This window comes from Paramisgurnus dabryanus, chromosome 10, assembly GCF_030506205.2.
Source record: "Paramisgurnus dabryanus chromosome 10, PD_genome_1.1, whole genome shotgun sequence".
Classification (NCBI taxonomy): domain Eukaryota; kingdom Metazoa; phylum Chordata; class Actinopteri; order Cypriniformes; family Cobitidae; genus Paramisgurnus; species Paramisgurnus dabryanus.
In genome coordinates this window covers 32,271,172-32,343,260 of record NC_133346.1, presented here as the reverse complement: position 1 = coordinate 32,343,260, position 72,089 = coordinate 32,271,172, and the positions used below count along the sequence as shown (strand labels likewise).

At 37.0% G+C, this 72,089-nt stretch overlaps 6 long non-coding RNA genes across 8 annotated transcripts in view; 3 read left to right on the top strand and 3 right to left on the bottom strand.

Annotated features, from left to right (window-relative positions):
- Positions 1–420, bottom strand: part of LOC135718202 (uncharacterized) — a 3,937-nt gene extending 3,517 nt beyond the window's left edge. Inside the window, exon 1 of the long non-coding RNA XR_012337717.1 lies at positions 358–420. This is a non-coding gene — a long non-coding RNA (uncharacterized lncRNA). The remainder of the gene's footprint in view (positions 1–357) is intronic.
- LOC135718201 (uncharacterized) overlaps positions 1–847 on the top strand; it is a 4,367-nt gene extending 3,520 nt beyond the window's left edge. For both annotated transcript variants that reach the window (XR_010520670.1, XR_010520669.1), the window contains exon 8: positions 629–847. This is a non-coding gene — a long non-coding RNA (uncharacterized lncRNA). The remainder of the gene's footprint in view (positions 1–628) is intronic.
- A 1,848-nt stretch (positions 848–2,695) lies between these two features.
- On the top strand, positions 2,696–3,848 carry LOC135718466 (uncharacterized). 2 transcript variants are annotated; one of them, XR_012337716.1, is made up of 3 exons: positions 2,696–2,862; positions 3,203–3,307; positions 3,444–3,848. It is a non-coding gene; the product is annotated as an uncharacterized lncRNA (long non-coding RNA). The 2 variants fall into 2 exon arrangements; XR_010520824.2 differs by having other exon boundaries at positions 2,696–3,307.
- A 41,302-nt stretch (positions 3,849–45,150) lies between these two features.
- On the bottom strand, positions 45,151–51,027 carry LOC135736271 (uncharacterized). Its single transcript, XR_012337806.1, has 5 exons — positions 50,718–51,027; positions 49,083–49,384; positions 48,770–48,940; positions 45,924–46,109; positions 45,151–45,484 (listed from the first exon to the last, which is right to left on the bottom strand). It is a non-coding gene; the product is annotated as an uncharacterized lncRNA (long non-coding RNA).
- LOC135718469 (uncharacterized) lies at positions 50,047–52,687 on the top strand. Its single transcript, XR_012337805.1, has 3 exons — positions 50,047–50,479; positions 51,361–51,751; positions 52,633–52,687. It is a non-coding gene; the product is annotated as an uncharacterized lncRNA (long non-coding RNA).
- On the bottom strand, positions 51,605–53,022 carry LOC135718468 (uncharacterized). The gene is made up of 4 exons (XR_010520826.2): positions 52,949–53,022; positions 52,597–52,696; positions 51,857–51,919; positions 51,605–51,738 (listed from the first exon to the last, which is right to left on the bottom strand). It is a non-coding gene; the product is annotated as an uncharacterized lncRNA (long non-coding RNA).
- Between the last annotated feature and the right edge of the window lie 19,067 nt (positions 53,023–72,089).

Sequence of the window (72,089 nt, the reverse complement as noted above, 5' to 3'; positions counted from 1 at the left end):
ATGTTCAAATGTTTTACAATATACTTAAACAGGTGGACCTGTCATTATTGCATTAGTCAAGTACAACTGAGTAGGTTAAGTTTACATATCAACGTCAATAAATATATATAAATAAATGTCAGTCTTGACAGCAAACATAATAATGTTAAATAAAATAATAATTACAGCTTTTTAAGAAATTTACACGGGCTCAAACTATCAGTGAAATTAACTATCAAAAACCTAAAATAACCACAGACACGTGAATAAAATATCTAACGTGAACTAGCTACTGTACATACATTGCTAATTATCAACGAAATTTCTAGTTAACTGATCCCACACCCAGCATTATTAAAATGTATTATTACTACATACCTTAAACAAATGTCCCCTTAAATCGCCAGACCAGGACAGGTTTCTTTCTTGCCCTTTTGCATTGCGACGTCGATATAAGTGCATGGTGTGGTGTAGCACGAATTTAACGCAAAGACGCTCATATTAATAATATACACGATATTGACGATTAATACGGATGATTTTATCTTTGTTTGACATTCTAATCAGAGTTATATTGACGAAACAAAGAAAACATATGACATAGTTTGTAAAATTCATTTTTCCTTATTTTTGTAATGGTTTCTTTTAGAATGCAGCTGCTGCAGATGAAGAATCCGTCCGTCTACCACTGAAGGAGACGCGGAAAATCGGGAAAAGATGTTCTTTGCCCGAGGAAGCATTTGATTAATTTAAAGATATTGTGTTTCTTTGTATGTTATAGAAAAACGTTGCTTTTTTTGCATACACTCGTGTAAATATGCATCTTATGAATGTTTTCCTTTGTCTAATTTTAATAAATTTTACGCAATCAACTGCCTGTTTTATTGAAAATACTGTTTTAATTGTTGTCAATGATATATTGTAATAATGTGTATAACTGTGTAGAAGATGTAGTTTAGAGCAATTTATTTTTAATGATCTTTTAATCGTCTTTTTAAAGCTCTCAGAAACATCTTAGAAAGAGCTTGATTAAAGCTCTTATAAAGATCTTTTAAAGATCTAAGAAACATCTTGGAAATATCTTAGAAACATCTGCTAACCATCATTCTAAATATCAAGTGTCTTGAAAAGATCTTAAAAGCGTCTTCAAAACGGCTGGGCTCGTATGTCTCAGATACGTAATTCATATGGGCAAACGACCTTTATAATACGTTTTCCAGACGGAATGGAAATCTGAGTGATTACCTCGCAGATACGTATCTGAGACGTACGTGTGCTATCTGGGTTGTCTTCTCAGCTCTCTTATAATAACCTTTTCCATTGATTTCATGACATTAGACGCCAAGGCCACTGGCCTATAGTCATTATTATCCTGAGGAGAAGAATTTTTAGGAATTGGAATTATAATCGATTTTTACCAGAGCACTGGTATTTTATGCAAATCAAGTGAGAGCTGGAAGAGACTATGCCAGACTGGTTTGAGCTCCTCAGCAAATGTCTTTAAAAGGAAACATGACATTCCATCTGGTCCCGTTGCTTTGTTAAAATGCAAAGATTTAAAGACCTTCATAACAGCGTTTGAGTCTATTAGTATTCTATCATTACAACTATTATAGTTTATTTTACTTAATATTTCACCGCATTCTTTAGAAGTATCAGTCTCAAGTATCATACTGTCTCGAGTATTGGACAGTAAGAAAACGGTAATTTAAAGATAAACTGAGCTTTAATATGTATACAAAATCTTAATCTTACAATTATCGCTGTCTCAACGTGATTTTCGGGAGTATGTTGAGTTTCGCGTTAAACACTCGATAGCTAATGTGCTAACATTCTCCCGTCCACCACAAGTGGTACGTAGTGTTTTTATTGTAGTTTTAATTTTTTGTATTTAAATATTTGTTTAACCTGCACAGATGCATCAGACAATACTTTTGCGAGGACAGAATCTTCTGCAGTATATGTCACTGTGCCTACTGTAAATAACCATTTACGCGAGCTCTGAAATCATGCAGTTCAACAAAAAGGAATGTGTGTGTGAATTAAATGTTTTAATTATACTGTGTGTGATAAACATCATGTTTGTTGAAGCTTTCTGTTTGTGCATGTCATAGTAATTTCTTTCTTGCATTTAAAACTAAAAACATATTGTTCATTTAATATTTTCTTGTTTTGTGAAACCTTTGGGATGTCTGAATTTAAACCACTTTTTTCAGTTGTTATAATAGTTTTTCTGCGTTACATTACTTATGACAAGTTAAAAACATGTATATAAATACTCTTTATGTTGTACTCTTGAGCAAGGTGATTCATCACAAAAGCTGTTTATATTCAATGCACTGTACAAAACATGTAAACAAGACAATGATGCTAATTTATTCTTTCTATGTTTTAGATTTTATCATCAAGCATGGTCTCAAGTGCAGACGATCCCACACTTTCAATGCTGTTACTGTACATCAACATTTTAAAATGTGTAAAAATCCAGCCTCTGGACAACCTTCCATTGGCTGCAACACCACCTTCATCCCCAGCATCAGCATCCCCACCTTTATTTCCCCTTGACATTGGAAGATGTCTGTCCTGATGTTGAGGTACAGCTTTTTAACTTCTTGCTTGTAAACTTGTTTAAATATCTTTAGTGGAGTATTAAGAAAGAACAAAGTACACAGTTGTCACAAATAACCCACTGAGGGTCAGTTAAGTAAACTAAGTGCACGTTTTTAACAAAACTACAAACAAACAGAAAGACTTAACTTCCACAATCACTAGATGTGACAGCTATATACTGTATTAATTGTATATCAAAATTTTATTGTCTATAATTAACAGGGTGGCCCTCTACAGCTAGGAGGAATTGATTGTGGGGTATTTATGTTGATGGTAAGTGGTCTTTTATTTGCTGTACACCTGTCTCTGTGTACTAAACACAGCATTTGCTAATATTGTTTTGTTTTTTCTATGCACTCTATGTTATGACTGTGAGAAAACATAAAAAATGAACGATTAAGATTTTCGATTGCTACCTTTTGCCAGTCTGACACACCAATAATCATGAAGTGGCGGTGCTCAGTTAATTTAGACATTTCCTCTGATAAAGTGTGATATTAATAACTATACTTATGATAAAACCTCCATTCTTTGCATTTCCAGTATGCAGACAATATATATAAATAAAGCAATGCATGCCTAAAAACATTCTAATGTTTGTCTCTTCTTACAGTCAAGTCCCACAACTACTCACCCAGAAAGTAACATATGCATATAACATGAATTCACTCCACCTGAGTCAGATGTCATGGAGATCATCCAGACACCAGAAGTAGATGTATGTAGAGGGAATGTTTATGTACTGATTGACTTGTTTAACTTGCTAATGTGTGTATTAACCTTTCCTGTTTCATGAATTTGTTTATGAGCAGCACATCATTATTAATTATATTATTATTGGAATTCTTATATAGGACACAGGACTCAGCGGTGATGAGAAACATTCAGCTGACCTGTGAGTGGGTAAAGGAGACCACTTGCTGTGAAGATGAGCTGGAAAAGATCTAAAGGATGATGCCCTGTTGTCTATAACAATGTGGGACTTGTTTATAAACACCATGTTTTATGAGGGTGAAAGGAATGAAGAAGAAATGTCGACTCCCTTCCCTTTTATATTTTAGAGAAGAGCAGGAGATATATGAGACAAGAGAGTTATTTGTGGGTTTTGTTTACACAAAAAAAACCCTGTCTTGTGAATCTACTAGTGGGGATAGACTAATGTAAATATTGATTTTTTTTTAATTGGTTTTGTAAAATACCATTAAACGTTTGTGTGAACTGTAAAGTGATGTGTTCTTGAAATAAATGTATAATATTTATTATTGTATCTTATTATACCATTAAAGTCTTGTGTTCTTGAAATATAAATGATATTATTTAATATCTTCTTATTATAACATTTTATATAGATTTCTTTCACGTACGATGCACATTTTGCTAAATTTGGGTTAATAGAAACCAATAAATCCACTTGTAGGACAGTGGAGTATGTGACTATTAAATTACATTCATCTTCTACAGTACAAAAATGTAGTTGAATCGAATGCTTCACTAATCTCAAAGCACATCGTATATCCTCTACTATGGGAAGTCACATGGTTGGTTTTAGACTACTTGTCTGCTTATTCATTAAAAATAACATATGCATAGCCTATCACATAAAGGTTGAATCTTTTTAAAGTTACAGTCAATATTCCATCTAAATTTGCAATATAATTTTTACACCATATGCTTTCACATTTACATACAATAATGGCAGATTATGTAACCTAGTCTTATTTATTATTATTATATGTATTTATTTATTGAATTAATCAGATGATTTGGTAATACAACAAGCTCGTATTAAACATTAGTAAATGCATTAATATGAAAAATAATTAACAATATAGCTTTGCAGCAAGTATTAATTCTTGTTAATGTTAGTTAATGTCAATACAGTTATTAAGTTCATGCAATAAATAGTGTTAACAGTTACAACGCTTGATTTTATAAATGTATTAGTAAATGCTGAAATTAACATGAACTAAGATTCATAAATGCTGTAGAAGTATTGTTATTTGATAGTTCATGTTAGCTAATGCATTAACTTTTCTAAACAAATACAACCTTATTGTAAAGTATTGTAAACCTTATTGTCACAGAACCGTGCTGGGCATGTGGAAAATAATCAGTCATAGTCATGACAGACAAAGATTACAGTAAAATAGTGCATTAACTATGTCAGCAACTTGCGCACTGTTAGGGAGAATTAAACATTCGTAAGACCATTGGTGACCTGTAACTTCAGAATAAGACAAGTGAACTAATTTTATATGTAGCTAAGGATAGCATGTAGCCTATTTATTAATACGTTTCTATTATTCAATTCACATTTTAGTTTTGTAACGTATAGCCCTTCTTGCTATGTGGAAGCTCAACCAGCAGAGGTCACTCTACCCTCTTCTGTGCACCGACTCTCTTTTCTGTGGCGAAAACAGGCAACAAGTCTTTGACCTTTTGACTTGTGTTTATATCAAAGACAAGGCAAGCACTGCTACTGTACCAACAGAAGCTAATCACTGAGTTTGAAGGGTGTGCAGAACTTCACCTGCCTTCCAGCTGCTCTTTCTATGGCACTATAGCTGCTAAAAACTCTCAGCATCCACCATCTACTGTTACCCCTTCGGTGCCAAAACAAAACTCTTCCAAAACAAATCTAAAAAGTGGTATACTTTTTATTTTTATTTGCATTTTTCTACAGTCCAATATACTTATTATGTTAGTAAAGTTCTAATTAGTTATGGAGACACACTTGTGTGTGTGAAACCTAGCCTTACTCAGTCAAAAATGATCTCTAGCTCTGGGACTTTCAGATCTTTTAGTGCTTTTTTTGGGGGGGGGGGTTAATTCTGTTTGAAAAACCACCCGGGAAGAGGCAATGCTCTGTACTCTTGGTACTTGTGTAAAGTAAAATAAAAGTGAAGTTAAATCATTTAGTTTTTCTCCCTGGTACTCGTGTCACAGCCTCCCGGAGTTCCCCCAATACCTGGAGGATGTGAGCTTGTGCACTGTGTGCAGGGTTTAAAGACTAAGACTGGCCCCAGTCACCTGCCATCACTCTCTCTTCAAATAAATGCTGGACTAGCAGGACAAAGCAGCACACCACTCCTTCATCCGGCACCATAAAAGGGCCTTGTTATTACTTTCAGATACTTACATCATGGTTTATGGTAAGTCACATCTTTAAATTGTGGCACTACTTTTGTGGAATTTGATGATGTCAACTTGATCTCTTTAAATACAATGTACAATACAATACAATCATAATGTACAACGGTACAGTGAAGCAGAGCTCTGCATTGCAACTCTTTCACTTGTATATATGCACTGAAATGATTTACAAGCATAGTGGGTGAGTGAAGACTAAAATCTACTGTAAATGTTTTAATGTTAAGGTTATATTATACTTTTATACATTTATACTTGTTCCTCCTCCAGGTTGTGGTTATAGCCTCTGCAGTGGACAGTTGTAGATTTAGCCAGAGCCAGGATGTCATTGTGCCAATACAGCCTCCTCCTGAGAGCAACACATTCCCCTTGTAGTGTTTTACATCTGCTTTACTACAGTTAAAGATAATAAAATGTTCACCAATCTTTTTTAAAATCAGTATGAGTGTCAGGGATCACTGGTGATCCCGGATTATTGTTGTTCAAAATGCACTGCTCATCAAAACATCACTCTTTACTTGATCTGGACAAAATGAGCATCACAAGAAAGGTTTAAGACTCCAATTTAGATATTTGACCACTGTTTATGATTAAACTGGTTTGCAGTGACATTAATTTCTAAATTTATGCTAGGAGTGCAAAATAATGAATCTGTAATGTTATTTAGCAGCTATATTATATACCAATGCAACATACAGAGAGGTATACCATTAAAAGCTTGCTGCCATCTATAATAAGCACAAAAAAAAATTCCACAAGGACCAATAATAGACACAAACACTTTTTGGGTTAAGTCACATTTTAACAATGAACACAAATACAACAAACAAAATAAACATGAACAAACTCAATCCAGTACTTTTCATTCCCATTTCCCACCCCACTCCCAAACTGGTAGAAATACATACAAATAGATGAACATTTAAACACGTAACACTTAAAACAGGTAATTAATTTCTAAACAAGCATGAACAAAACTGAAACCTAAAAAATATCATTTAAAAAAAACTTAATCCCGAACTGTGTCCCTTAAAATGTTAATAACATCTTCCATCCCCGTCAGCTCAAAATGAACCCATTCAAAACTGTCGTCCCTACATTTAGGGCAGCTGGATTCAGTCAGCAGCCATTGTTGAATGCAGAGTTTGCATCCAATCATGCTGCGGCAGCATGAGGTCGCAATGGGGTTTCTCATGGCATCTGCAAGATTCATAATAGAAGAAAAATGTGATCACTGTGCTGTCCTTATACAGAAAACACAAAATTAAAGTTTTATCAAACCTGGCTTTGAAACACAATTAACTTTGTTCTTATATTATTGTTTCGAAACAGACAGGAGACCGTGTGCGTTTAACGTAACTTTACTTAAAGGAACAGTATGTAGGATTGTGGCCAAAACTGGTATTGCAATCACAAAACTTGTGACTAAAACTGTTACTGCAATCACACAACTGGTGGCCAATACACAACATGACAACAAACATCAGTTGAGGGCTGCAACTCCACTTTTTAATTGACAATATCCTAGCCAGACCACTGTTGTCAGTGATATAAGTATTTAAAATGAAAATGATTTCTTAATGTCTAGTGATATATGAGGGCCATTTTATGATAAATTGATATACATTTCTTACATATTGTTCCTTTAAACACTCTCTTCCGGCACACACCAACATATGCACACATTACATATCCATAACATCCTATCAGTACAGTTATTGCGAGTAAGGTGTGGAAACTGATTTGGTATGAACAATGAGGTGTGAAAATCTTATTTAACATTAAATGCACAAAGCTAAGCTTAGGATGATGATTGAGTAATAATTTGCTTATGAGTAGCCTTAAATTGGCGTTCAATATCTTTTGCATATCAGCATTTTTATTATACAACACATACTTGCCTGTTGTGTTGAGTCATTGTATTCATCAAATTAAAATTAACTAACATTTAACTTAACGTACTGAAGACGTTGTCACGATGTCGGTCATAGCGACCTCTTTTGGTGTTTCACTTTGATGGTTGTGGTGATGTCATATGCTAACGTAAGCGTGACCTTGGACAACGTCATATTACATATGAGAGCAGCTGGGTTGGCTCCAGCTGAAGTAAACATCTCCACCTGAATGAGGGAGTTTGGGCTTTTAGGGAGGAGTGGGGAATGCCACTGTAAAGGATATGGTGCTGGATTTACAACACAATACAAAATGATTGACAAAATGTTACTGTGTTATCTCGGTTAACTTGTTTTTATAATTGTTGGAAGACAAAATAGAAATTGTCATTAAAATTGCACAGCTCCAGCTACACACTGTCAATTCCATGGCATAGATGTTGGAGAAGACAAACAGGATTATGTGAGAGGGTTAACATGTAGCTTACCTCTGCATATGACACACTTGAATGTATCTCTGACAGAGGTGATTTGTGCCTCTGTTAGAGCCACAGTTGACATCCTGTCCCTGACATATTGTCCCAGGTCCCGCAATGCTTTTGAAATTGCTGGCAGCTCATCTGCTGCCAGCACCAGCTCTTCAATTTTCTCTTTTGTTTCCTCTTCATGGAAACTTGGAAATAGGGAAAAGTAAAGTAAAAGTTCATTATAACAATTCACCCTTAAAATTTATTAGTGACAGGTAGATAAGGTACAAACTGAAAAAGCACTATGAGCAGAGGAAAGGAAACACAAGGAACAAGTAACTTGGACAAAGGAACAAGTAACTTGGACAAATGAACCAGCACAGGACTACAAACATAAGGAGGCTAAATAGAGGAACAAACTAATGAGGGTAACGAGAAGGACAGGTTGGAAAAATTATCATCAGATAAGATTGGAGGGGCTAGACAATAGACAGGAGAGCACATGGCACCAGGGAAACACATGACAAGCCATGTGCTCACAATAAAGGTGCGTTCGACATCGGCTGCATGTAACTGACCGGCGAGATTAGCCGCATGCAGGCGGGGAGGAGCTGAAAACGGAGACGTGAAGTCGGACATGCTGTGGTTCCCGTAGTTTGCTGCATTTACGTCAGGCATGGCTGATCACATTGCATTTGCTTGCTTTATCGCATTTAACATGATTTGTAAGATGTAAACAACATATAAAGTGAATTATACTGTTTTGAATGTCCGTGTATGAGCATGGGTGGAACTGAGGAGGCTTACGGCATATATTATTTAAAAACTAATGTAGTGGGGTCTACGGTTTTTATCCATTTAATTTTGATGAACATGACACAATATAACATTGCGACTACATGAAAAGAGCTTTAACTGTTATAAAAATACAGATTTGTGAGCATTCGTGGAACTGAGGGCGTGAAAATAAACACGAAACACACATGATTGTTGTCATGCGATGAATCATGCGATGAATTCACGTCACCTCAGGAGAAAAGGTTATAAAGGAATGAAGATTATGATTATAAGTTTATTATGATTTCTTTTTAAGTATTTACATTTGCTAGCAGCTTTCTATTTGAAACCTATGCGATTTCTCTCCTCAGCTCTTGTTTATGAGGCAACGATCATGATATGTTTTAAGAATGTGTTATGCAGGCAGTGTTTGAATGCATACTGTAGATGTGTGCACAGTCTAGCAACAACTCAAGTCTAACCCTCATGCAAGATTTATTTAAATTTTAAAACAGACACGGACATGCAGCAGCTTGCCATAGGGCAATACTTCCGGGTTTAAAAAGTCACCTAGTGGATAATAGCGGTATTGCGGAAAGACGGAAAAACTCGTCATTGGCGGGGAAGCGTTTTCTCTTAATTGACGAGATATCTCGTCAATGGCGGGGAAAGAGTTAAATTAAAAATTTGAGAGACAAGGTGTCACAGTGTCTGGGTTGTCATGTGCTTCATGCGGCGCTGCGCAGACAGATCGGTGGCTGACTTGAAGCAGTGCATGTTGGTTAGTAATTTTGTCCGAATTGAGCTGGCGATGAAGGCACGTGACTGTGTCATATGGTTTTAAAGAACCGTGAGAGTGATTCGAGATCAGCTGCCTGAGTCAGCCAGCGCAGTTCGCGATGAGGAGCTGCACGGGCTGTAATGACAACACAGCTGTTTCACGATTGGTCGGATTCATCGCATGACAACAATCATGTGTGTTTCGTGTTTATTTTCACACCCTCAGTTCCACAAATGCTCACAAATCTGTATTTTTATAACAGTTAAAGCTCTTTTCATGTAGTCGCAATGTTATATTGTGTCATGTTCATCAAAATTAAATGGATAAAAACCGTAGACCCCACTACATTAGTTTTTAAATAATATATGCCGTAAGCCTCCTCAGTTCCACCCATGCTCATACACGGACATTCAAAACAGTATAATTCACTTTATATGTTGTTTACATCTTACAAATCATGTTAAATGCGATAAAGCAAGCAAATGCAATGTGATCAGCCAAGCCTGACGTAAATGCAGCAAACTACGGGAACCACAGCATGTCCGACTTCACGTCTCCGTTTTCAGCTCCTCCCCGCCTGCATGCGGCTAATCTCGCCGGTCAGTTACATGCAGCCGATGTCGAACGCACCTTTATTGTGAGCACATGGCTTGTCATGTGTTTCCCTGGTGCCATGTGCTCTCCTGTCTATTGTCTAGCCCCTCCAATCTTATCTGATGATAATTTTTCCAACCTGTCCTTCTCGTTACCCTCATTAGTTTGTTCCTCTATTTAGCCTCCTTATGTTTGTAGTCCTGTGCTGGTTCATTTGTCCAAGTTACTTGTTCCTTGTGTTTCCTTTCCTCTGCTCATAGTGCTTTTTCAGTTTGTACCTTATCTACCTGTCACTAATAAATTTTAAGGGTGAATTGTTATAATGAACTTTTACTTTACTTTTCCCTATTTCCAAGTTTCCATGAAGAGGAAACAAAAGAGAAAATTGAAGAGCTGGTGCTGGCAGCAGATGAGCTGCCAGCAATTTCAAAAGCATTGCGGGACCTGGGACAATATGTCAGGGACAGGGTGTCAACTGTGGCTCTAACAGAGGCACAAATCACCTCTGTCAGAGATACATTCAAGTGTGTCATATGCAGAGGTAAGCTACATGTTAACCCTCTCACATAAATCCTGTTTGTCTTCTCCAACATCTATGCCATGGAATTGACAGTGTGTAGCTGGAGCTGTGCAATTTTAATGACAATTTCTATTTTGTCTTCCAACAATTATAAAAACAAGTTAACCGAGATAACACAGTAACATTTTGTCAATCATTTTGTATTGTGTTGTAAATCCAGCACCATATCCTTTACAGTGGCATTCCCCACTCCTCCCTAAAAGCCCAAACTCCCTCATTCAGGTGGAGATGTTTACTTCAGCTGGAGCCAACCCAGCTGCTCTCATATGTAATATGACGTTGTCCAAGGTCACGCTTACGTTAGCATATGACATCACCACAACCATCAAAGTGAAACACCAAAAGAGGTTGCTACGACCGACATCGTGACAACATCTTCAGTACGTTAAGTTAAACGTTAGTTAATTTTAATTTGATGAATACAATGACTCAACACAACAGGCAAGTATGTGTTGTATAATAAAAATGCTGATATGCAAAAGATATTGAACGCCAATTTAAGGCTACTCATAAGCAAATTATTACTCAATCATCATCCTAAGCTTAGCTTTGTGCATTTAATATGTTAAATAAGATTTTCACACCTCATTGTTCATACCAAATCAGTTTCCACACCTTACTCGCAATAACTGTACTGATAGGATGTTATGGATATGTAATGTGTGCATATGTTGGTGTGTGCCGGAAGAGAGTGTTTAAAGTAACAATATGTAAGAAATGTATATCAATTTATCTAAAATGGCCCTCATATATCACTAGACATTAAGAAATAATTTTCATTTCAAATACTTATATCACTGACAACAGTGGTCTGGCTAGGATATTGTCAATTAAAAAGTGGAGTTGCAGCCCTCAACTGATGTTTGTTGTCATGTTGTGTATTGGCCACCAGTTGTGTGATTGCAGTAACAGTTTTAGGCTCTGTTTACACTAGGGCTGTCACTTTTGAGAAAAATCAAATTCGAACGGATTTCGAATATCATGCAATGTATCCGAATATCTTCGAATATCTAGCCCCCCCCCCCCCCGCGCGCATCAAAAACCACCGTAATGGAGATTCAATCACAAAATTATTAACAGTGACAGTCATAAACAGGGTTGTCTGGATTACTTTTTTACTTAATGTTTGAAACAGCAGGTTATCAACTTATGAATAACAAATTTATATATATAAAAAAATGATTCAGAACAGTTACAAACAATAACGTGACAACTTAAATAGCAGCAGGAGTATATAGGCAGACGCAAACAGAATTCGCACCCGCAGATTTAAATACATTTAAAAACATTTTAAATATAATTGGCTAGCCTATACATCACAATTTTTTTGCACATTTAAGAGTTACTATTAAGTGATGTAGGCTATTTCTATTAATGCTCTGTTTTCCTGTTTCTTCCTAACAGGAATAATATTGTAGGTTTATAAGCATTGCTGCTAAATGACTGATGCTTGGTTAAACTTTATTTTGCACTGTTGTTTGCATTATTTAATTCCACTGTATATATACTACTCTGCAGTAATATTATTTTGTAGCTATATACTATGTGGATTCTATTTTTTTTGTTTATTTTTTTGAGGCTGCTTGTCTTTGAGAGCTTCTAAACAAATTTCATTATATTTTTATAATGACAGGAAAGTTTTTATTCTATTCTATTCTATTCTATTCTATCTTGCAGTGTAGTGTCTAGTGTTAAATTCAGTATGATTATTGTGAAAGTACTGATGTAATTATGCGGATTTAAAAATCCTAAATATCAAACATGTTTGATAAGATCGGGGCGGCCCCGATTTGCTTGAGAGCATATCGGAAGGTGTAAGTTTAGATTTTTAAACGTCTCACATTACAGGATAATCTGGGCCAAACTTTGGAGCCGATCAAGGTTCATTGCCTGTAGGGCTGGGCGGTATGACGGTATATTCCGTTACCGCGGAATAAAATGTCTGACGTAACAGATTTTTCGGTAACACTTTATTTTACGACCCGCAAAGTACCGCGTAATTAAACCGAATTTACAGCGTACCTATTTGTAACAACAGAGTACCTCTACAGTACGTACTTGTAGTTATAAGGGAATAATATTTTAAGTTTGGGGTAATAAGGGGGTAAGAATATATGGAAAATTATTCTCTAAGTATTTCATAACTACAGGGTACATATTGTAATCAGGGGTTAAATTGGGATTTGTTATGTGGGGGGGCTCTGCGGGGAGGGGTACTTCAAGGGGTAACATGTTTAATACTGATGATAGCAAAGCCACTGGTGTGTTTCAATGACATTCTGGACCTCTGATAGGATTTGATAAGTTTCAGCTTTGAAGCTGTGCCAGAGGTTGACCCAAAATATTTTAAAAAGAGCATCTGAATTTTAAATGATGCAAATCTATGAGTTTGACACCCTATATCCATTTGTTGCACATGTCATTATGCACAACTGATCAAACTTTAAAGGAAGTTAAAAGAATCAACCTCGAATAACTCTAGGCATAAGATGCCCCAAAAGACTCAATTAACAAGAAAAGGTACAACACACAGTACTGTATCATCAACATGTCTTATAAATTAGCCATAGAGATTCCCTATGCTGGTCAGCAGCAAAAACAATCATATAGTTAGGTTTGATTTGTGTAATCAAAATACATTATTTTATTAAACTATACAATAGTTATATCCAGTGTTATCCAGTTAACATAATGTAATTAGATGAGTGGCATACTTTAATCCTTTACACGTTTCTAGTCTTCTATGAAGTTTTCTCGACGTGGGCACCATTCTTACCTGTCTCTCTCTCTCTCTCTCTCTCTCTCTCTCGTCAAATGATCCTGCGTGAGAGCGCGTTGCGCGTTCTTGAAGTTCTGAGTTTATTCGCTGGAGTTGCATAACTTGCGCGAAGACGCATTTAAAGTGAAAAGCGCGTGTTTTCGCGGCAATAGCGGCGCCCAATTCGCGTCATTTTCATCGCCCGTGCGAGGACGCGTCTGATAGTTGCAACCTGATTGCGTCTTTGCATTGACTTTGTATCTAATCTGCTCGCGCAAATCGTTGAACTTGCGTTGGTGAATATGCCCCATAATGAATGAAAACGCATTATTCCCTTCGCGTCAGTGCACACACACCAGCGCAGCGAGTACACACACAAGCGCAGCGGATACACTGGCAAGAGCAGAGCGCGACCTTCAGCCTATGTGCCGGGGCTTAGCCCCGGACGGCCCCGGCCCAATTTAAACCCTGATTGTAATATTACGTGGTATGTATGACTTACGTCTATGGGTAATATGGTCTATGTGTAATATGTTTTTTTTTTTTCATATTTGCTACTTACCTGATGAAGTGTTTTGTATAGCCTACAGTTGATGTCTACAAGCCACGTGGGCAAATAAAATATAACACACAATAAAAATAATAGCAACTTGTACCTCTTTGATCTGTATATGTATACAGGAGTTACCAGGTAACTCTTATATTTGCGGGCTGTAAATTGAAGTGGGGCTTATTCCCCGATTGTTCGGTGTATGTACCAGGTAACTCACATATTTGCGGGCTGTAAACTAAAGTGGGGCTTATTCCCCGATTGTTCTGTGTATGTACCAGGTAACTCTCATATTTGCGGGCTGTAAACTAAAGTGGTGCTTTGTTCACCTCTTGTTATAGGGTAAATACCATAAACATACAGAATATTGTTATTTTTATTTTAAAACAACTTATTTCAAAACATCGTTAAAACACTATAATTAAGCCAACACTTAATGTTTATTATCACATAACTTTTATTTAAAATAAAAAGTCATGACAATTTTCATTGTTTTTGCGGCTTCGCCGGCTTGACTTCCTCTGTTGGTGTTCTTGTCCACTCGGATGATGAGTTGATGTCGTCTCACAAATGCTGTTCTGCATTACATATAAAAAACATAAATGAAAGCCTTCAGTAAATGTTTCTTCACTGTGCCTTGACAGAAACAGAGTTTTCTAAGCCAGTTACGTTAATAATTTTAGGCTTACTTATGTGCTAGCTAACCGGCTACCATTAGCTAGCAACTTTCTTGAAAAACATTGTTTGAAATGCGTGAGTCATGTATTAACAAAACCAGTCACCTTATCCAGCATGCGGATCCTGCTGACATCACTCGCAGCCGTACCCCACAGTGTAGAACGTTTTTAAAACCTCTTAAAGAAATTTCACCTCAGGATCGCGTTCCAGCAAACCTCCTGCAGACGGCCGCGCGCTCTACACCTGCGCACTAACCTACGCATGTAGTCGTCTTTTGCTTTAGCGGGAGCTGATATCTGCTGTTGTTTCATTCTGGTTTGCCATTTCATAAATTATATTTGGCTAAAATACTTGTGTTTACAGTAAATAAATTGCAAAGCACCACTTCAAATATGTCCGCAAATGTAGGAGTTTCCTGGTAAATAGGGAATAAGTTGCTATTTGTATTGTACTTACCTTAAAAAAAAGATAACCACATTAAATCAGCTGGACTTTTGTTATTAAAAGCAAGTAATATAGGCTACTAAAATAAAAGTGATATGCTGTTATATTTATTTGCCGATGTGGCTCGTAGACATTGACTGTATATACAACATTCAGTAGTCAATATGAAAAATTCACAATAAAAAATAAATAAAACATAATTTCCCCATAGACTTGACTAAGTCATACATACCGCGTAATATTACAATATGTACCCTGTTGTTATAAAATACTTAGAGTATAAATAATTTATAATTCTTCATATTCTTACCCCCTTATTACCCCAAACTTAAAATATTATTCCCTTATACCTACAGGTTACCTACCCTGTTGTTACAAATAGGTACGCTGTAAATTCGGTTTAATTACGCGGTACTTTGCGGGTCGTAAAATAAAGTGTTACCGATTTTTCTATTCTGTCTATTCCGTGGAATGCAAATAATTGGGCGTGGCTAACTCTGCCCTCCAGCATGTTAGACTGAGTGTGACGGAGAAACATGTAAAATAGTTTACTCATAAATGGACGAGTTATTTGTGTAATTTTTATAATAAGTGCCAGTGAATCCACCGCGGGTCACGCAGCGAGACTCTTGTCTTGCTCGCTCTCGCGCTCTCTCTCTCTCGCGCTCTCTCTCTCTCCTCATGCAGCAGCCGGCCGGTCTCTCGCGTGCAGAGGTCTCTAGGCAAGCGCAAGGAGCTGCGACGCCAAATAAAGAGTTCTTCTCGCACATAATGCTAATAGTTGTAAAGTTTTCTGAACTTTAAGCAAGCTAAGACAAAACTCGCGTTTATATCAGTGACACGTGCGCTGCTGGAGCGATGTATTTTGACCTGCCATTTGCTTATACAAACATATTTGATCGGAAAGACGAGAAAGAGATGCAAATGTTAAGGTCTAATAGAAAGTAAAGGGCGTCAAGACCTTAAAACAAACTTTATGATCATCACATCATAGCACATATATACATATATACTATGTGGATTCTATTTTTTTTGTTTATTTTTTTGAGGCTGCTTGTCTTTGAGAGCTTCTAAACAAATTTCATTATATTTTTATAATGACAGGAAAGTTTTTATTCTATTCTATTCTATTCTATTCTATTCTATTCTATTCTATTCTATCTTGCAGTGTAGTGTCTAGTGTTAAATTCAGTATGATTATTGTGAAAGTACTGATGTAATTATGCGGATTTAAAAATCCTAAATATCAAACATGTTTGATAAGATCGGGGCGGCCCCGATTTGCTTGAGAGCATATCGGAAGGTGTAAGTTTAGATTTTTAAACGTCTCACATTACAGGATAATCTGGGCCAAACTTTGGAGCCGATCAAGGTTCATTGCCTGTAGGGCTGGGCGGTATGACGGTATATTCCGTTACCGCGGAATAAAATGTCTGACGTAACAGATTTTTCTATCCTGTCTATTCCGTGGAATGCAAATAATTGGGCGTGGCTAACTCTGCCCTCCAGCATGTTAGACTGAGTGTGACGGAGAAACATGTAAAATAGTTTACTCATAAATGGACGAGTTATTTGTGTAATTTTTATAATAAGTGCCAGTGAATCCACCGCGGGTCACGCAGCGAGACTCTTGTCTTGCTCGCTCTCGCGCTCTCTCTCTCTCGCGCTCTCTCTCTCCTCATGCAGCAGCCGGCCGGTCTCTCGCGTGCAGAGGTCTCTAGGCAAGCGCAAGGAGCTGCGACGCCAAATAAAGAGTTCTTCTCGCACATAATGCTAATAGTTGTAAAGTTTTCTGAACTTTAAGCAAGCTAAGACAAAACTCGCGTTTATATCAGTGACACGTGCGCTGCTGGAGCGATGTATTTTGACCTGCCATTTGCTTATACAAACATATTTGATCGGAAAGACGAGAAAGAGATGCAAATGTTAAGGTCTAATAGAAAGTAAAGGGCGTCAAGACCTTAAAACAAACTTTATGATCATCACATCATAGCACATGTCACATTTATAATATCTAGAGCTTCTTCTCTCATATACAGGTATTTATCCTGTCTGTAGGTTTTTGCATATATTTATACCTGTTCAACTTCAATTTACATATTGCATATGCTTAATGTAATGTATGCATAAATACAAAATACAATGAAGCCATACTATACTGTAGCTTGAATAATCAAGACTTATCTGTTGTTATCTTCTGGGCATTTTCACTTTAACATTATTGACTTTAAATTGCTCATATATTAAAACTGTGGTGAGCATTTAGTTAAAAGCTATAGTGAGTGGTGTATTTCTGTAACTTTTTATCATTAAAAAAACAATAAACTGAAAAACATGCATACCATGAAATATTCCGTTCCGTGAAATAAAATGACTCATTCCGTGAAATAGATTTTTGGTCATTCCGCCCACCCCTAATTGCTTGGTTTTGCTCGGAAAATCGGGGTAAATTCGGCCCGATTATCCTGTAGTTTGAGGCAGCATTAGGCCTGTTGTTGACAGCAAACCCACAATATTCATATTTTTTATATTCTATGCAGTGGTCAGTTCACAGTATTGACCGAAATTAAAAACATTTTCACCTTAAATGAATTCCAGGGGTATTTACACCTATAAATGGACATTGTTTCTAAACGTATTTAGAGGTATGCATCACTTTTTATGTCAAATTCTAACATTCAAATTAAATTATATTAGAATAACACAGTATCAATGTCAAATTAAATCATTAAATTAAAATCCATCCTTGCAGTGCAGAGGTGACACGGAAGCGGCATTAAAACTGGCATTAGCCTACTATATTTACACTTAATTTACAATTGCATAAATAAAACTATTCAATATTTAAATATGAAATGAATTATAATTTAAACGTTTTATTGAAGGATACTTTAAATATGAAACTAAAACCCTCAGAAGGTGTGGCAAGAGTGAGTGAGATGTTGGAGTCATTTTGTAACTATAGCAACCACTTCTCCGCTGTCGTGTTTTGGCAGAGACTATGGTAAATAGTATTACGTAAGGGTGACAGTTAAGACCTTTGTTGCAACGCTCTTAAATAAATCCCTTACCTCAGGGATTTTTTCTACCTCAGGGAAACTCTCACTTAAGGAGTTTCATGCAACTGGGCGCTGTACCTAGGTTGTCAGTAAGTTAATTTATCAAAATTACATTATAATTTACCATTTAAATACCTGTAACACTACGAGTCAAATACAAAGATTTTCAACAAATCCAGAGTTGGACAAACTTTAAAAATACTCTAATGTACCAGTTGTCCCACTTGACTCTGCCAGACGATTGCCCTGTGCATCGCACAGGACAACATTTTCATCTGTTTGGAGTACTGCTTTGACCTTTAAGGTCATGGCTGGCACATTCGCATCTTGGCTGGTGAACTCCACGTACAAGGTGGTGCCATCCAAAATGAGATTTCCTCTCTCTGGTTTCATACCTTGTAAACATTCTGGATGGACGTGGGGGTGGAGGTCCAGTATGGCCAGTTGAAGCTGCCGGAAACCTAAAATTTGCTGCAGATTGTACTGCAGGCTGAGCTGCAAAATGAATTAACAGAATAGATGTCAACTATTAAATATATAATTAGTTAATAATTGAGTAATGTTTTGTAAAAAAACTTGATGTGACATTTTTCACTATTTTCGTACATTTTGTAGACCAAACAACTACTTGATTAATAAAGAAAATAATAGTTATTTGCAGCCCTACTTGGTTGCCTGGGTGGTCGAGAGGTAGGACCCTCCTCATCTCCCATGACCTCGCATCGGCTGCCAAATGAAACCTCATCCAGGTACCCACCAGGGCTGGGCAGCATCACCAGCTGTCCAATACTAAATAAATACTTGATGTAATCAGCTGAAAGTACAGTTACAAGATGTTTAGGTTGTTATCACCTACAACCCCAAAACAGAAAAAGTTGGGACACTGTTGGGAAATTGTGAGTAAAAAAGGAATGGAATAATTTACAAATCTCATAAGCTTATATTTTATTCACAGTAGAATATAGATAACATATCAAATGTTGAAAGTAAGATATTTTGAAATGTCATGCCAAATATTGGCACATTTTGGATCTCATGAGAGCTACACATTCCAAAAAAAGTTGGGACAGGTAGCAATAAGAGGCCAGAAAATTTTAATGTACATATAAGGAACAGTTGAAAGACCAATTTGCAACTTATTAGGTCAATTGGCAACATGATTGGGTATAAAAAGAGCCTCTCAGAATGGCAGTGTCTCTCAGAGGTCAAGATGGGCAGATAATCACCAATTCCCCCAATGCTGCAGCGAAAAATAGTTTTCTGAGCTTCTCGGAGAAAAAATGCAATGAGATTGAAGTTATCATCATCTACAGTGCATAATATCATTCAAAGATTCAGAGAATCTGGAAGAATCTCTGTGCGTAAGGGTCAAGACCGGAAAACCATACCGGATGCCTGTGATCTTCGGGCTCTTAGATGGCACTGCATCACATACAGGAATGCTACTGTAATGGAAATCACAACATGGGCTCTGGAATACTTCCAGAACACATTGTCAGTGAACACAATCCACCGTGTCATTCGCTGTTGCCAGCTAAAACTCTGTAGGTCAAAAAAGAAGCCATATCTAAACATGATCCAGAAGCACAGGCGTTTTCCCTGGGCAAGGCTCATTTAAAATGGACTTTGGCAAAGTGGAAAACTGTTCTGTGGTCCAACGAATCAAAATTTGAAGTTCTTTTTGAAAAACTGGGATGCCATTTCATCCGGACTAAAGAGGACAATGACAACCCAAGTTGTTATTAGCGCTCTTTTCAGCAGCCTGCATCTCTGATGGTTTGGGGTTGCATGAGTGCGTGTGGCATGGTCAGCTTACACATCTGGAAAGGCACCATCAATGCTGAAAGGTTTATCCAAGTTCTAGATACATATGATCCCATTCAGACGTCGTCTCTTTCAGGGAAGACCTTGCATTTTCCAACATGACAATGCCAGACCACATAGTGCATTAATTACAACATCAAGACTGCATAGAAGAAGGATCTGAGTACTGAAATGGCCAGCCTGCAGTCCAGATCTTTCACCCAAAGAAAATATTTGGTGCATCATAAAGCGAAAGATGCGACAAAGAAGACCTAAGACAGTTGAGCAACTAGAAGTCTGTATTAGACAAGAATAGGACAACATTCCCATTCCTAAACATTGGTCCTCCTCCAGCTGTTCCTTTATATGCACATTTAACTTTTCTGGCCTCTTATTGCTACCTGTCCCAACTTTTTTTGGAATGTGTAGCTCTCATGAAATCCAAAATGAGCCAATATTTGGCATGACATTTCAAAATATCTTACTTTCAACATTTGATATGTTATCTATATTCTACTGTGAATAAAATATAAGTTTATGAGATTTGTCAATTATTCCATTCCTTTTTTACTCACAATTTCTACAGTGTCTCAACTTTTTCTGTTTTGGGGTTGTATATAATTTTTTTTTTATGGCAGACACACACCTGTTCCTAGTCCTTAACTACCCTTTCTGTCCTTCACTTCTGTACACACAGGCACACAAATACACACAGTATGTTTAGCAGACAACTGCTAAGTCGTCACATAAGGATTTTGATTCAGCTCAGGTAAACTTTGGGGATATGATTTGAACTTTGGTACAAAATGTAGGCTTGTAAACATTTCCTGTGATTGGTCATGATATGTCGGGTGCAGTGTTAATGACTCATGACTAGATTAGGATTTAATAGTAATACAGTGAAGTAAATTTAGGTTGCCCGTATATGGGCAGGTGACCCTTGAGGAGTTTTAAGTAGGCATATGAATTAGGCAATAGGAAGAATAGAGCTTGTTAATGAATGTATGCTTAATACACACAAATGTTTGAGAAAGCACACCAAAAACTGCAGACCAAGTGCCCAGGATGCAGGGAGCAATAAAATCTAGTAGTTGTATTAGAAGTAGTAGTTATAGGACCCCATTTTAACAATCTAAGCGCATTGTCTAAAGCGCACAGCGCAATGTCTACATGGGCGTGTCCGAATCCACTTTTGCTAATTTAGGCCCAATCCCAATTCTACCCCTTACCCTTTGTTTTGCACGTTCACGTGAAGTGGTAGGAGTGTCTTAATTCTCTTTTGGCTGGAGGGGAAGGGGTAGGGGGAAGGGCCAGGTAGCCCTTCAAACGAAGATTTTTTGGGACCACACTTTATACGAAGGGGTATGGTAAATTTCCAATATGGCCCATAAATTTATTTATTTATTTATTTTATTTATTTTTTTTACATTAAAAAATATTTTAATAACAAATAATCACTTGTTTTATGTTGCCTTAAATCTTGTTTTCATGTATACGGTAGTGTTCTCTGAAAAACAGATTTTAAAATTGTAAATATGACGAGGGCCAGCCAAACTTTTACCCATATTTTTTTACTTTTACCATATATATATATATATAACAAAAACAACCATATATATGTGTGTGTGTGTGTGTGTGTGTGTGGTTGTTTTTGTAACTTTTTTTATAGTATAAAAAAACCCCATTAAAAAGCATGAATTTTCAAAACAAATGCACACTTCTTGTATCCAGTGTGTTGCCTTTTAATTACTGAAAACTCATATTTTCTTTTTTAATATTTAGAAACAATTGCAACATGTAAGAGTCAAATGTTAATAGTAAAAGATCAACACTCTTAAACATATTTTGTTTATAACTGTTCAACTTTCATTAAAGGAGCATTTCACCAGTAGAAACATTAATCTTTATTGAAAGTGTGTCCTATTTGTAGTCGAAATGTAACATACATTTAGAATTTGGTGCCTATTTGACCGAGAAAAGGGGGTGTTTGTAGTCTCACCCCCTCAACAAAGATATTGGACTTCCTTCTTTCAATGATGTGTTAGGGTTAGGGTTAGGTTAGGGTTAGACGTCATTTTAAAATACATTTTAATAAATTTTTCAACACTTAATTTGTAACGCTAGTAACGTAATTTTGTTGTCATTGGTAACTGTAATCAAATTACATACATTTAAAATGTAAAGCGTTACGTTACTGCGTTATCAGGAAAAGTAATTAGAGTACAGTAATGCGTTACATAGTAACGCGTTATACCCAACTCTGCAACACTGAAATCTGTATTTCTCCTGTCTCAGTGGCAACTGAGGAAATCATGCACGACCATTCAAAAACATGACTGGGGTTCTATATATACAAAGGTTAATGCAAATGGGTGACGTGTCCCTTTAATTGTTACATGTCAAGTATTCACAACATATAGCCAGTCTTCTCCTAATGACTAAAATTGCACCACATGTTTTCTTTTTTTATATTTTATAGATATATAGGCTAAACAGCCTTTCCGTTGTACATTACAGATATAACTGTCGGGAGTTCGCCCCCTAGTGGCAGTCGTAATGAAATTGTAGTTTTAATCATAAATCTGTCATGGGAGAGAACCTTTTACGAATATATTTATAGTTAATAATTTACTTATCAGTAATTAAAGTATTAAAATGTTACTGATAAAGTGAAACAAAAAATAATTAAAGAGTAACTAAACCCTAAACCAACTTTTTTTAGTTAATGATCTGCAAGAATGATGCTTTATTAGTGCTGTTCATTGATTTTGGTAAGTTTTTTGACATTTGGATATAAAGTGTTTCAATACTACAATATATGGTGTAAAAACGTCTGAGTGCTGCCCTCTTCAGGTTGAACGGTGGCTACTGCAGTTGAATTTTCCTATTGGATGGTGGGTCCAAAAAAGAACTCGTGACGTAAGCAGGTTCAAGCTCACCACGCCCTTGTTACGATATCACCACACACTTAGTTCGTCCCCTCAATCTCCGTTGGGATCTGCCCACTTTTCATGCATTTTTCAAATATTGCAGTGGGTGGAGTCAGGCTCTGACCAGGGGTTTAGTTACGCTTTCATTTTTACTTTGCACACAGTTTTGATTGGAACACACTGAAATACATTACGTCCGGTGGCCGCGTCACATGCGGTGAAGCCGCATAAGTTTATTTTCTTTAACGCATCCAAAGCTCGAATTGGATCAGATAATAAAGCACCCACAGATGGTTGGCAGCCCCTTTCTGACTCACTTTCCGTGTTTTCGGCTGTCATTTGTCATGTACAGTGGAAAGGTAAAAGTAACCACGGTGAATTTAAATCAGACTATAGTCATTTCTTAATCCGAAGGCTGCAGCCTCCGGAGGTCGCATTTCCAGGCTGCATACGTCATTAAGTCTTATTTCAGAATTTTAACAATTATAAAGTTGACTATTATTCTTAGTTAATCGTAATCGTTCAACGGCGCCTGCCATGAAGTGCCGTGTGCGGAGAAGGGACAAGATGCACACATCTGTTACCGCCCACGTTTTGCCGCTTTCCGCATGTCTTCTATTAAAAAATAACTAAACACTCGCGGTTGCCGGGTAAGTTACCGTATGAAACGGCCTAGGCGGGTGTTTATGTCGAGTCCTTTTTAAATACTGCCATAGAGTCAATCTTCAAAGTTACATTGTTAACGTTTTCAGATTTAATAACTGATTGGACCCTTTACATTTTATCCAGGCAAGCGAAAAACATGTTTCCAGCTGAACCTTAATACAGTAAAGTTTATAATAAAAAAGTTGTACACACCTTGAATATACGGGCAATATTGCTCACAGTGAGATCAACATTTGTAATGTTAACGGATTTGTCGCTGCGCCAAAGGGTCACTCTCTCATGATGAAACATTTTGAATTTCGGTGGAAAAGGCGTGCAATACAGCCTTTTTATAGCTTATTCTGACAACGATTCTGCCTCCGTTGATCGGGGTTGGTTAAAATTTTGGTTTTGGTTTAGATGAGCCAATCAGAGGCAGAGTAAGGCGCAGAACGACGCGCAATTGGTGTCTATCAAGTACATGACGTCACCGTCGGCGAGAGGGACTGCGGTTACGCCCACTGAGTGGCAAGACAGAACGGTAGTATTTGAGTAACGTTACAGCAGTAAAAAAAAAACGCGTCAAAATGGGAAAAAAAGCTGTTGTGCCATAGATTGTACTAACAGATTAACAAGAATTCTGAGCTATCGTTTTACAGACTGACAAAAAACACCGAAAGGAGAAGTAAATTGATCGTTCACGGCAACGTCCACAGACCACAGGTGGGTTGACAAGTTCCTAGGGTCACTATCAAGCAGAGGTTTTACTTTCTATTTAAACTTATTTTTTCAAGTATTTGTATTTTATCCGTGTTTTTCTTTGGAAAACATACATTCCAAACCATATTATAATAATTTTTATTCTATTACATTTCATAAATACACGTGTTTGTTTTACATTTAATATTGAAGTACATTATACTTTTACTCTGGTAAAAGTACACAATTAACAGTTTTTTACGATTGCTATGACACTTTTTTCAATACTTTTAACAAATTTTCTAAACTCTTAACGCACCAACACACCTAAAACACACAACTGGCAAAACAGTTAATTTTATCCTCAAAATCACACATTGTTAACTAAACTTTCACACTGTTTACAAAAACACTGTAAACATGTTTCAGAATCAACTAGTTATACCAGATCACCAACACATGTTCTCTTCCAACTAAAACTTTTAGTCAATCAAAACACAATGTCATGAAAAACACAAACATAAGGTGGAAAAACAAAAACTGCATAAGTTTATGTGTAAGTCTGCTCTTATAGACTGTAGTAGATTATAGACTATAGATTATAGATTATAGAGTTTTTTGAAAACTTTTTTATATTTTTGTTTAGTTGGGTTTAGTAAATGCATGTATTATGTTTGTTTTGCTGCAGCAATTCAAGACAAAAATGAATCATCCATCTTAGAGTACGTTTTATCAGTGTTGGGTAAGTTACTTAAAAAAAGTAATCCACTACAAATTACTAATTACTACTTTAAAATTGTAATTTGATTACATTACTGATTACTACATGCAAAAAGTAATCTAATTACTAATTACTTTACTTTAAGTTACTTTGACAACATCAAATGTAAAAAAGCTACAAAGTGAAACTGTCAGAAACAAGGACGGATTAACCCAAACGCAGGCGATGACGGGGGTGAACAGAAATCATTATAACACAGACAAAACAAGAGCCCATGTGGGGGCAGAACAAACACGGAATACTGACAGATGACTTAAACTAGACTTGACTATGATTCTAACACTAGACAGAATCACACAGTAACAGTACAAAATGAACGAGCACAGGACTAAGAACACAATAGCATTAAATATGAAAAACTAAACAGGATAAGAAAACGAGTGAGGGTAATGAACTAATTTATTAACAGGGAGAAGAAGGGGGCGGAAACAAGAGACGAGACACCGAAGGTCATATTTGAATGCTTAAAGCTATTTTGGTGTGATTTGCACTCTCCTAAAATTGCTGGCCATAATGATGCAGAAATATAATAAGTTACACATGTTTAACATTTCTCATTAAACATTCTACATTTATTACAGTTTTTTATGATTGCTATGACAGATTTTTCAATACTTTAACACATTTTTTTAACTCTTAACGCAGCAACACACCTAAAACACACAAATTGCAAAATCATTAATTTCATGCTCAAAATCACAAATTGTAAACAAAACTCTCACACTGTTTACCAAAATACTGTAAACATGTCCCAGAATCAACTTGTTATGCCAAATCACCAAGACATGTTCTCTTCCAACAGAAACATTTAGTCAATCATAACACAATGTCATAAAAAACACAAACATAAGATGGAAAAACAAAAACTGCATTATTTTATGTGTCAGTCTGTCCTGAGTTTTGCACTGCAGTTTCTTTTGAAAACTTGTTTATATTTTTGTTTAGTTGGGTTTAGTAAATGCATGCATTATGTTTGTTTTGCTGAAGAAATTCAAGACAAAAATAAATTATCCATCTTAGAGTACAGTTTATGAAAAAGTAGACAGACAGAATTGCTGCAGTAAAGACTTTACAGTATTTACAACATGACATTACTGCAAGATAACAAACATATTCAATATTATTGCCATTTACAGTATAAAGTAAAAATAAAAAATACAAACAGAAAAGCCACTGAAGAATAAAGCAAAAAAGAAAATCTCATCATCGAATCTATTGCGTTTCTATTTGGCCACATGTTCTCATTCACTTCACACCTGATATCTTCTCTGTCAAGGCATCTTGTAAGGAATCTTTTGCCATGCCTTCTCCACCTCTGACAGTGTTCAGGTGTGATGTCTGGGAATACAATCTATTGGAATACAATAGAATACAATTCTATACAATCTATTGCATCCAGGTGGGACTGGAGGAAAACCTCCCCCTTGTCCTGGTGGTCTTGTTACCCATTTGGTCTTCCGTTGACTTGTGCAGACATATATCTTACTGTATTTTTTGTGTTGCTCATATTGTTCCTTTTACACACAAGATCGACCTAAAGAGGTTCTCTTTTACTCTATTGTATACTATATAGTCATGCAATTGAAAGAACCTGAGTGTGTTTCTTAGATGAGAGTCAGCTGTGATTTATATATTTGGATTAGTACAATAAGTAGTTTTTCATTCCAAATGGAATAAAATACAGGGTATATATTTGTGTTTCAATTCATCACACAAACAGCTGTTTACTTTGACTAGTTAGGTTTAGCACATAATGTTATCTGTTTTGACATGCTGTGTGAAAGCATTTGTAAATTTGACATTCAAAATCTATTGTTTTGGTCTTGTTTGAGCTTGTGTGTAAGAGAAGTTCAAGCATTTTAAATTTGTGTTAATTATATGCATTTTGTGTTAAACCAACAAGAAATGTGTTAATAGTATAGCTTACACAGGTGGATGTAGTGCTAACTGTGTTAAGAGTTTTGAAAACTTGTTAAAAGTATTGAAAAATCTGTCATAGCAATCGTAAAAAACTGTAACATCTATCTATCTATCTATCTATCTATCTATCTATCTATCTATCTATCTATGTATGCACATTCATTCGCGGTCGCGGAGACAGAAACTAAAGTTTTAACACATATCGCATTCGCGAGGGCTTTTTGGTCAAGTTAAAGAATGTTAATATTCATGTTAGTTCGTTAAATATAACAATCAAAAGTTGTTTTGGTAATTGTTTAAATAAACATATGATTACAGTTTTTTACAATCACTTTGCTACTATTTTCAGAACCTTGATGTCATTTTTCACAACTCTAGACACAAAACTCACAACCAAAGATCAAAATGCACATTTTTCAAAACTCTTAACTCTTTTCTCAATTGCTTGGATACAATACACATAAAACTTTGATCATTTGTTCATTCAACCAAAATCACATGTACAATATGACACAACTTAACATCAAAGTACTACTGTTTCAAAAGGCTATTCACACATCACATTTCAAATAAGTGTCTATTCATTTTCTTACAATGATCTAACTATCAATCAATACAACTGCCCAAAATGATAAGTAACTGTTGCATTATTCGTAATAGTTGTATGGAAACAGACAAAGAATCTTCCATGTTTACTGAAAATCATGAAAGTTTCAAGATAATGAGGTTCATTGTAACCAATAAGCATGGAGCATGAACCAATTATCACTGTACTGTATAGATGCAGGCCCTTGTAATTGCTTGTCCAATTCTGCCAACTTGTTACTGATGATTGAGTGCAGATTGTGAAATGATGTGACCTTTGTTGTGATTGTACTGTAGTGTTTTCATCAATACATTACAAACTTTGTTCAATGATTCCAATGTGTCTGTCGTATTCTCTCTACTACTGCAGAACTTTTACAGATATGTATTTGCTCTACATGTACCATAATGAAATCTGTATCACCAATTTTGTTCTACAATACTTAATGATTGTACAAACAATGACTTAGTGAAACTATCAGTTGCTTGTGTGTGGGTGATCTATAGTTATGTTTCCATGGTATTTCACAGTAAATTTGTGTTTTGAAACAATGATTGTGCAAGTGCAAGATGTCTTTAAAGATGTGAATGCACAATGCAATGTTTTGAACACTAGACAGCCTGTGTTACAAGTGATTACCGTTTTGAGTTTTGTATCTAGAGTTGTGAAAAATGACATCAAGGTTCTGAAAATAGTAGCAAAGTGATTGTAAAAAACTGTAATTAATGCAAGTGCACACATTGAGCTCATGATTAAATAACATAGTTAAATAATGTTAACAAAGAAAACTTATTGTACATTAGTAATTTAAAAACACACCTGTACAATCGTTTCTGGCAGACCAGATGTCATCCCACAAAGCCCACTTTTTTGGACATATATTGTCTGTATTCCACTTGAATGATCAACCACCGCTCACACAGCATCCATTTGCTTGCGTCTCCGACGAGTGATTATGCACATGCTCGTTAACTGACGCTGCGCGCATGCTCGTTAACAGACTCTGCGAGCATGCTCGTTAACAGGCGTTGCTGAGCAATGGCAAAACGTCATTTTAAAATACATTTTAATTAATTTTTCAACACTTAATTTGTAACGCTAGTAACGTAATTTTGTTGTCATTGGTAACTGTAATCAAATTACATACATTTAAAATGTAAAGCGTTACGTTACTGCGTTATCAGGAAAAGTAATTAGAGTACAGTAATGCGTTACATAGTAACGCGTTATACCCAACTCTGCGTTTTGTAAAGAAAGTAGACATAATTGCTGCAGTAAAGAACTTACAGTATTTACAACAGGACATTACTGCAAGATAACAAACATAGTCAATATTACTTCCATTTACAGTAAAAAAGTAAAAATAAACAAATAAAAACAGAAAAAGCAACTGAAGAATAAAGCAAAAAAGAAAATCTCATCATCTAATCTATTGCGTTTCTATTTGGCCACATGTTCTCATTCACATTACACCTGATTTTTCTCTGGCAAGGCATCTTGTGAAGAACCTTTTGCCATGTCTTATCCACCCCTGACAGTGTTCTGGTGTAATGTCTGTGAATGCACCATCTATTGCATCCAGGTGGGACTGGAGGAAAACCTTCCCCTTGACCTGGTGGTCTTCAGTTGACTTGTGCAGCCATATATCTTATTTTTTGTGTTGCTCATATTGTTCCTTTTCCACACAAGATCGACCTAAAGAGGACCTCCTTTACACTATTGTATACCATATAGTCATGCAATTAAAGGAACCTGAGTGTGTTTCCTAGATGGGAATCAGCTGTGATTTATATATTTGCATTGGTACAATAAGTTGTTTTTCAATCCCAATGGAATAAAATACAGGGTGATATATTTATGTTTCAATTCATCATATAAACAGCTGTTTACTTTGACTAGGCAAGTTTAGGACATAATGTTATCTGTTTTGACATGCTGTGTGAAAGCATTTGTAAATGTGACAGTAAAGAACTATTGTTTTGGTCTTGTTTGAGCTTGTCTGTAAAAGAAATTAAATCATTTTAAATTTGTGTTAATTATATGCATTTTGTGTTAAAGCAACAAGAAATGTGTAAATAGTATAGCTTGTACAGGCGGATGTAGTGCTAACTGTGTTAAGAGTTTTGAAAACTTGTTAAAAGTATTGAAAAATCTGTCATAGCAATCGTAAAAAACTGTAAACGTAATTAGGTATTAAATGCAATATTAAAGAATACACAGTATGGTTCTATGCTTTAGAATATAGTGAATGTTTTTCCCAATACAAACAACCTAATAAAGCACAGATGCTTGGAGAATGTAAACTAATGTAACTAAGTATTGTCCACCTCTGCTAAATTAAATATAAGCTGATAATAGTCAGTTTTACTGGCATTTTCGCAGCACCCACTATGAAAACCAGAGATTTTGCTGAACTTTTGTAACTCAACAGGGCGAGTTTCGGCGTGGTCACGTGGAAAAGTGACGTCAATGCATACCCTTTTTTTTCAGCGCCACAAATATGTACCACTAGGTACATATTGCTACAGTTTTGAAACACAAACGTCCACTGCGGTCGTTAAAGATAAGAATTGCATCCCAGATAGCACTTGTACGTCGCGGAGATGTCTGCGCGATGTCTTCTTTTTCGTCTGGAAGACGTATTATATAGGGCGTTTGCTCATCTGGAAGGCGTCACCGAGACGTCCGACCCAGCTGTTTGCAAGACACCCAGCAGATCTTTACAAGATGTATGTAATTTAGAACGATGGCGAGCCGCCGTTTCCCAGATCTTTACAAGATGTTAGAACGGCAAGCCGCTCTTTCACAGATCTTTAGAAGAGCTTTAAAAGATGCCCAGCCGCTCTTTTCAAGATGTTTAGAAGAGCTTTAAAAGATGCCGAGCCGCTCTTTTCCAGATCTTTAGAAGAGCTTAGAAAGACGGTAAGCCGCTCTTTCCCAGATGTTTATAAGATAACAAGATCCCTCATTAACAAATTGAATTGCCAAATTGCCTAAACTACAGCAAATGATTTCTTCACACATCTACACATGCATGCTGTGTCATTGGTATTAAGTAATTAAAACACAATATTCAATTGATCTTAAAACAGGCAGTTGTTGATTTTATAAAACACATTTATTCAAATTAAACAATGAAAACTTTCATTCATTTATCTTTAAAGATGCATTTTACATGACAGTATGCGAAAACAACAACATATAAACATAACATATTTAAAATAATCAAAACCTTTCCGCGTCTGCTTTATTAATCTCCATTCTAAAATAAAACATTACAAAAAATTACCAGGAAATAATTGTGAAAGGCTGTTCTTTCTTCATAGCGTTAATTAGGATCTAGAAGATAAAATTACCCGAAAGTGTTGTCATTGTTAAATAAATTACGGATGTGCGTCTTTGCGTCAAGGTCATGATTCTACATAACAACATCCGCTTGACCTCGCAATGCCAAGAAGAAGAAAGGCGTGGAACATTTGCTTAAGGTATGTAGTAATAATGCATTTAAATAATAAACTGTTTGCTGTCGGATCATTTAAATAATACCTCGAAATTGTGTTGATAACAGTTAATCATGCTTTAATATTGATATTTCGCCCACCTGTCTGACGTTAATTTATTTTGATCGTTCATGTAACTGAGTCTTGTGTAAGATTCTAGAAAGATATAGTGGCTTACTTTTTTAAAACGATCAGTATTATGGTTGATATTTGTATTGCACTTGTTAATATTTGTTTTTGCCCCCATTTTCATTTCATGAGCTGAACTTAAATATTTTCTATGTCCCCAAAAGGCCTATTTCTCTCAAATATTATTCACAAATCTGTCTAAATCTGTGTTAGTGTTGTGTTTATAATTGTGGTTAGTGTGTGTGTGTAAGGCTCTGCCTTTGAAAACACAGCTAAAGTCTTTTTTGTGATGTACTGTTTTCTACATAAAATCATCCTAAACAATGAAAAGAACATTTTGTAAAAATATCTTATCTTTAATATTGGCTGAGTAAGATTCTTTGTATAAACCCTCAGTCTGTTAATTTTGTCTCCAGCCTGTCAAGATCTTCAGCAGATGTTTGAGAAAAAGTCATCATCCTCTTCGTCACTCTTCATCCGTATTTGGGGTAACAAACACCTGCTTCCCACAAGAGACTGGACCGCTAAAGTCATGTGGTTAGTCTTTATTTGCATTCATCCTAGTACCGTCAAGACTGCCTTTTTGCAGCTGCAATAGCAAAGATAAATGAATAAGAAGTGTAGCTTTTAAAAATGCTTTTACTATTAAATGCATTATTTTGATTTATTTAAACTTAAGAATCAAATAGGTGTGTAGTTTAGGTAAAATTCTTATAACTGCATTTGTCTGTTTTACAACTGATGTAACTAAGTATAAATTTACTGGGTTTTTTTTAATGTTGGATGGATCATCAGACCTGCACCTTCCATGAACATGTTGGTAAGGTAACACTTCATGCGAGTTAATGATGATGCTTTTTATAAGAACTTTTTATAAATAAATATTATTATTGTTTTTTTTTAGGTATCTTACTCTGTATTTGTTCACGGTGGTCACCCCAGGGTTTCAGGACTCAAATTGAGTGCTCTACGGATTAAACAGAAAATGCAGTATAAACAAGTTTTATGTTGTCTTGAACATGTTGGTAAGGTAACACTTCATGCGAGTTAATGATGATGCTTTTTCATAAGAACTTTTTATAAATAAATATTTTTATTGTTTTTTTTTAGGTAACTTACTCTGTATTTGTTAACGGTGATCACCCCAGGGTTTCAGGATTCAAATCGAGTGCTCTATGGATTGAACAGAAAATGTAGTATAAACAAGTGTTATGTCTTTAAATGCCACTAATAATGTGTTTCTGTTTTCTTTCTCATTATGCTAACAAACGCTCTTTTACCCCTCATGTTAGGTGGATCAACACTCCAACCATCTGCATTAGGGGCTGAATAAAGGATGCCCTCTGTAGCTGGGAATGTTAGATCAGGTAATTTGCATTTGATATATTTTTAAAGACACACACACTAATGCTGCTTGTACACTGCCAGCGAGTAGCAACACAATCGTTCATTCCAATGGAAGCTTTGCCCCATTCAGCAACATGAGCAACTGTGACCATCGACAACAGGAAGTGGGCATGTCCAACTATGCCACAACGTTGAGGAAAGTTTAACTTGATGAAGGACTTTTGGGAGCAACTACCAATGAGAGTTAAGCAGTGAAGTTCATGTGAAGCAAGCATAAGGCCTTAAACTGTCTGAGGCAAATATTTTTAGCACCCAAAATAAATAGGGGTGCTGCTTTTAAAGGAAAACACCACAGTTTTTCAATATTTTACTATGTTCTTACCTCAACTTAGATAAATTAATACATCCTTATCTTTCATCAATGCATGCACTTAATATTTGTACAGCGCGTCGTGAATGTGTTAGCATTTAGCCTAGCCCCATTCATTCCTCGGCGCGCAGTAACATCATCACTCCTGACTACTCCCCCTCTTTTGAGTTTGAGCGAGAGGTGGAGTAATCAGGAGTGATGATGTTACTGCGCGCCGAGGTCGAAGTGCTGCAAACTTAGTGCTCTTTTGCCATACAATATAGTTCTCATTTTTATCCGCTTAAAAAAAAAAGTTTCTCGTGTAACTACTCATGTAACAGTCTTTAAATAGGGAAAACATGAAAGGGTTGGGTGGCTTCTAAATTCATCCCTGTTTGGATCCTAAGGAATGAATGGGGCTAGGCTAAATGCTAACACATTCACAACGCGCTGTACAAAGATTAAGTGCACGCATTGAAAAAAGATAGGTCTGTATTAATTCGTCTAAGGTAAAAACATAGTAACATTTTGGAAAGCGGTGGTGTTTTCCATTTAAAGGGATAGTTCACCCAAAAATGAAAATAATGTCATTAATGACTCACCCTCATGTCCAAACTCGTAAGACCTCCGTTCATCTTCGGAACACAGTTTAAGATGTTTTAGATTTAGTCCGAGAGCTTTCTGACCCTCCAAAAAATGTATGTGCTGTATACTCTCTCATTTCCAGAAAGTTAATTAAAACATCATCAAAGTAGGACATGTGACATCAGTGGGTCAGTTAGAATTAGTTGAAGCATCATAAATACATTTTGGTCCAAAAATAACGATTTATTCAGCATTGTCTTCTCTTCTGGGCCTGTTGCGAATGCGCGTGCACAGTGGCGCTGCTGACTTACGACGCTGGTGACGTGTTATCTTCAGACATGTTTGCGAAGATTGTTTTGTTTACAGCGTCTCCCTCAGACTGTAAACGAAAAAAAGCTTGGGTGCACCAGATAACACGCCAGCAGTGTCATGCACACAGTTCACAACAGACCCGGAAGAGAAGACAATGCCGAATAAAGTCGTAATTTTTGGACCTAAATGTATTTTTGATGCTTCAACAGATTCTAACTGACCCACTGATGTCACATGAACTACTTTGATGATGTTTTTATTACCTTTCCGGACACGAACAGTATACCGTACATACATTTTTAATGAAGGGTCAGCAAGCTCTCGGACTACATCTAAAATATCTTAAACTGTGTTTCTGAAGATGAACAGAGGACTTTAGGGTATTATTTATATCAACTAAAAGAAAAACAAACCTTAAATGGTTTCTAAAATTGAGGTCAGATTTTTGAAAACGTACTGTCTTGATGGTCATCCAAAGTTCTCGGTTTTGTATGGATCAGAGTTAGATATTGTCATGTAATATATAACAATGTAATAGCAAGTGTTATGTTGTTTTTGAAAATGCTGTGAAAATGAAAAAAGCTATTTGTTTATCCACTATGCTATCAAATGCTCTTTTACCTTGCATGTTAGGCGGATCAACATTCCATCCATCTGCATTAGGATCTACCTTAGAGACACTCACTGGAGTTGTAAATGGGAAGCAGGTAAGTTGCACAACCCATCAAGCCTTTGTGGGGGCAAGGTTTCTTGTAGCATTCTAATACTAGCAATTTTTGTGTGAGAACTTTAACATGATAGATATTGTTAAACTACAAATATGATCTATATTGTCTGAGGGAAAAATTCTTACACAAGAATCTGCATATTGCTGTAGATATGCAGAGTATTTATCTCGAAACAGTTGTAAAATATTAATGTTTTTGTTTTGTAGGTCACTTACTTTGCATTCGTCCTTGGTGGTCACCCCAGGGTCTCTAGAGTGAAAATTACTCAATCTATGGATTAAACAGAAAATGTAGTTTTATAAAGTGGTATGTTGTCTTTAAATGCCATTAAAAATGTGTTTCTGTTTTCTGTCTCATATTAAGAAACACTCTTTAACCTGCCCACTGGAGCTGGGAAAGGTTAGCTGCATTTTTTACATTTACAAATAAACACACTAAATCCTAGGCTTGGACATTTTAGCATCCAAATTAACTAGGGGTGCTGATTTTTAAAGGAACACGCCCACATTTTGGGAATTTAGCTTATTGACCGTATCCCCCAGAGTTAAGGGGATCGCACACCGGCCGCGCCGCTCAGCACCGCGCCGTTCTAAATCAACTGAACACATTGTTTTCTATGAGTAGATGTCACAGGGTGACTTTTATAGAGCGGAACCGAAATTGGCGAAACTTGGTTCCGCTCGAAGATGGTTTCGGCCCAGGCCGCATTCGAGACACACTCCTTCACTTCCTGGTTTCCAGGGTAACGTAATCAGGACCTTACGAGCCACAGGTGAAACAAATTAAATAAGTAAATTATGATTGAAGGCGGTGTGAGGACGAGACGTTTAAAGGCTCTGCAGAAACACGAAAGGGAGGGGCGATTGACACGGAAGCGATTGACACTGGGAAAGCTCCTTTGCCAAAGGCAGAGTAAAGACACGCACCTTTTGAAGAGCCTGAAGGCTCTGTTGATCCGGGCTGCGCTGGGAAGCGCGCGGAAAGAGGACAGAGCCACAAGAGGCGAAAGAAAGGCAGGCTGTGGATCGATTGAAGGAGCACCCCGAAGTGTTGTTGTGTGCAGTGTTGAAGCGCTGCGTTGCATCCTCTGGTACGCTGGCTGTGGGCTGTTTATCTCTCTCTCGGGCTGAAGCTTATATGACTGTATGGACTTTGTAAACCTTAAGGGTTGAAGAAAGAACGGAAACCTTGGAAACTGAAACACCATAACGGAGAAGAAGCAGAGATAGCGTGAGTGTATATCCGCATGGAAAATATTGAGATGCATGAAATTGCTGTGTAACCCTGTTAGGGGAAGAGACGCCCTGTGTTGTGTGACCGAGGCGATCGCTGTGCGAAGTAGAACAGAGGACAGTTGGAAGCAAGGTTTACAGCATCTGTGAGTATAAAACACTGAGCTGAAGACGTACTGTGTAAATAACCTGTGTTATAGCGATTGTCTCCGAGGGAAGGAGGACGGCCCTACCCCTAAATTAGTGTGGTGTGTGAGCCTAAGGAATACTTGCTGGGGCTAGCCACGGCGACGCATCTACCGACTGGGCCGTATTAACCATCGTCGAACAGACCCCGGCGAAGTGGAGAAAGGCGGGCGTCCTAAGTGTGCACTGGATTGTGGTGGGTGAGTCTTTGTGCTGTGGAACTTTCACTTTGACGTGGTGCTGTGTATTGCTGTATATTGCTGTGTGTCTTGTCAGACAAAACCCCCGCCTTCATACGCCTCGTCGAAGGAGAACGAAGAGGCTGCCGGTCTCAGTGTGGTTACCCAATATATGTTGTGAGCACGCCCTAGGCGAGAGAGTAAACCAAGTCTAAGTAACTGTGCCTCTGTGTCCCAGCCGCTGTCTGTGGAGAAAGAGAGAGAGAGAGTGAGCGACACGGGAAGGAACTGTGTGAAACCTGTACTTACTGTACGCTGTGTCCAGCAGAGAGGTGAGAGTAAACCAAGTCCAAGTAACTGTGTCTCTGTGTCCCAGCCGCTGTCTGTGGAGAAAGAGAGAGAGAGAGAGTGAGTGACACGGGAAGGAACTGTGTGAAACCCGTACTTACTGTACGCTGTGTCCAGCAGAGAGGTGAGAGTAAACCAAGTCCAAGTAACTGTGTCTCTGTGTCCCAGCCGCTGTCTGTGGAGAAAGAGAGAGAGAGAGTGAGCGACACGAAAAGGAACTGCGTGAAACCTGTACTTACTGTACGCTGTGTCCAGCAGAGAGGTGAGAGTAAACCAAGTCCAAATGACTGTGTCTCTGTGTTCCAGCCGCCGCCTGTGGAGAAAGAGAGAGAGAGAGAGTGAGCGACACGAAAAGGAACTGTGTGAAACTCAGCCTGTGAAGAGAACGAGAGCCTGAAGAGGCCGTTATTTTAAGTCCCCCCCTATTTATCATTTTAAGTAAATTAAATAAAGTGTATTTTAATATTATTCTTACCTTGTGTGGCCGGTCATTGGGGTGGCTTTGGGAACCTCCTCGAGGTGGAAAAAGGGGCGTGACCTTATTAACATCTTGGTCCACCCCGACCTGTGACATATACGCACACCGGCGCCGCCCAGCTGTGACTCAGGAAGTTGCTCAAATCCCTGTCGCGCCACACAGCGCCACTCACATAGTTTAACATTAAATAACATCATATTTGTCCCAAATCATTAACGATTAACATTGGCTGCTAACGTATATTTTGCATTTTGAAGTAGACGCTATCTGACGTAGCTCGCGCTATTTAATGTGCAATTCCAGTTTACAATCCATCAGAGTTGTCCTAGACGCGACTCGACGTGGCACGGCGCGACGCTGAGCTGCGCGGCCGGTGTGCGATCCCCTTTAGATAAGTCCATACATAAAATTCTCATATCCGTGCGTGCTGTAACTCAAAAGACTGGTAGTGAATTTATACAAATCACAACACATAAATAGGAAAATGTTTGCGTTACTTTGTCACTTATTGTAAGCAGTATGCTAGCTGGAGCCATTCACTTCCAGTCTTTGTGCTAAGCTTGCGGGGGCTGCATCAGAAAGGTATGTATGGACTTATCTAACTCTGGGGGATACGGTGAATAAGCTAAATTCCCTAAATGTGGGCGTGTTCCTTTAAGGATTTAGGGGTATTTTTGAAGTTAAATGAAGCTGTTTTACTTTTTAAACTGTCTCTTTCATAAGGACTTACTGAATTTCTTTTTGCAACAATTTGGGACATTCTTCCAGTTGTCGGAAACTTTGTGAAAAAGGCTGGAAACTAAAATGCAGGTACTGTTTCATTTTTTGTTTTTTACAGCTATGAAAAATAATGTGTTATTAATTGTACTGTCAATTAATTATTTTATACAGTGTAACTGATTCTGCTTACCTGACTCATGCAGAATTCTGGCCTGGTGTTTGGTCTGTGCTGTCTAGGCTAACTTTAACGTAATCAAATGTCCTCTTTTGTTGGACAACACTTTTGCCAATAGGTACAGTGGGGGATGGGCGGCTTTGCCTGTTCGTGTACAATTTTTTTTTTCAGAAATTAATTACGAGAGATTTGTTACGGGCTGTATTTGTCAAAAAATCTCATTTTAATAATCTGAAAATGCAAGGAATGCGTTAACTTTAAAGCTCACGTAACACACGCTGTTTCTGCATTTCTGATATTAATCTGGAGTACCTATGGAGTAGTATGACATCCTTTATATCTCTGAAGAGTCTTTAGTTTAATCAGATTTATAAAAGAAAGATTAGCTTTACCGAATCTTTCCGATAACGTACGAAAAAATGAAGAAGGAGGAGTTATAACACGGGAGGAGCGAGTACGAGTCATGCAACACTATACAACACTGTTTTAACTTATGATTCACTACATGTTCGTGTCATTTATATAATATACACGCGCCTATTTCCAACATAAGACAGAAGTCTTACTTACCACGTGTAACTCGTCATGAAAATCCACCGCATCAAACACACACACAAAACTCCGCTGCTAATCCGGATAATAAACTATATCCATTGTTTCCATAAGGCTGGATGTCTTCTCCTTACATCCAAAAACACACTTCTTGTTGTGCCATTGTTGACTTTTGAAATTAAACAAAGCTGAGTGGCGTGATAAGCTGTTAGCAAGCTCTAGCGTCTCCCGCTGACTGACGGCTGGGCGGGGTTTTCCGGGGGAAGTTTTCCGGCGGAAGCCCATATAAAGAAGTGATACGTATCGAAAACCCCTGAAACGTCAGTTAGAACCGTAATCGAAAAAAATTAGCCGAAACTTGTACGAACCCTGGCGAAGTGCATTCGGCACAGAAATACTCTGAAACACGCCCAACTGCATTTTTGACACTTTGCCTACGTTTAGCATGAGGAAACAACTCTATAACTGTGTTAATACGTCAGAATGCTTGAAATACCATTAAACCCCCCTTTAAAGCAAAATTAAAAAGCTTGTGTAAATACTTTTTACCTGGTTTACTTTTTATATTGAAATTAGCATGTATTAAGATGTCTTAAGACCATTTTATTATGTTTACAACATAATGAAAAATAACTAAATAAAACTTACCCGGAGTGCTTGCTTTTCGGTTCTTGTGTCGAGCGGACTGGAGATGATCTAATGCTGTCTGTCACCTCAGGTAATCCACAGAGTGCTGACAGACTTTACAGAACATTACTCCGCCATCCTCATAAAAGTCATTCCCTAATTCTTTTGCTCTGTCCCGTGCTGTAATTTTTGCAGACAAAATAAGTTTCCTTAACTCCTCAGTGGTAAATTTTATTTTACTCATCATTTCATCAAGTTTGAGCTGACTGAAACCGTAACGACAACCACAACAGCCTACTCATCATAAACTCGCATGCAAGTACTTCAAAAGCTGCAGGTACTTTACTGTGCGCTTCCGCATCACTTTAACAATATTTTAATGTCATACGGCTATTGTCTGTGCAGTGACGCCTGAACTAGAAAGCAGCTAATGACGTGCACTAAAATCCACGGAATTCCGCTGAGTTTTCAGCGGAAATCTGCGGGCGCAGATTCCGTTTGGCCCTGGTAATAACATAGTTTAATATGGAAAAAGGATAGACTATTCCTTTAAGACGCATCTAAACACATCTAAAACCTTGTTTAATCACGTATATCTCTGCACAGTAAGTTTATTTAACGCAGGATCATGCATGGGAAGGCATTTCTTTTGTGTTGCTTTCACAAACAAACACGTAACAATAATGGCATCTTCTTACATTCCTGCTTAAAGGCTCATCATGAAAGTCTTTTGTTTACTAAGCTGTCAATCACAGATTATTCAAGAGCTTCCAGCCTCCTTGCATATTGCCGTCCTAACCAAAAAGTGACTTTGAAATTGTAAATCAATGTATTGTTTTATGTAAATGAATAGGCAGAATGATTTTCACATAATTAAAAAAAACCTCTAAACTACTAGATCCTGTTTTGAAAACCATGCATAAACATTTTTCTCTCAAAAATACAAACATGTACATACATTTTGATCATATAATATAGTAGCCCAGTTTGTGCTGAATGCAGTGTTATGAGACTTTTGCAAGTATTATGTTTTTAAGCAAATGTCAGTGCAGGTCAAAACTTCTCCAGATCCCTAAAAACCCCTTAGCGCCCAGAGGGTTAAGCAAATTTGTCAGACTGATATCATGAACATCTTGATATCCCTCAATAATAGTCTGGGCCGGGTATCCCTCGCTAATCATCCAACCTCCTTATCCCATTGTGCTACTTGTGCCGCGTCTTGACATGGGTTTAACAACTTTAAAAAATTATTTAATATAGGGCTGCAACTAACGATTATTTTAATAATCGATTAATCTGTCGATTATTTGTTCGATTAATCGATGAATCGGATAAAAAACAAGAAAAGCATTCATTTCCAACCCCTTATTCAAAACAGAACTAAAGAGAAGAAATTGCGCAAACATGTTGCTCCTTGAACACACCTGAGCTGTTACAATAATAATAAAATAAAATAAAAATGGCCTAACACAAAAAAATACACACGTATGCTTTACATCTGCCAAATATATAGACTTTTTATGATGCATTTCCCATCAAGAAGCCTCTCTTGATGGGATCACAAAGATAGTATACGAGTACACTCTCAGAAATAAAAGTACAAAAGTTGTCACTGGACAGTATCATTTCAAAAAGGAACACCTTTACCAAAAAGTGCATTATAGTACTTCAAAAGTACATATTGGCAGTTCAAAGATACATATTTGTACCTAAATAGTACATATTAGGACCTTTTATAAAGGGTACTGCCCCAGTGACAGCTTTGGACCTTTATATTTGACTTTGTGTTTTCTCTGATCGGATAGCTATCTCATTTGTTAAAACGGTTCCATTTACATTTGGCCACATAAATGCGTCTTGAGAAAACGGAAGATGCGTCTTCTACTCCCGCGCATAATGCAAATACACCATTCATTACTTCGCCTTAAAAAATGTAAGACTATGTTTATGCAACAACAGGCAGCACTTACTGTATGTACTGTATGTTGGGCCGGGCACGCGTGTCTCCTTGGTCGTCATGAGATGGAGCGCGCAGTACAGAACAGCAGGAGAATGACTGCGCGATGATTTAACATACAGGTCCATGATGGGGAAAAGCGTTCATACAACTCTCTCTCAACGTATTTCTTTGTTTAATATCATTGGAGTTTTTTATTCGTTCTAGAGACATTTTTTACTCGCTGTCGTCGCTCCATAAAGCATAAGCGTGTCATCTTTGTTTGTTTACCTCTTTGCCGGCTAACTTCCAGGTGACGCACTTACGTTTGGGAGGAGTAAAACACTGACATGTGGTTTTCCTCTACCTTTGCTGTTTTTTGTCTTTTCTCCGCCGCCCTGTTCTCCACCCTGTCTATGAAGCGCCGAACTCTGCAAGCAACAGTGCGCATACTTCCATACTATACAGTAGGCGAAAAGCACTATTTCTCGTACTCTTTGCCTACTATATAGTATGGAAATAGGCGGTTTGGGACGCAATGCGAGTGTGTTCACTCCGCTCCGCGCTTAACTGAAGTTTTTCCTTTATTTTATTAAACGTCTCTGCGTCACGCAACACAACGAATCGATTATGAAATTCGTTGCCAACACTTTTAGTAATCGATTTTTATCGATTTAATCGATTCGTTGTTGCAGCCCTAATTTAATACACCTTTATACTAATGGTTATGTACTTTACAATAAGAATTGCTTGGCAAGCAGCTGCAGTTACTTCTGTTTAATGCGGTATTGCTTGCCATTGGTTAATGTTTTCAATAAAAAGCAACCCATCTACAATGAACAATATGGTCTGAGAAGATCCAGAAGTGCCATAGTGAATTGTCTTGGGAGGCAAATTCTTTTTAATATAGCCACGTCAGGCAAAATGTCAAAAGGTTTAAGTGTTGACAAATAAAAAAATTGGCGCGGACTAAAACGGCTCCGCGGTCGGTGTTGTGTCGAAGTCTGTTTCCCCTATGTTTCCCTTTTATCACATTATACATTGAAAGTTTCAATGGCTACTGAGATGTATATGTGTGCATTTATTTCATGTATTTTTATTGTTCTTAATGGTAAGTCGATTATTTTTACAGTAATCATATTATATGTATAATATATATTTATTATGTATGCAAACATAAATTTTTTAAAACAAACAGTAGAGAAAATAAAAGAAAAAGTCGGCTATATGTTAAAAGACATACCCTAATATAAAACTGTAACATGTATGAAATAGGCTTGGGCGGTAATACGGTAATATGGTATAACGCGGGTTCTAAAAATAGCAAAGGTATCAGTTTCTATACCGCCATTTAAAAAAACCAATGAACTTGTATAGCAGACAAGGATTAAGTATTAAATTAGGGATGGCGAAAACTAAACATTTTCTTCACCGACCACCGAGCCATTAACTGATTAGTTTAAAACAAGTTACGCTGTTAGAAATAACAGCCATTTCGAGCCGCGCCTGCAATTTCGCAACACTGTCGCATCTCTGTCGAATCAAACATGATTCCCGCAAGCGCGTGGCCGAGGAGCTTGTATGCTGCTTGTATGTAATCGGAGGACAAATGACTCCTTAGTTTCAAAATGGTTTCGGTAAGGTGATCGCATGGACAAATAAAGGCGTTTGTCTTATTAGAAGCTCATTTGAAACATTGCCGCGGCTTATTTAAGAAAATGACTGACAGCTCTGAAGAGACGCCGCTTAAGTTTAAGGCAGTGCTTAAAATAATAAAGAAAGATGATGATCATCATCACCTTATCAGTTAGCACTGAAATGTAGATGTATTCAATTTTCAAATCTAAGCCCATCTTATGCAGAATGTTGCCTAATAGACAGTTTAGTTTTAATTAGTTTTTGAAGTGGGTTTGCTAGTTTAGTTTAGTTTTTAGTTTTTGAAAATGCTTAGTTTTATTTTAGTTTTTATTAGTTTTAGTGTTAGTTTTAGTCTTTTTCATAATTTGGGTTATTTGACAGGGGCAAGATTCAAAAAGTTCAGAAAAAGAATTGTGTAATAATAACTCAACAAAAACATCATACAATTTTAGAGAATAATTATTCATTCAAAAATAAAACCAGTACATAAAATGTACATATGGGCACAAATATGTAAACAGTCTCAACACTCCGCAGGGAGTGTAAAATGTGACGTGTCGTGTGCCAGTAAAAAAAACTTAAAGAGCCAACAGACTAAAGAAGACATAAATGAACCGCATGTATTCAATCCATTTTTGAGCCAAAACAAGACATTTCTGTCAGATTGTCAGAGAGCTCAGTGTGAGAAAAGACCATGACAAATAACCAGAGGTGAAAAGAAGTAACTAAAGAAATAAATACTCAAGTAGCGAGTTAGTAGTTACTCTTGAGAAAAAAACATACATGCACACACAGTATACAGTGCACACCATAAGTATCAGGACAGTCAAGACAAAAGTTTGCTGTGGAGACCTGAAATTGGTAAGATGAATATCAGTGTGTCAGAAGTACAGAAGTCACATTTGATCAACCTTTGATTATGTTTCAAAATACATGCTTTAACAACAAAGAAAAACAGCCTTTAATGCTGACTTCCCAGATAGCACACGTACGTCGCGGAGACGTCTGCTAAATATCGCTTCATCTTCTGTAGATCGGCTGCGAACATTGAAAAGTAAGACGTCTGCAATATCTCTGCAAGACGTCTTGGCGAAGTCTTGAAACATTCGAAATCTTTGCGAGCTGCATGCATCTTCTGGAGATCTTGAATCCGAGCAAACGCAGACGAATCAGCTGACCTCAATGCTCAACTCATTTCATTGTTTACACTTATTTCTTGTTTAATTGTATTGAACACAAACTAAAGATTAAAAACAAACAGCTGCATATAATTTGCCAGTTTTTTAAGAGTTTGGCGTTTAGTTTGCATTCATAAAATATTATTTTTATATACCCTACCTCGTATCACGTGTAATATAGAAACCTAATATATGAAATCATACCCGTATGTATACTGTATGCGTTAGTCCAGTTTCACTTACATATTTTGCAGTAAGGACGAGAGGACTCCTGCATTTAAATTGCGTTTATGCTTTAAGTGCAGAATAAAACACATAAAGGTTCTCAAAGAAAGTACCGTGTGCACGAAAATAATCTCACTGGCAACATTTTAACAAATATACTGTAACCAATAATAGATAAGCTGTCTCTGCACCGTTCTCTAACAGATGTCTGTATAGATGAAGAAACCATATACAATGTTGAAACACATTATACATGTATTAATTTGACCAGGTATTATCCAGCATCACAGCATGAATTGTTCTGACAAGTTTGTTTACCAAATTAAATTTATGAAACCTATGTGCTGAATGTTCTTTACATCCAGAGCCTCCTACCCAATATACTGCAAAGCTATGACATTTGCCACCTGTTCATTTAATCACTACACAAGACCCAGAGCTGGTCATGACACTTTAAATTTTAGACTTTGCATGTTCTACATAAAGAAGGAATTCTTTAAAAATGAATGAATTTATAATAAACCTAAAAATTAATGCATTAAAAAAACTGTGATGTAGTAAGTGCTGAAAGTACCATGTGACACTGTGCATATAATCACAAATATTGGAGACTGTTACACAAGACTTTGATGCGACTTTAATTACAATACAACATTCAGTACACCAGGGGATTTTAAACTGTGGGTCAGGAGGACCCACTTGTCGGTCACACAGTAGGTTAAGGTGTGTTGCACACCTTAATGATGCAACAACAGTTTGGCCAATTAATAATTAACAATGACAATGGTTTTGAAAGAATATACCATAAAATATTTGGTATTGCAAATAAACTTATATTTACTTTACATCAGTGGTTCTTAATGTTATTCCTGGAGGCCCACTGCCCTGCACATTTTGTATGTCTCCCTTATTTAACACACCTGATTCAAATCATCAGCTCATTAGAAGAGCTCTCAATGAACTGAACTGAGTCTGTCAGATAAAAGAGACATACAAAATGTGCAGAGCAGTGGGCCTCGAGGAATAACGTTAAGAACCACTTCTTCACATTATGAAATATTATGAAAATAAAATGACTCCACTGAAAGAGAACAAATGTGTTTTACCCCATTAAAAAAATGTATATTTAAAAATATTTTAGTGGGTCTAGAATAGATTATACTTGTCTAATAGGTTTTAAAATGAACAGTTTGGAAACCCCAGCTTTACACAATACTAGTCTCAATTAAAGTTAATATTAAGTTGTAATATAACTGAAATAGCATTTGCAATTGACAGACATTAAATTAAACTGATGGCAGATGAGGTGTGGGGATGATGCTGGGCCAGAGTTGAATCTGTGCATCTTAGTAGATCAGGGTGCTTCATCCTTAAGAGCTGCATAAAAAAAGAGAAAGAATCTAAAAAGAAAAAGAAAAAAAATATTTCTCTCAAATCAACATTGGACTATCAACCCCAAATTAATAATAATGCAATTACATGCAAACAAACCTGTCAACCGTCAATATATAACAGATACTACACACCTCTGTCCAATACATCAAGATTCTCACAACATTTTAGGGCTAGCTTAATACCACAGTTCTGGCTATTCTTCATATTCTGTGTGGTTGTTAATTTGCAACTGTGACAAAAATGAACTTTTCATTAACATTACCATTTGTTAACGCCAGGAGAAGTTTGTGCTCTTGTGCCAATTATGGCAGAAAACGGTTACTGGATAATTTAACATTCATGTTCATGAATATTATGTGCTGTAAAAATAGTTTAAAGTTTGTTTGCGGTTCATGTAAGGCTGTGAAGGGCTAGCCACCACCTTGTCTGCAATGTCAAATTACGCATCTCGTTGAGGTCGGTGTTGATGGATCTGTCCCAAGTTGAGAGGTCGGATACTCAACTTTGTTTACTGTTCCAGACTTCTTATGGGTTTGAGGTCAATAATATCAAACATCCAAGTTGTCTCGAACACAGCATTAGTTCACAGACTCCAGTTCAGTTCTATCTGTAACAAAAGAACGCAATGAGAACATTATCACATCAGACAAAGTATTTCATTTATATAAATTGCACCCAAAGAAAAACCAAAATATTAAAAACATGAAAGATCAAAATCTTCATTTAAACCCAAAGGACTAGCCTGGTAATACCATTCTCTGCTACTTTGCTTGAGCGGAAGTACGAAGTCTGACGTAGTCAGGCTTAACGGGGACATGGTCTTTAAATAAAACACCCATAATGACTCTTTGTAAGAGTTTTCACTATCTCCACCACAGTAAGAATTCATTTCTTTCTCAATACTTAAACATAAAAGGTCACGTTTTTCCTGATCCCATATTTCAAACTTTAGGTAGTGTGTAATGTTGCTGTAATAGCATAAATAATACCTGTAAATGATAAAGCTCAAAGTTCACTGCCAGCCAGGCGATGTATTATCTTTAAGAGAATTCCCCTTTCAATACAGCGAACGGCCGGTTTGGACTACAGCCCTTTACTTCCCGGTTGAATGACGTCAAAGCAAGTGTGTTTGACTAAACTCCGCTCTGGCTAAGCTAAGCTGCTGTCAAATCACAACACACTAAACCAGTGGTTTTCAATTTGTCCTAGGGGACCCACAGCTCTGCATATTTTGTTTGTCTCCCTTAACTGACACACCCAGTTTTGTTCATGGATCTGTCCCTTAATGCGCTGATCATCTGAATCAGGTGTGTTAGATAAGGGAGACATGCAAAATGTGCAGGGCAGTGGGTCCCCTAGGACAGTGGTTCTCAACTCCAGTCCTCGGGACCCGCTGCTCTGCATATTGTGCATGTCTCCCTTATTTAACACACCTGATTCAGATCATCAGCTCGTTAGGATAGATTCCATGAACTGAACTGAGTCTGTCAGATAAAAGAGACATACAAAATGTGTAGAGCAGTGGGTCCCGAGGACTGGAGTTGAGAACCACTGCCCTAGGACAAGATTGAAAACCACTGCACTAAACAAGCTACACAATCAGAACTCGTTACGTATTTCTGAAGGAGGGACTTCATAGGACAAAGAAGACACCAGCCTGTTTTTAGGACAGTGAAAGCACTATATAGATAAGTAGATTGTGTGAAAAATACCGCATGTGAAACATGAACACATGTTATATTGCGCACTGTAAACACAACCAAAGCCTCAAAAACACAGGAAAAACGGGACCTTTAAAGTTGTTCAGTATTATGGTTGTAATCAATTAAATGACAGGCAATTTTATTTAAAGATCATATCCCCTTTGGGTTTAAATGCAGATTTTAATCTTTCATGCCATGAAGGCAATAACGCCGGAACATCTGTCCTTGTATTGTTTGATTAGAAAAACAGGTCTAAGCACCTAAAGCTGGGAGAGCATGGTGAGGGTTCTGATTTTTGTGTATATCCAATTTGAATGACTGACTGTACACACTGTGTATAACAACTCTTTGTGTTTGATTTGTGTGACCTGAGGCGCATTATCTTGTATCCAAAATAGCTGCATTGGTTTATAGTTCATGCAGCAACAACCAGTTGTCATAAATGAAAAATAAAATAATGTATTTTTATCCAATTCATCCGAGAAATCATTTGGTAATTAAAATAATGTACCTTAAAAAAAACTTTCATTTGTAAGACTGCATTAATTACTTTACTACATGTGGGAAGAGACTCATAGGTGGAGGCAGAAGTTTGGTCTACACTTTACATAGCTGGTGCACAGGGATTGTGGTAGGCTAGTGACACAATTTAAGAAGACTGGTTCAAAATCTGCTTTACAACCAGAGGTTGAATTAAACTTTCTTATTGGCTGTCATTTTGACAGATAATGCTGTAACAAATCTGTCATAATCAATTAGGACTAAAATATCAACAAAAACCAACTATCTGAATCAGTTTGAACTCTAACCTTGAGGTCTGGATAGACAAAGTGAGTGTTTATCTGTGTAAAAGTTGAAGACTGATGCAGTTGTCATTAAGGCTGATTTAGTCAGACCTACCCCAATGCCTCTACACAGTAGGCTATGCGCCACTTTTCATTTACACGTTTGCGTCGTTGTTCGCATCGATGTGCATTTACACATGCAGAACGCTAGTAGCCAATGTCCATAGGCATTTACCAATGTAAAATACAATATCAAGGCAAAAGCTGAAAAAATAAAAAGCGGCAGAAAAAACCCTTGTTGGGGGCCAATCACACCAAATGCTTTTTAAAGATGTGGAAACGCAAGGTGCACCTTGATTTGGTCACTTTATAAAAAGCAGTGCAGCTTTTTATATTGCAGGGCAACCACCGAGGCTGCTGTCCTGTCTATCAAATGTTGAAGCGTGAGCGCTCTTTTGCTGTTAACTGTCATATAAGCAGAAACTTTAAAAAGAGGATGCTTGCACTGACTTTGAACGAAGGTGAGAGGTGCATAAACACACGAGACAGTAAGTGACTGAAGTATGGTTGTTTCAAATAATTGTAAACATCGGTCCCTACAACGAAAGGCCCGCCTCTCCCCATATTCAATTGGACAAAGGAAAGACACAAATGACGTCGGGTGCTTTTCCGCTCTTAGCGCTCCTTAAAAAAATGCATGTTGCAGGAGAGGGCAAAAGGCATTCAGTGCGCATAAACCGCGCACATAACGCTCAATGCTGCAGTTAAAAAAGATTTACCTCATAGTAAAGACCACTGGATCTGCAGCGTAATGATGGTCTTCAGAAGGCCTCTCATGGTGGTCTTGATTCAGAGGTTTGAGAAGACTACCAAGCACCAGAGCCAGCTAACAGGTGGACCAAACATCAAGCCAGAATTCTGCATGAGTCAGGTAAGCAGAATAAAAGACACTGTAAATAAACAATAATAAAAGATGGTCATTAATGACTTTCATATTCATGTTAATGCTTTGAAAATTATCTTATTACTTTCAGAATCTTTTGATAATATTGCCAAATGCAACAAATGGAAAAAAGCATGCTTTATGACAACCTCAGCAGCAGAACCCATGACTTTCTCCTGGGTAGACGAGAAAAAAAAGTTTGGTATCAACACCCATCTAACAATTAAGGTAAAAGATAAAGTTTTATGATCCCTGCATTCAGGTTAGAGTATGGGGTAAGTTGACCGTTCTAGGGGTGTTTCTCAAATGCAAGGTTGCATCCTATGGAGGCTGCGTCCATTAAACCTGTCCTTCTGAGATTTCGAGATTAGAAAAAAGCCAGAATGAGATGGTTTAGTTTGAAGTCCAAGGCAACGTCATGGTTTCCGCCCCAGTGGTCATGGCATGAAAACTTTAAAGAGAGAAGTTGAAAATTAGCAATGCATCACAAAAAAAATCCAATATTGTACAGTGAATAAAAGTCATGTATCAACTGTCTTTACAACATGGACAGTTGAACATTTTGTAATAAATAAAAAAAAGAGAGAAAACAAGCAGATTGAGATGTTCCTCGACGATGCTTGATGACGTGGCAGCCGAGACTTTTTTTTATTAAACAAATATTCATGTACAAACAATAAGGCAATAATAATAGTTGTTAACATTAAACAACAATACACATACACATATTAATTAATATTTAATTAAATGCAAAATAATAATAATAAAAAAAAATAATAATAATAATAAGGGGCTAGGGTTTTTCTTCTAAATCATATTCACATATGATGGACAAAAGACTAGTTGCATTTTACTTCTTAATCGCTTTAAGGGCTTTTATAAATAAAACAAATTCAGCAGGAAATGCATAAAACATGGCAGCCGAGACATGCAGCCTTCTAGGACGGAGCATTTTTCAAAAAAAAAAAAAAAAGGACGGAGCATTATTTATTTTTATTTTATATATGTATAATGTACCCCCTGACTGAACTTGTATTTCTTATTATTTAAAAAAAAACAAAATTAAAAATAATTTTAAAAGGACGCAGCTGTGCGGTTGAGAAACGACCGGAAACGACTTATATGTCGCAAGGCCATCACGTGACCACAATATTTACCAGAAGACCGTTATTTGCTCGATTACCCTAAACTTTTTTGTCGCAAATAACATCATTAATAACCTGTAAATAATCAAATTTGTACACATTACGTTCCTCTTCACTTTGTAATAGTATGTTTTTGGTTTAATAGTCGGCTTTTAGTTAGTTTTTCTGTCAGTTTGATCGTCAAAATCTTGGTAAGTATAGCTTGTCATTCCTGGGTTTTAATTGTTAGAAATACGAATTAAAGAACAGATATAACTAATATAACTGAGACAATTAATAAATACAATTATCGAACCACTCCAATAGAACAACGTTAACGGTTTTGAGTGGTTTAAGGTCTGACTGACAGTAACGTTATCCGTATAAGGGCCATTTTAACGTAACGTTACAGGGCGGGAAAGGTTTGAGACATTTAATAACTCTATTAAACTGGCTGGTTTATCCCCACCAATGCGTAACATATAAAGTTAACGTTACAACGTGGCTTCGGGACTTCGCAGCGGCCTGAATAGCATTGTATTGCTAAACGTTAATAAGCTTTTAATCGTGTATAGAACGCGATAATTAGGACGATAATTCTGTAGGTCGACTAACTTACATGCATGCATAACATATTTTCTGTTTAAATGGTTAACTTACCTTGACACTGAAACTCCGTCACTGAAGCACTGATGCTTCACCCGTTGGAACATCCTACTAGTTTAAGGAGTTAAAAATCGAGTTGGAAAAGAACAAAAAATCGTTCTGTGATCGTTCGACACGACACACAGAAGCTGCAAAAACCGATTGAGGTTACACTCTACTGAATGAACGCAACGTTGAGTGCAGGCAGCCCACACATCTTTCAGATGTGTTCGACTTCATGCTGATCTACGCGCAAACCGATCGTGACATCAAGTACCGCGAGTTCAAACCTTTTCCGGGGCTTTCCCAAAACTCTCGCGGTACTTTGATGTCATACCACGTGCTGTCTGTGCATCTCGGTGTTAAGTCAAACACACCTGAATGTATTTGTTGGCTGCACTCCCTTGCGCTCAGTGATGTAGGTGTAACGAAATAAATATATTAAATTGATATTATATAAATAAATATTGTTATAAAAATCTTTATACAATGATTAGCTGTCATTAATAAATTAATCTTTGATTTGAAAAATCAGTATACGTAAATTTCCCTCTCAAGTTATGAAATGCCTAAATAAGATCAAAATGGTGAAAATACAACAATGTATATTTGACCAATTTAGCATTTATTAACTTTTGCCTTTTTGAATTGACTTCAGAAAGTTATCTACAGCCACACATCCACTGTATACCAAGTTATGATGATCAATTATGAGAATGCAAAAGGATTGATAGATCAGTAAACAAACAACAAAAAGGTAATGTCTTAATAGATTTCTGCTTTTGTTACTTATTCATGTATTTGAATTACATAATTCAAAATCAAACGTTAATAATTATAGGGTTTCAACTTGTTGCAGCTTTACAAAAAATGTAGAATTTGTAGGAGCATGGACAACTGAGTAACAAAGTCATATTATGCAGATGGGTGCTCATGGTGGCCTCCGAATAAATACATGGACAGGCTGCTAAAGAGGGTCAGGATGATGGAGATGCAAGAGTCAAAGACAGCACAGACCAAACACCAGGCCAGAATTCTGCATGAGTCAGGTAAGCAGAATCAGTTACACTGTATAAAATCATTTATTAATAGACAGTACAATTAATAACACATTATTTTTCATAGCTGTAAAAAACAAAAGAATGAAACCGTACCTGCATTTTAGTTTCCAGCCCTTTTCACAAAGTTGCCGACAACTGGAAGAATGTCCCAAATTGCTGCAAAAAGAAATTCAGTAAGTCCTTATAAAAGAGACAGTTTAAAAAGTAAAACGGCTTCATTTAACTTCAAAAATACCCCTAAATCCTTAAAGAACACGCCCTTATTTTGGGAATTTAGCTTATTCACCGTATCCCCCAGAGTTAGATAAGTCCATACATACCTTTCTCATCCCTGTGCGTGCTGTAACTTTGTCTGATGCAGCCCCCGCTAGCTTAGCTTAGCACAAAGACTGAAAGTGAATGGCTCCAGCTAGCATACTGCTTCCAAACATGACAAAATAATGCAAAAATTTTCCTATTTATGTGTTGTGATTTGTATAGTCAAATTCACTACCAGTCTTTTGTTCTAAGCTAAGCTAGCAGGGGCTGCGTCAGACAGAGTTACAGCACGCACGGATATGAGAATGGTATGTATGGACTTATCTAACTCTGGGGGATACTGCGAATAAGCTAAATTCCAAAAATGTGGGTGTGTTCCTTTAAAAATCAGCACCCCTAGTTAATCTGGATGCTAAAACCTAAGGCAGGTCCAAGCCTAGGATTTAGTGTGTTTATTTGTAAATGTAAAAAATGCAGCTAACCATTCCCAGATCCAGTGGGCAGGTTAAAGAGTATTTTTTAATATGAGACAGAAAACAGAAACACATTTTTAATGGCATTTAAAGACAACATACCACTTCATAAAACTAAATTTTCTGTTTAATCCATAGATTGAGTAATTTTCACTCTAGAGACCCTGGGGTGACCACCAAGGACGAATGCAAAGTAAGTGACCTACAAAACAAAAAACATTAATATTTTACGACTGTTTCGAGATAAGTACTTGGCATATCTATAGCAATATGCAGATTCTTGAGTAAAATTTCTCTCAGACAATATAGACTCAGATGGCTTCATGGTTGACCATATTGTATTTGTAGTTTAACAATTTCTATCATGTTAAAGTTCTCACACAAAAATTGCTAGTCTAAGAATTCTACAAGATACCTTGTTCCCCACAAAGGCTTGATGGGTTGTGCAACTTACCTGCTTCCATTTACAGCTCCAGTGAGTGTCTCTAAGGCAGATCCTAATGCAGATGGATGGAATGTTGATCCGCCCAACATGCAAGGTAAAAGAGCATTTGATAGCATAGTGGATAAACAAATAGCTTTTTTTCATTTTCACAGCATTTTCAAAAACCACATAACACTTGCTATTACATTGATATATATATATCATAACAATGTCTAACGCTGATCCATACAAAACAGATTTTCTGTACCGAGAACTTTGGATGACCATCAAGACAGTAAGTTTTCAAAAATCTGACCTCAATTTTAGTAACCATTTAAGGATTGTTTTTCTTTTAGTTCATTTAAATAATACCCTAAAGTCCTCCGTTCATCTTCGGAAACACAGTTTAAGATATTTTAGATGTAGTCCGAGAGCTTGCTGACCCTCCATTAAAACTGTATGTACGATATACTGTTCATGTCCAGTTAGGTAATAAAAACATCATCAAAGTAGTTCATGTGACATCAGTGGGTCAGTTACAATTTGTTGAAGCATCAAAAATACATTTAGGTCCAAAAATTATGACTTTATTCGGCATTGTCTTCTCTTTCGGGTCTGTTGTGAACCGTGTGCATGACACTGCTGCTGTACGACGCTGCTGGGGTGTTATCTGGTGCACCCAAGCTTTTTTTTTCGTTTACAGTCTGAGGGAGACGCTGTAAACAAAACAATCTTCGCAAACATGTCTGAGGATAACACGTCAGCAGCGCCACTGTGCACGCGCATTCGCAACAGACCCGGAAGAGAAGACAATGCTGAATAAATCGTTATTTTTGGACCAAAATGTATTAATGATGCTTCAACAAATTCTAACTGACCCACTGATGTCACATGGACTACTTTGATGATGTTTTAATTAACTTTCTGGAAATGAGACAGTATACAGCACATACATTTTTTGGAGGGTCAGAAAGCTCTCGGACTAAATCTAAAACATCTTAAACTGTGTTCCGAAGATGAACGGAGGTCTTACAAGTTTGGAACAACATGAGGGTGAGTCATTAATTACATTATTTTCATTTTTGGGTGAACTATCCCTTTAAATGGAAAACACCACCGCTTTCCAAAATGTTACTATGTTTTTACTTTAGACGAATTTACACTTACCCATCTTTTTGCAAAGCGTGCACTTAATCTTTGTACAGCGCGTTGGATCCAAACAGGGATGAATTTAGAAGCCACCCAACCCGTTTTCCCTATTTAAAGACTGTTACATAAGTAGTTACACGAGTAAGTATGGTGGCACAAAATAAAATGTGGCAATTTTTTAAGCGGATAAAAATGAGAACTATATTGTATGGCAAAAGAGCACTAAGTTTGCAGCACTTCGACCTCGGCGCACAGTAACATCATCACTCCTGATTACTCCACCTCTCGCTCAAACTTAAAAGAGGGGGAGTTGTCAGGAGTGATGATGTTACTGCGCGCCGAGGAATGAATGGGGCTAGGCTAAATGCTAACACATTCACGACGCGCTGTACAAATATTAAGTGCATGCATTGATGAAAGATAGGGATGTATTAATTTATCTAAGTTGAGGTAAGAACATAGTAAAATATTGAAAAACTGTGGTGTTTTCCTTTAAAAGCAGCACTCCTATTTATTTTGAGTGCTAAAAATATTTGCCACAGACAGTTTAAGGCCTTATGCTGCATTCACACCGCCAACAACCTAGTCACTGTGTGTCAGCCATTTCTTTTAATGAGTTTATCAGAAGGCGTTCCCAATTCTGGTTGTCCTAGTAAAAACTACAAACAAATGAGTAACAATCCTCTCAGTAAATGGCAAAAGAGTGATGACATGAACTTCACTGCTTCACTCTCATTGGTAGTTTCTCCCAAAAGTCACTCATCAAGTTGAACTTTCCTCAACGTTGTGGCATAGCTGGACATGCCCACTTCCTGTTGTCGATGGTCACAGTTGCTCATGTTGCTGAATGGGGCAAAGCTTCCATTGGAATTAACGAGATTGTGTTGCTAGTCGCTGGTGGCGTACAAGCAGCATTAGTGTGTGTGTCTTTAAAAATATATCAAATGCAAATTACCTGATCTAACATTCCCAGCTACAGAGGGCATCCTTTATTCAGTCCCTAATGCAGATGGTTGGAGTGTTGATCCACCTAACATGAGGGGTAAAAGAGCGTTTGTTAGCATAATGAGAAAGAAAACAGAAACACATTATTAGTGGCATTTAAACACATTAACACTTGTTTATACTACATTTTCTGTTCAATCCATAGAGCACTCGTTTTGAGTCCTGAAACCCTGGGGTGACCACCGTGAACAATGTGTGTGAACAATGAATGCATTTAAAGACAATTAAAGACACAGTTCACTTGAAAACTTCTGAGTCAATGGTCTCAGCGTGGCCACATTAGATAGTATTAAAATACAAACGTTTTGTGTTATTGATTTGGAATAGTGTGTATGTTAAAACAGATGACATTTCTGTACTTTTGTCTATTTATCTTTTAATGTTTAGACATTTCTTGACTCCACAGCAAATTGAGGATTTTTGCTGTATTGTCTGAAAACAATGTTGATGTATACAGCTTATAGCTGAAATATCAGACAAGTAAACCGACACAGTTTTGAATTCAGTTATGCATATTACAGTTTTTCTCAATTGCTAAAACACAATTTTTGAAACCTTGCTCCATTTTCTGAAAACATTAAACACAAAACCTCATCTTCAAGCACTATTTGCAAAACCTCTGACTCCTCTTGCAAAATGAAACTTTCCCCCCAAAACAGTTTTACCTGTGTTCAAAACCAAGCACTGTTCTCAAAACAGTTTTACCTGTCTTCAAAACCAAACACTGCTCTCAATCCATAAACAAAGTGATCGAAATTATATACACTATCAAACAGTGAGTAAACACTACACCAAAAAATAGAAAACACATTGTTCAAACATATAGTTCTCAGTGAGTACATTTTTACAGTGTAACTCTCATTGCTTTGGACAAATTGCAAAGGCTTTTATACAATCAAGCAGATGATTATGTAAAAATGTCTGATGTTTGCAATTTCAATTTAATTTTTATAAAAATACATTATACTGGTTTCTGTTGAATAGTCTTATACCTCAAAACACTGAGGAATTAGTTCATTGTGCAAGGCATGTCATGCAAAATTGTTGACCATATGTGTCATAATCTGTTACTATAAGCATGAAGCATATTTTCTATGGGTTTTTTGTAAATGTAAACTGAATCGGTCAATTCCGGTCAAGTGAATCCTGAATTTTTTGTAATTTTTTTTATTTGTACTGTAATTTTTTTCAAAATTACAATTTGTGTAATTTGTTTACAGAAAAAAAATTGAAAATGTAAATTCATCCACAGTTTACATCAAAAAATACTGACACATATAATTGTGCACACTTGGTATATTGACAACATGGCAACATTTTGACTGTCTTGTTCATGAACAATGACACACGGACTTGCCATTTTGATGGGATTGACAAGTTCATGGATGAAAAAATGTACTTTTGAGAGATGATCTAAGGATTTTTACACCTATATTTGCAGTACTGTACCCTGCATCTCACAAACTTGTCATTTGTTTCTATGATACTGTAAAACTGTAAAGCAGTCAGTACTGTAACAAAAGGAAAGCACAATGTTCAGGGCCATACAATTTGTTCATTGTACAGTATACAGCCTAACATGCACTACTGTATACGACAGTGAACTGTCTTATATTGGTTGTATCACATCATTTGAGACAGGTTAAATCAATTTTGAGTGGTTGTGTTTAATCAATGACATGTATGATGACATTTGTAATTGTTTGTTGCCGCTTGTGTTTAGCAGTATGCATGACATGTGCATTTGAGTGCAGAATGTGTTTTGAGAATGAGTTTGTGTTTGGAGTTTTGCTAAAACATCTAAGTGAGATCTGCAAATTGTGTTTTATGATGTGAAATGGTTTAAGGTATTGACAACAGACTGCACAATTAGATAAATGAGTTCAGGCAAGTGAGAACTTTGTTCAGCCAATGGGTTTTAGTGTTTTAGCAATTGAGAAAAACTGTAAAGTCAAAGAATCTCCTAAGGTTGTCTGAGAGGACATACTTACATGAAATACAAACTGATTTTAGAAAATAATGTTTTCTTATGTTGTGAACCTCATGTCACGTGTGTGTGTTGTGAGAAGCACTTACAGTACAGTAGACAGCGAATCAGACTTTCTTCATTCAGTCCATCCAATAGATGGACTTTCTTCATGCAGTCACGTGTTTACAGTGCTTCTGGAGGTTGCGCGCGTTTAAATGTTTCTGACGAGGAACAGGTCGCGCGTATATAATGGCGGGTACACGTGTGAAGTTTTGCTTTAAGTTAAAAGATTAGTAAATTCATATTCACGTAATCCAACACTCTTTATGTTCTGCGTGTTTCTAGACACAAGAAAAACTGCATCAGACGATTCAGTTTTTGCAACGATCTAAACAATTCATTTATACTGATTCGCAAACCATTTCAAAACGTTTGGCCCGTTTGCTTTGTAAAGAATCGACTCAAAATACTCATTTATTTGCAACACCTTGTAAGGAATCAACTTAAACGAGTCATTAATTCGTGAATGTGTTTGTGTGTGACACCGCGTGAGTGAGAGACGCATGGAAAGGAATTTGAAGCTGAATGTTATTTGCTCTATAAACGACAAAGACAAAAACTAAGGACATTTAATCTATATTTTTATTTTATTTTAATTAGTTTTGCCAGACACACATTACAGTTTTAGTTAGTTATCGTTTTTTTGTAATGCCTCGTTTTTATTTTTATTTCAGTAAACGACAATGTTTTTTCCCACCTAGTTTTCGTTTTTTCGTTCGTTTTCGTTAACGATTATAACCTTTCTCCATGTCACGGTTATTATGTTGTCTACTATGTTTGCTTTAAATTTATTAAATACATGCAATTGGTTGATGAAACATTTATTAAAATTAAGACACAAATTATACAAAATGAAATTCACTTTCTACAAAGCAAAACCTAATTAAGTTGTAAAAATGCCTAATGATTTACAAAAACAAAACTTAATCTGCACTTAACTGTTAAAAGACGTGAATGTTAATAATTTGGAATACAACCAGGAAAGACTTTCGTTTTAATTATTTTATTGCTGGATTTTACAAAAAATGTTTTTCTTTTATATGCTGGAATATGCAGAAATATAAGTTAACAGAAGAAGGACTTTCTTTATTTCATTAAAATATGGTGGAATGTGCAGAAAATAGGTTTAAATGTTCAGCAATTTTCTTCAAGTCTGAGACTGTTGCTTTGATAAAATTTTAGCTTGATGCAATGTAAGTGCACGAAACCAAACGCCGTGACCTCGTGCCAGAACCCAAATGCCGTGACCTTGCGCCAAATGTTTTTATTGGTTTATAAGCACAAACAGGCGAGTTATGAAAAATTGAGTGTGAGGGATTTGTTCACTTCACACAAAAATATCCTGGAAATTGGAATGAGATGGCTAACTGTAGTAGCTCCACTGTCTATATTTAGAGATCACTTTTTTAACCGACAACTGATTAATTCTGTTTGACCTTGTGTTTAACTTATTTATAAACTGCTAATTGTTGCTAATAAAAGTTGTTAATATTGTTGTGCATGTTATTTTGTTATTGTTTCAGTATTAGTGTTTGGTAATCAGTTTCTGAAGGGTTTAGGCACAAGCCAACATTATAGTGACGCTGTCTGATTACGTCATAATTTTATAATTATTCACAATAATACCGTATACCGGGGTAAAATAGGGAGGCGGTTTGATGGTATCAAAATTTGGATACCGCCAAAGCCTAGTATGAAATATTTAATAAATTGTATTATAAAATACATGATATTATTGCTTTTTATTATAACAAATTCAAATCTTCAATCTTTCTAAATAAATTATAAATGTAATTTTTATTTGCAAGGCGATAGCGTTTTGCGCTCAAACAACACTAAGAGAGAGTTTAAGAATGGTTCAGACCAACCTCACGAAAGTGTGACTTACAGAAGATATACTTAGTGTAAGAACGTGTCGGGAATCATGCCATAGAGTTAAGAGAGAGGCTAAGGAATAGGTTAAGAACTACTTAGCGATAAGAACGTTTTGGGGAACCGGGCCCTGTATTGTAGTAGCAGGCAACAGTAATTTAGCCTGAAGTTTCAGATAGAAGAGTGTGATATTTTGCAGAAAGAAGGACAATCTCATTTTTGTGTTTCCTAGAAATATGATATGCAAAACTCGACACAATAGTGAAATTGCTATCACATCCTCTAAATGGACATCGAACTTGTAATCTTTCTTGCAAGTGTGACCTCAAATGACGAACTAAAGATAAAAATTCACACCTTATAGCACAAAAGTCACATTGTATAAGAGTATCACATAATGGTAGCTGACTATTCCTCTAAGGCCCATTTGCTTTGTGGTCTCTGTACATGTGAGCTTTAACCCTTTAACTGCCAGCTCAACCAAACGGTTGAGCACATTTTGAGTCCCTATATTTTATTGAGAGGAGTACCTAACTTAACTCAAGGTAATTGAGCCATCTCTACTATTTGTGTAAGATATGTTTTGCCAAAAAAATCCACTAGATATCAATGTATCAATCATCAGCACTTGTCACAACACATCTTGTTATGTGAATTTTAGAAATAAAAAAATCACTTCTGTTATATGAACTGTTCTTGTTGAAATTTTGCAAGGAAACCATATTTTTTTGACATATTACACTGTAAGAGCCCTAACTTTACAAAATGATGTTACTTGGTGCCATGAAAAAACTTTCATATGTTTTGAATAATTTTTCAAAAACATGCTCAACCAAACGGTTGATTTGTCACTTAATGGTAAAAGTAGAAAAGCTAGGGTAATGTTTTCAGATCATCCATTTCTGCAGTCAGAGTGTACTATTTGCTATGAAATATACATTTCTGATCATTCACAGCTATGAATATGACACAGCTATTGTTATTTCTTATTTAATATATTGAGATCATTTCTTAAGTATGTATTTTTGCCACTTCTGGATATTTTTTTGAAATAACTATAATGAATTCATATAATTAATGTATGGAAATCATAATTACTCATTAATTAATCAATAATTACTTCTTAAATTATGTTTTAAATTGTTTGAAGGATTGTCTGCAATGTTGGCTTACTCTACACAGCATTGCTGGTTTACAAATAAATGTTAAAGGGGCCATGTCACAAGACTTTTTTAAGATGTCAAATAAATTTTTGGTGTCCCCAGAGCACATATGTGATGTTTTAGCTCAAAATATCATATAAATAATTTATTATAGCATGTTAAAATTGCCACTTTGCAGGTGTGTCCTTTAAAATGCAAATGAGCGGATGAAGTGCAAACACCGATCACAATGATGGTGGTTTGTTGAAATTGAAACTTAGTTGTGCTGTGAATTATTTTCTCTGTCTCTCCCTCTCTGGATTAAAACACTGGAAATGGCAGTGCTGTGGTTGGAAAGTGCAAATTAAGGGGTGGTATTATTATAATAAGGGCTCCTTCTGACATCACAAGGGGAGCCACATTTCAATTACCTGTTTTTTCACATGCTTACAGAGAATGGTTTACCAAAACTAAGTTACTGGGTTGATCTTTCTCACATTTGCTAGGTTGATAGAAGCACTGGGGACCCAATCATTGCACTTAAACATGGAAAATCTCAGATTTTCATGCCGTGACCCCTTTAATTTATCTAAAAAAAGACAAAACAAATTATTTTGCACTACCAAACTTGACAGTGTGTTTCTTAAATCATAAAATACTAATATGCCATTGTATTACTATCTTTGGCCTTCTTTTATTTTAGGTTTTAAATGCAGAATATCCTTATTTTTGTTAATTTTGGTCATTTTTATTGCAAAAAACATGAAAACATGTCATGTCCTGCGTTAAAATAAAAACCTGAAATATTTTAATATGTTATACTTCAATAAATAAAGAAGATTTAATATACAAAACCATTTTATTTGGATTATGTTTGTAAAAAATTAGTATTATAGTTCATATTTTCTAATTTCCATAGAATGTGTTTGAATTCCTTTAAGTGACATATCAACCGTTTGGTAGAGGCCGATTTAAAAAAAATTATGGGATGTGTTGAAAAAAAATACATTGATTGTGTTAAGTGGTGACATAAGGAAATAAGAAATGCAAACAAAAATTTTTTCAAATGCCTTTTTCTTGGTGTGGCAGTTAAAGGGTTAAAGGGACACAAGGCAGCATTTTTATGTTAATAAATCATCTTCGTAAGTCGGTATATGGTTAAATGACTCATTACATGACGAATGAAGACTCTCTCGCCCGCCCCAACCGTCTGTAGGAAGAATACCCCACTTGCAAGTTCGCTGTATCCGACCCGGTGTCCTTCAGTCTCGTATAGTCTTAGATATAGAACGCATTTACTCCCAGACACTAGGGGGAGCTAGTAGAGAAATAATACTCAGACTTGCCTTGTGTGCCTTTAAGAGCAGTAAGTTTAAAGTATGTTCTTGGGCATTCTGCCACACCACACTGATGAACGTAATAAGCAATATTTTTATGCAGCTTAATGTGCTGAATAAACTTAAGCACTGTATCAAAAACATTTCCACACGTGCTAAATTTGCAATTAAACATTTTCAGAAAAGAAACCAATAGAGATTAAAGAGAAAAGGTGGTCACACCTAGCCTGACTACGTCAGACTTTGTACTTTCGCTAAATTTCACTACGCTTCTATACTCAGTCTGAGATACTTCCCATTCTAACCGTTTTCCTCCGGTCTCAAAACGCCGGTCCAATCAACAGAGGGCAGGCTGAGAGCCGTGACGTAGACGCTAAGCGCGAATGTACGATTGTTGTTTGTGGACATGGAGGCACAGAAAGCTATTTGCTCTGTTGTGGAGAACAGGCACTTTCCAACTTAAACCCGAACAAGAAGAGTGTTTGTTAAACATTTTGAATGGATATTATGTTGTTGCCCTACTCCAGACAGGTTTTGGTAAAAGTTAAATTTATCAACTATTACCGATCGTCAGCGAGAAACTGTGTGCAGCACAGCTTGACGTGCACAACGATTGAGAAATCATGGAAGGGAATTTCGTTGTTCACAGTTAATGGTGGAGGACGCGTGGGCAAACATTCTTTGGTGACGTTCCTGATTAACCAGAAAATAAGGTAGGAAGATTTAATTTACATATGGTTATGGCTGTCTGGTGGAAGAGTTTGAGCGGAGAGAGGGGCGTTCCTCCACTTAGACGTGAGTGGAAAGACACCGTAAGGATCGTGTTCTAGCTCTGGCCCGATTTACTTTACATAATCTGCAAAAGTCGTTCATAACCATGTTAACGCCGGTATTTCGCTCGATGGGTTTGTTTTCACATCATACGTGTGTTTTACTGCAGAAATTCGATGCGGCTCAATCGGCGCATAACGCACATCATGTCCAAACGTTATGTGATTGGCTTACGTTTAGACCAATGATTTTAAACTTCAGACAAGCCCCTCCCACGAGGAGGAAAACGATTGTCAATAATGCCCAGCCAGACTCTGTCTATGAAGCGAAGCAAAATAGCAGAGGATGGTATTACCAGGCTAGGTCACACCATGTGGTGGTAAGAAATGAAAACACCTAAAAATTAAATATGCACTAGCCTATGTGTGTCAGACAAAAAGAACACCTGACAGCACTTACTCAGAACGCAAATACATTTTCAGGAAAAAAAAAATGAAAGAGAACAAGTGAATTCACCTGGTTCCTATGTGAAACCTGCTGAGAGCATTGCTGGCTACAGAACTGGCTAACAAAGACCACACCACATTCAGAAATGTATCATCAAAAGATTATTTATGCATTTACATACAGAATACAATTGAAAATGACAGTAACCCACCAGGCAAGAAGGATGGTTTAGCTTATCCGTTTGCTAACTTAATTTTAATACTAGCCTACTGATAATTTGCCGCCTTCTCCGAAGACAGAGAGCAGTGAAAGCCTTTCAACAGACTCCAGTCTCCAAAAAAATATTTAATAACGATGCTGATTGGTTTAAGTTGCGCATGCGCAGTTTATTGTAGAGACAGACAGATTACAAGACACATGCACTGTTCTACCAACCTGTTTTACCCAGCACAAAGTAATGTTATAACATCTGAACATAACATAAGTGCTATATTCAGCTTAGCTCACATGTATAGCTACCTTACAGAATTAAATGAAGATACCAGCACATCTTTAAACTGACGTTTGCTTGTGTTTATTCAGTGACCATAAAATCTACAAGCTACGTTTATGCTAGTGTGCAAACCACGACTTCAAGATCCCCGATTACAAGACAGCAAAACAAAACTCATATAACGTTACAACAGCCTGTCCGGTAGCACGTGTAATCAATTCAATAATAAACTGAGCTAAGGAAGCTTACCGGTGTAACAGCCGATCCTGTTCCCCTCGGAATGTCTGTTCCCCCTCCAATCGATAAAGCGTTTCTGCGGACAGCACATGCGCAGGTACCTAAGACTATCTGTGTGTTTTTTATTTTTTAGTATGGTATAGCATATGTACAGAGTTTGTACAAACTAATACAGCTCACACCAATTAAAGCTATAAAATAAATATTAAGGATATTGTTAATGCTTATTTTTACAGTCTGGGCTAACGCTATTTGAGCCATTGTCACTGTGGTGTTACAAGCTTGACTCGACTCGTGTCTACTCTCCATGTTTGCTTTTCCATTGTAAATATAGTGCCTTGTACCTGCATGTGGTACCATTTTTCTATGGATTGAGTAAAAAGACGCCACTTCACAGCGTTCAGTTCAGGTTATTTAGTTTTTTGTTTATTTTTACCGGGAGTGGGTGAGCGAGTCGATTCGTGCGAACGTCACTAAAGGCTGATGAGGGTCTGTGGTACCGTTGGCTGCGCGATTTCAAAATTCAAACAGCAGCGATCCCACAATGCTATGCGGTGGCTGTAAAATCATGCTTCTACAGTGTAGTTGCAATAAAACTACATGATTGTCTATAAATTTCCCATCATGCATTTGCATTTACAATAAAAACATGAATACAATATTTTGTTTGAACCACTGCCAGTTTAAATTCTATGATTACAATAACCATAACAGCTGAGAAAATAAAATCGTGTGAGCAACGATAAACAAGATGCAAGGGTACCTTATGACAGAGTTCCCTTTATTAAAAAATTAGGAGCCGCGATAGACGTGCCACGATAGACGAGATAATGAACCTGATAGGCGTGAAAGTCGCGAGGCTGTGTAGCAGAATTCTAAAAATAAAATAAGGGCTACTAGGCTTGATGAAAGCCGCAATAGGCTACATTAATTTACAGCGGCAATAGTGGGCATGTAAATTAATGTTTTGATTGTCGAGTCTGGAGTGCCGCATTCTGTTGCTGTAGTAGCAGCTCCAATTTGAAAAGAATGGCCAGTATTATTTAGAGGAGAGACCGCATGAAGTCAAAGCGGAAGCTAGATGAGTTGAAAACCAATGCTTTGTCTTTGGAAGACCATTAGGAAGGATGAATAGGGGATAGATATGAATGGAAACAGAGGTAACGTTTTTTGATTGTTTAATAAATAGAGCAAAAAAGGTAGGAGATAGACGTAAATCTGAGAATGTCAAACCCTTAGTTGGGATTGAAACGTCGTGTATGGCAGGCGAGTTCCGCTAAACGCATAAACCCATAGAAAGCAGTTAAAACAGTTTCTAAAAGGGTATTGGTATAAGCAGAGAATGGACTGTTACGTATGTAAGAGTGTGTGATCTAAGTCAAGTGTGATGGGGAGAAGTTTGTCAGGAATCTTAAGAGTACTTTTTCTATGCTTCTTAGTACAAGCCGTATCGAGGGCGTAGAAAAAAGACTTGAAAAATCAGGATTGTGATAGTGAGCGTGAAATTGATACCAGCCAGCAATTTATGTATAGTAGTGATCTTTAGATTGCGAGACTCATGACAATTAACTATGAACGTGCATACACTTTAAATTAAAATGGGGAATAATGGGATATAAAGCGAGAAACAAAAAGTCGTAAACCAGGACCACGGGGAACTGTATGCTTTGAGAGTTGATGGCGCCACTCCTTCCGTGATATAAAATCTGCCAGAATTAAGCAAATGGTTATATTGGGAACCTAGTCCAGGACGATTTTTGGCCAGGGTCGGACATGGTATTGAAACCTTGTTTGCTGCTGGGCAAAGGTGCCTGAAAGCCTGTAAACGAAAGCGAGAGAGAGCATCAGCAATGGCATTTGATTTTCCTGGAATATGTTCGGCTTTGATTGTGAAATTATTCATGACAGATTGCCATGTTACATGTCTAAGAATAGACATTATAGCCTGGCAATGTGATCGACCTTTATTGATGATTTCGACTGTGGCTTTATTATCGCAGTACATGGTAATGTGTTTACGTGACCAGACTGGACCACAGAGGATGCTATTTTTCTGAAAACCATTTACCTTGAAAGTACCCCCCTGAAAGCAATAGAAGGGGCTACATCGGTGTAAAGCTCAAGTTCGGCAGATGATTCGGGAATGTCATTATCTAAAATTATAGTTTCAGTCAGGTTTACAACAGAGTGTGCCAAGTCAGCAATCAAGAGAAAAAAAAAGAAGTGACCTTGAGGGATGATTCTCATTCTGAAATTCAAGAGAAAAAAAAGAAGTGACCTTGAGGGATGATTCGCAACGAGAATGATGCAGAGGAATTCGATCGATGTAGACGAACCCATTGTTTTCTCATTTGACAAGAGTATGCCTAAATCACGAAATAATTGCTTTAACTAGGGCTGGAGGATATGGCCAATTTTTTTTATATCAATGGTATACTTCTAGAATCCGGCCAATACGGTATCAATCCGTAAAGGGATAGTTTGGCCAAAAATGATATTAAACCCATGATTTACTTACCCCCAAGCTGTCCGAGTTGTATATGTCCATAATTTTTCGGACAAACACATTTTCGGATATTTTAGATCTTTCAGTTAATTAAATGTGAAGTTACGGGGTCCACGACCTTCAAGTCCAAAAAAGTGCGTCCATCCTTCACAAAATAAATCCAAACGGCTCCAGGATGATAAACAAAGGTCTTCTGAGGGTAATCCGTGCGGTGTTGTTGTGGAAATATCCATTAAAACTTTATTAACGAAAATAAATACCTTCCGGTAGCGCCGCCATCCTCTGTATTCAGGAGAGAGTATTAGCGTAGTGTACGCACTTTTCTTAGTGAGGTATGACAAATTCGGAGGGTGGGGGCACAGATCAGCAGCAGAGTAGCCTCCATAGGCTGCGTAAGCTCTGATCCTGAATGCAGATGCTACTAAGATCGAAGATAAATGAATTTGCCAAGTCTATGAAGCCTCCTCCTAGAAAACTATACAATATTTACAAAATAAAAATGGTATAAATTAATTTATGTTAATTTTTTGGTATTTAGCCTTCATACAAAATTAAATGTAAGCTCACTGTCAAATAATCAGACTTAGGGCTCACCTAAGACAAAGACAAAAACACCTAAGACAAAGACAAAAACACTGCTTTGCACTCCATTTGCAGCTTTGTAAAACACTTTGCAAAACTGGTATAATCCACTGCACAACACTCTTTTTGCGGAACTGTAAACACAACTCACTGCTTTAAACTCAATTTTCAAATGATCAACACACTCCTAGCAAAACTATACACATGTATGACTATTATTTACACTATTTGCCAACTGTCTGGCTCACTGTCACATGAGAAAACTGTTTTAGATAAAACCGTGTGGACCAGGAAAAGTGATAATTAGATGAGCCAAGGAAGAGGACATGGAGGTGAAGTAGGAAGAAGAGGAGGAGGAAAAGGACGTGAAGGTGACGATGTGAGAGGGAGAGGACGACAAGAGCAAGGAGGTGAAGTAAGAGGAAAAAGACAAGTTGGAGATCGAGGCAGATGCCATGGGTCATGAGATGAGGCAGGTTCTAACCTCACTTAAACAAGGAGATGTGGCAGGAACATTATTGGACACCATGCCATAGTCAATGTCCCAGGACAACGTGGTAGTAACATAACTATGTGTACAAGTCAAAATGGTGTTGTTCACCATCATGTAAGCCTTGGCCCATATAACACTGCAGACATTATTACATTCCTGGACACCTTACATTACATGCTCACTAATTTTCAGAGACCAGAGTAGCCCAGACTTGTCATCATATTGTCGCTGCCCGATGAAACTCACATATGTCCAAAACGGTTACTTTTCAGGAAGTGAAAAAAACACCGTATTTCAAAAGCAGTTGAATGTAGCGTTGTCATACTTGGTACAGTATCTTTAAATTTAACCATATTCTTGCCAGTGTAATGATGTAATTCACATTTGACCAAAATTGAGTTTAAATGGACATACGTGCACATTTTACAGTAACGGTGGTTGATACACGTTCTTCCGATTATTAATTAGAATGGCCAAGTCGCGTTTCATATTGACAGATGAATATGCTCAGTTTATTAAATAGCCTATGTCTTAGTTGATTAAATATGCTTAGTTTATTTAATATTTATTACAAATATATTAAATGTCTCTTGCAAACTATGAAGGGACAATGAATCAATACACTGACATGGTTATGCTAGACAGATACTTTGTTTGCACAGTCCTACCGTAATTTTGTCACTCCTAGACGTACATCTGGTGTCAGGGGGGAAACGTTTACCTCAATGAAGCAAAGTCATTGTCTCACCAGGCTATGTTTATTTGGCAATGTATTACAGAAAAAAAAGTGAAAATGAAGATGCAGTTCCAGTTAACTCCAGTTACCAGTTCATGTTTATTCTTCAGGTGATTTAAAGCTCCACTGTGTACTTTTTTTGAGTTAATTCTTAGCAAAAACCCATGTTTTCTTTCAAAAGTATGTGCTCATTCATGTGTAATTACTTCCACCCCACTAATCAAAGTATTCTCGTAAGTGTAGAATCTGCTATTTAAAATGCATACCGTCGAAGCGCTCTCTGGCTGAATCCATGTTGTGCCTCCATCTTTGAAATACATTCGCCGACGAGGGACATTCCTGAAATTCAAGCTCCGCCTTTCGCGCTTTCTCTCTACACTCACGCTGGCCGATAGCTGAAGCCTCCGGAGGTTGCATGCGTAGGCGGTATACGTCATCAAGACAGTCTTATTTCAGAATATTAACAATTATAAAGCTGACAATTATTCTTAGTTAATTGTAAATTGATGTAATATGCTTATGACTTGTGAATGTAATGCTCAGTTAATTTAAATAAACCAGGCTTGATGACGTATGCAGCCTGCGACCTGCGTAGCTAAATCCTTCGGATTTTACAACAGCCGCACACCGTGATGAACCTGCGATCTAATGCTTTGATTTGAAAGCCTGTTGAAGACATATTCTCAAGGACATTAAAACAAGTCGCCAAGGAAGCGAAACGGGGATTTTAAACGACAACGCGACAGGAAAAACATCAAGACCAAAGTCAATATTGGAGTTAGTTTTCCAAGATGGGGCTCAAGGGAGACAGAAGTTGCACTTTATATCTTCTCCACAGGTAATTCAGCATATTCGTTTACATCTATACAGTCTATTTTGTAAACTTGAAGTTTTATAGTTCCTTGGCTAACTATAGCATGGTTATGCAGTTAGTGTAAACACGCATGTGGTTTAATGTGTTCGAACAGCCACACGCCGTCTCTCCGCCCATTTATGTAATCTGAGGTAAAAAAATGTTTTTAATCTTTTCTGACCTCTAGCACAAACACCGGTGACAGCCCTATTTTTAGCCTTTCATTGATAAAACGCTGCTGATCTGCGGGTCTTTCGTTTCATTTTACAAGCGTGTGAAAGTTGAGCGATCTTATTTCACCAATATCAGAGAAAGCTTTTACATATACACGGACATGTAACGTTTACATAAAACATAAGCATTGGACTCTGACATAATATTCCTGTCATTACTCCAGCTCATGATTAAATGACAGGAGAGGGACTCGTCCACAGACCATGTCCTCAGTATTCTGGAGAGAAGCGGTCGAAAATGGACAAAAAGAGACGGATTTAAACACCAAGTGTAAACGTAATGTGTCTCTCTCGTCCACTTGTGATATGATCGACGAAAACACATCTTAATACAAAGTTTAACAGCCCCTGTGATATTTTTCCTCGCGTCGATGAAAAAGGAGTGTCTAAGCTACGTTTATGGTTGCTTTTTGTATGTGATTTTAAGCAGACATATCATGACAATCAGACATTTTCCATGTTAAACATAAATCTGTGTGCTTTGATGGATCACAGGCAAAGGACATTGCAAATTGTTCATTTTTTTTTCATTGCTTTTGCTTTGTAGCTACTGGAAGCCATGTTAACCTTGGCATGACACGGCCGGGCCACCGTACAAGTTAAAACGCATTCCGAATGGGGGGGGGGGCTAGAAAATAATATTCAGTTGGTTGTCATATAGACTTTCACCGCTAGATGGGAGTAGATCTTACACAGTGGAGCTTTAAGCAATAGAGGGTTTTCACTAGGGGTGGGCAAAAAAATCGATTCTTAGATGAATCGCGATTCGGACGTGGGCCGATTCTGAATCGATTCAAAAATGTCAAGAATCGATTCTTAAATGTTAGTTTACAAAATAACGTCACGTTATCAGAACCAAAAGGCGGAACTCAACTGGGGGAGCGGTGATGCACACGGACAACTTAAGAGAGCGCGCCCTGCAAGAGCGCATAGCCGAGCTTACAAGAGCAGAAGAGAAAGAACACTTTAAATGCTTGTAGGACTATACTGCATATATCTCTACATTGAATTTAGGGCTGTCACCATTACTCTATTCTTTTTGAGGAGTTTTAAAAAAAATCCTTGAGTACATGTCGAGTACTCCTTAAAATAGCGGAGATGCGGTTTAGTGAAACTAACAGTATTAGAACCATACAAATCAGCGCTACGCTGCCTCTCTCTCCCTCTCGTTTGCTCGCTCACACACACCGTGCGTGTGAATCAGGAACTGCGTGAGGCAAGAATGTGCATCCATGTGAATTTTGGAAGTTAAAGACGACTGAGCTGCAGTGGCATGGCAAAACACATTTGAGAAGAAAGGCGCAGCAACTCAAAAAGACCTGCATGTTTCACAATTACTCCAAAAGACCATAATGACAATTTTGCGCGTGGAGCAGCAGTTGTGCGATCTACCGGCATTGCCTTTGCGATCGACGTATTGTACACCCCTGCCCTAAACCATCCGCAGACTGTTTAGATATAACATGAATATACTTCTGTAAAAATATGCACATAGTTTGTTATTCAGTTGCTGGGTGCGCTGCATTATATAAATACAGTAATACTGCCAATCACTGTGTATAATGATGATGATTAGACGCTTAACATTCGTGGAAGTTAATGCCGGTTAACATATAGAATTAATATGTCACGTTAAATTAATATTTTTACTGGTTTTAATGTCTTACAACAGAAACAACACATGTATGTATATAAGAATGACATTATTTATCCCTAGTTGCATTAAAGTACAGTATATGACAGTTCAGAGACTAGCAAAAGCGCAAACATTAACCTGGCTTTGAAAGCAAATGCGACGTAATGACGTCACAGATATGCAAATTAGTACGTCAAGAATCGATTCTGAATCGAATCGGGACCCTAAGAATCGATTCTGAATCGATTCATGAGGGTCCAAGCGATTCCCACCCCTAGTTTTCACCAACTTATGTCAATGTCAGCTTTATTTATATGGCAAATTTAAAATAGTCAGTGTCCTACCAAAGTGCTTTACAGTAAAATAAGCACACAGTAAAACAATAAAAGCAATAACTGTTTTTACCATTTACTATTAAAAGTATTATTATCATTACAATAGAAAATTTGTTATGAGCAATTAAGCAAACTGGCATCAAGGCATTGCAGCGCAAATTTTAGTTGTGTTTAAGTACATTTTGTGCAAACACTAAAAGTACATATTAAATACTCTTTAAATAAAGCACAACATATAGAAGCATAATTGTTTTATACTTTATGGACTTCAATCATATTTCTAATACAATACTATTATTTTTCCTGAGCTTTGCCAACCACAAGCGCCTCCTCTGATAATTTCTTGGATTGCTTTCCCTGGTTTTTAATAACTTTTGGAAGTCGATAATATTCCAAATGTTTTTCTCAATCTGTCCTATTGGTACAACCTCGAACACGGCGATAATTAACCATTTTCCTTGACGACGTTCGGAATATACTTCAGTACCTGTGCTCTGTTATGGCATCTTCCACTCTGATGACGTGTCGTGAAAACCCTCTATACCAACTAATCAGACTCAATACTGACATTACAGGTGGAATTATAAAATAGCAACATGCCTTAAAGGGATAGTTCACCCAAAAAATAAAATTCTGTCATAATTTACTCACCCTCAAGTTATTTCAAACCTGTATGAATTTCTTTTTTCTGCTGAATGCAAAAGAAGATATTTTGAAAAATGTCTGTAACCAAACTCCACTAACTTCCATAGTAGAAAAAAAATTACTATGGAAGTCAATGGGGTCCGTCAGCGATTTGGTTACAGACATTTTTCAAAATATCTTTTCTTTGTAGAAAAAAGAAATTCATACAGGTCAGAAACAACTTGAGGGTGTGTAAATGACGACAGCATTTTCATTTTTGTGTGAACTATCCCTTTAATGCAAGATTTTAATCATTACTTTCCGGTCAGAATTGGCTGATAGGAATTCCAAAAATTTCATTAGATTAGACCAAGTCATTTTAACACATGCACATAAACAATTACATGACAATACACAATAAATAGAACATTTAATTAATAAATTAATCAGTAAGTCAGAACAGCCCATTCATCCAGGTAGTGAAATTGCATCACTCATGGTCAAGTGCATTGTAAAATGGATGAAAGTCCTTGGGTAAAACATGTTTCAGTTCTTGAAGGTGCTTGAACTTCAGGATAATTTTTGGGGCAGATGTATAGAGTGGGGCCACGATGACACACGTCTTCCTCAGGAATGGGGATGTGAAGGGTTGACAGTTGTCAGAGTGTAGTAATTTAAACTCCATACTGCC